Below are 72,089 nucleotides of genomic sequence, written 5' to 3'. Positions count from 1 at the left end.
TGATATAAACTTTATCTCCTGGGTTCAGGTCATGCAGAGAAAAGTCTAATGGTCCAGCTTGTACTGCAGCTCCAGATTCATGAAGTTCACGTAGTTTGTGCTGTAACTCCTGTATATAGGAAGCAATAGTAATATCTCCCCCTAATAGCGATGTATAAGCCGGGGAGAAAGGCTTAGCCTGTATAGGCGGATGTCCAAAAAGCATCTCAAATGGTGAAATATGTAAGTCTCCTCTAGGCCTGCTTCTAAGATAAAATAGGGCCAGAGGGAGAATTTCAGGCCATTTTAAATGGGTCTCAGTGCATAATTTGCCAATCATAGTCTTAAGTTCTTTATTCATCCTCTCCACTTGGCCTGAGCTCTGGGGGTGATATGGAACATGGAATTTTGGAGTTATCCCCAAGCAAGAATATATTTGATTTAAGACAGAATCGGTAAAATGACTCCCTCTATCGGAGTCAATACGTGCTGGTAGGCCAAAACGAGGAATAATTTCTTTTAAAAGTATCTTTGCAACAAAATCTGCTGTGGCTCGGGTCGTAGGAAATGCTTCTGGCCATCTGGTTAGTTGATCTACAATTACTAGACAAAATTTATAACATCCAGCCTTTGGCATTGTTATGAAATCTATCTGTAGATGTTCAAAAGGTGTGTAAGCCAGAGGACGTCCCCCAAAGGCTTTTCCACGATATGCATGTTGGTTATATGCCTGGCAAATAGGGCAGGCTGAACATACTTTAGAGGCTACAGTAGTTATACCAGGGGCTATCCATACTCTCTTGACAGAGTCCACGATGCCCTGGGTGCCAAAATGACCATTTTTATGAATAGATTGGCAAATTTGGTTATAGAAACTTCTAGGGAGCAGGGGTTTTCCTTCAGGTGACACCCATACTCCATTAATTTGTTTTGCTTTAAATTTTTGTTTCCATTTTTCCACTTCCTTTTCATTATAGGAGAGTGATAAATTTAAATTATCAGTGGTTGTTAATGTTAAAATTAATCCAGGTCCTTCTATGGCTGCTAGTTTTGCAGCGGCATCTGCTCGGTCATTTCCTCTAGAGACAGGGTCAGAGCCACCTGTATGGGCAGAGCAATGAACTACAGCTAGGGCTTTAGGCAGTTTGAGAGCAGAAAGAACTTCATTAATAATTTCTGCATTAGCTATGGATTTTCCAGCTGAGGTTAAAAATCCTCTTTGGAGCCATAGCATCCCGACTGAGTGACAAATGCCGAAAGCATATCTAGAATCTGTATAAATTGTTGCCTTTTTATCCTTGGCAATTATACAAGCTTGTTTTAGAGCTATGAGTTCTGCTCCTTGAGCGCTAATGTTAGAAGGTAGTGAAGCTGACCATTCAGTGGCAAATTCTGAGACTACGGCAGCTCCAGTGTAACGTATGCCATCCCTCATAAAAGAGGAACCATCGGTAAATAAAATCAGATCTGCATTGTCTAAGGGAGTGTCCAAGAGATTATCTCGAGGCTTTTCTGCCATGGACACTAATGTTTCACAGTTATGTAGTGGTTCTCCTGAAGTGGGTAAATCTGGAAGCAAGGTGGCAGGGTTAAGAGTTGAACAGCGTTTCAAGGTAATATTTTCACTATTTAATAAGGTTATTTCATACCTTGTAATTCTCTGATCCGAGAATGCCTGTGTTCTATGTTTTACCAATAATGCTTCAATCTCATGTGGGCACATTATTGTTAATGGACATCCCAATACTAAATCAATGGTTTTTGTTACTAGTAAGGCTGTAGCAGCTACTCCTCTAAGGCATGGTGGTGCTCCTGCTGCTACTGGGTCTAGTTGGGCAGAATAATAAGCAATTGGGCGCTGAGAAGGTCCCAAAGTCTGAGTTAACACACCAGAGGCTACTCCTCTTCGCTCATGCACATATAAAGTAAATGGCTTGTTGTAATCTGGGATGCCTAGAGCAGGGGCAGACATGATAGCCTTTTTCAGATCTGTTAGAGCTGACAAGTGTTCAGGCTCTAATTTGAGGGGTTCAGGAACTGAATCCTTTGTTAATGCTATAAGGGGTTTAGTGATTTCCCCATAGCAAGGAATCCATTGTCTACAAAACCCTGTTGCTCCTAAAATTGCTCTCAGCTGTTTCTTAGTGGTAGGAGCACTCAATTTTTGAATGTTCTCAATTCGTTTTGGAGAAATATAACGAGCACCCGCAGTCAAGATGAATCCCAAATATTCTACTTTTTGGAGACACCATTGAACTTTATCCTTAGAGATTTTATGTCCTCTTTTGTGCAATTCCAAAAGAAGGTGTTTGCTATCTTCTTGACATGTTTCTGCATCTGTTGAAGCCAAGAGTAGATCATCTACATATTTGATTAATTTGCTATTTTTAAATGTTATATTGTCTGTGTCTTGGCTCAAAATTTGCTCAAATAAGCTCGGACTTTCGACATAACCCTGTGGCAGCCGACACCAGGTATATTGTGAGCCCTTCCAGGTGAAAGCAAAAATATGCCTGGAGTTTTCATGTATTGGTATGGAAAAGAAAGCTGAACACAAGTCTACTACTGTAAAGTATGTAGCTGTGCTAGGAATAGATGAAATAATAGTATGTATGTTAGAAACTACGGAGTGTCTCTTTATAACATGATTATTCACTGCCCTTAGATCCTGTACGAATCTATAGATGTGCTTGCCATCGGGTCCTTTTTTTGGTTTTTTAATTGGCAGGATGGGCGTGTTGTATTCAGATTTGCAAGGGATTATTATTCCCTGTTCTATTAATGAGTTAATAACTGGTGTAATACCCTCAATTGCCTCCTTTGAGAGGGGATACTGAGGGATAGAAGGAGGTGGGCTAGATTTAGTTTTTATCTGCACAGGAACAGCAGATTTAAGTAAGCCTACATCAGAAGAAGATGTGGCCCAAAGAGACTCCGGTATATCTTTAGGTATTTCAAAAATGGAAGGTTCTTTTGCCTCCTGGTTTTCAGAGAGAAGTACAGGGAGTAAATTTAAAGATTCCTCTGGTACTTCTAATGATAATGAGCCATCTGGGGAGCAGGTTATTGTGGCTCTGAGTTTGCATAGAAGGTCCCTCCCCAGCAAATTTAAAGGGGAGTCAGGCATCAAAAGGAAGGAGTGTTGTACCTCTAGGTACAACAGGAGTCAATATGGCAGCCCCATATTGACCCCAATAGGGGAGTCAAAATGGCAGCCAAACTGAGGTACTTCTCGGAAATCTGGCACAGAGAAATCCCACATCTGACATTGTTAAACAGCCACTTCCTCTTACCTCAAAACAAGTCCTCTGTCTTGTCGCAGATTCTTATCAATCCCACCAGGAATGGTTAGTCTCCTTGACTTGTGCTTCTCAACACTTTACAGTAGATCTTTTGTGATCTCTACTTCTGAAATCAAATGCAATTATTAGTAATAATCTCATGATATTTAAAAATTAATGGCAAGTTTCTATAGTTTAAAGCTTTTGTTTATGCACTGATATTATGGCTAATGGATATTTTAAACATCCTTCAATATTAAAAAAAAACTAATTCTGGTTACATGTACTACAAGTACAAAAAAATGAGAAAAAGAAAATTCAGATAACCTATTGCAAATAAAAGAAAATACAATAATAAAATGAAAAAGATTCAGAGTCCACATTCCATGACAATGTGTCAGCCAAAACTGTGTCCAACTTTCTATGGACTTTTATGATGGTATTATCTCTGGTCCAATCTTAAGAGGAGTAAAATTTTTAAAATTGCATTACAGGATATAGTTAATATTGATAGATGGTGCCCTTTTCACATGTGAGCAATGAATTCAAGTCCTTTTCTCCAATTTTGATAGTTGTTGGAGTGGTTAACAGGACTTAGAACAAACCTTTCCAGGCAGGCTAAGTTCCCCCAGAGCACTGGAAGTTTTTGCATACACCTTGTCTCCTGGGTGGAAAGAGAAGTCTATAGGTCCTGCTTGTACTGCAGTTTCAGTTTCATGGAGTTCTCACAATTTGATCTGTAAGTTCCATATATATATATGAAGTAACTGAGGTGACTCCACTACCCCCAGTAATGATGTGTAAGGCTCAGCTCCAGGGTCGGCCAGCCCTGTGTGACCTTACTTGGGGTAATGAAATGAAGAGTAACGAATGGACGCTATATGAAATGCATAGTGACAAAGCTTTATTGGATTCACACAAAGCATATATAGGTTAAGACACACAGGAAGATATGATGCTACCGCCCAGCAAGAGCAGGAACCAATAATTGGGCAGATTCATAGGAATTCATGACGTTACCTGCCAGGCACAAGGAGGAACCGAGAGGATTCCAAACAAGGGCAGAGAGACAAGTTTCCCACAGTCTCTCACAATTTCTCACAACCATTATCAATCCTCCCTCTGCTGACTATTCCAACCTTGAGCATGCAGCTGGGCATGTCATACACAGTTCAACCCACGAACTTGACTATGCAGCCCAAGCAGGGAGAAGAGGAGGGCTTTAACCCTTATGGCAATGCCTCGACTACAATTCCCCCTTTTTGTTTTGCGACAGTACTAGGTGTTGGGTCAGAACTTGTCCAATCCTACCCATGGTGGACACAAGGAGCCGGAATAGGCAGGGAAGAAGGACCAGTAAGATAACTATAAACAGTATGAAAGTCAACATGGTTATACTCATTTGAGCTAAAGGAGAGAGCCAACTTTGGCCTGATTTAATTCAATTGTATATAGAATCAGCAATATGGTCAAGATAAAGATCCTCAGCTACGGAACTATCCATTTCTTCAATAATACGGTTCAATTGTTGGATGTTTTCCGAGATATTGCCTTTTAGCCAAAGACCTTGTAGATCATTTCTAATTTTTTTCAAATACATCAGACATGTTAGCTTTAACAGGAAGAAGACAAAAAGGTGAATAACGATAATCACACCTTAATTTACCCGTAATAGCTACAATTTCTACTTGATTAATTAATAACAATACATCTTTAGATATTTGTTGTAAAGCATAAAAAACCCTTGTATTAATATCTTGTTGTATATGCAAAGCTTTGGTTACATTCTGTGCAAGCCTGTGTAAATATTCTGCATCATGTTCCAGGACACGAACATTAGCTACACTTTGTGCTATAGAAACACTACTGACAGTTATAGCAGTAAGGGCAGCTATCAAGGCTACAATACCTAAAACTATGCAAGAAATACATCTTTTTTTTTTCTAGAGCTGATTAATTGAGATAATTTTTCCATTGCTCCATCTGCTGGTGAGTGATACCATCCCCCTGAGTGTCTAGCTTGAGTGTCTAATGTAACACTTCTATTTGCTGGTTTTTCCATTATAAGTAACATTAACATAATGAGACATATTTACTTTATCCAATGTCAGGGCTATCTTTCCATAATCAGTCAAAATCTGTGTGAAATTAGCAGAATGTACCCAATTAGTTCCAGGGCCATCACCCACAAAGGCGAGCTGTATCCTCCTATAAAACAATCATGAAATTTATAAGAATCCAGTTTCTTTCCAATACACCTTGTGTCCTTATACCAATACACCCAAATCATATTTTTCCAATGAATACATGATGCCCTTTTAGATCTACATGACAGCAAGGGTGGAAACATATTAACAGTGTCTCTTTGTTCATATCCCATCACATATAGACAAATAGGTCTTTCTTGTCCCCAAATACAATCACAAGATTCCACTAGCCAACCTAGATATTGCAGTTGGCCGTAACCTTCATCTTTTACCCCTTTGGTTACACGATAAGGTCCTATCCAGAAAGAGTCTGACAGGTCAGGATGACCATAATAATGCACCTGCAGAGATCTGAGGGGCAGGCATGCAGGGTGGTCTTTTGCGAAGCACACTGGGGGTACCTCAACTAGTCCAGTCCAATTGACAGGCACAAACAAATTGTTGGCCCGATTGTTGTCTTTAGCTTGTCTCTCAAAATGGTAAATGCCAGGAATATCAGTTAGTTTTTGTATATAAGATGACTTCCGGTAAAGTGTGTCCCATGCTGACATACTCTACCCAAGGAGGTTGTTCCCAAAAAACCCATCTCTTTATTCCAGTAGCTGTACTTAAATTCTGGAATAGAAGCAGAAGAGTCAGTATCTTATGGAGATGTTGTCAAGTCTCCTTGCGAGGCTTCTTGCGCCCTCTCCTTGTTCTTCTCTTTATGGTCAATTTCTCGAACTCAACGGGGAGGGAGCCATACTCCATCTCTACCTGTGGAGACACAAACAGAACCTCTGCCTTGCAGGACCACTGGGTGGTCCTTGCCAAGTTTGATTATCATCTTTCCACATGCTACATTTTTGTTCTGGGTCAGGGAGCACAGGAGTGGTGCCTGAATTTCGTTCATAAGAAAATGCAGAGAAAAATTTTTCAGCTCTGGATACGTTATTGGAAGTAAAGATCAAATTATTTATAGTATATACAGCTATTGCCAATCATTGATGTGGGGCGCTGTCTCCCCCTTATTGTTTTAAAAGAAATGTTTTTTAAGATCTGATTACTGTGCTCCACAATAGTTTGTCCTTGTTAGCAAAAAAGAAAAAATTGTTTGGAAGTATAAGCAGGTCCAATATCTGTTTCAGGGAGGGTAAAAATGCCAGGTGAGCTACTTTCCTTGTATACTCCTGCCTTGTAATTAGCATTTGCATCAACAAAAATATTAGGTCCTGATACTGGACGATCTCTTAGAATATGAAAAAAAAAACAATAGGATGTTGTGACAAAAAAGAAAATAAGCCTTGTGGAGTATAGGTGGTAATAGCACTAAGGTACACTAATAGTAAAGACCATTCGTCATGACTTTGTAAATATTTCTGTATTATATCTTTAGCAATGGGTACCCAGATTTCATGAAGAAACTATCCTAAACCTGAGATCGCATGTTCTATGCCTTTCCATATTAATTGAACCATAAGACAATTATAACTTTGTAAAGCCTATCCCATTTTGCTTTTTAGATGTAACCATTCAATGACTTTTTGTTTCTCAGTTAAGGCACTTGTTGGTAACATGAAAGTTGCAAAAATATTCACTTCCACGGCTAATTGAGGCTGATAGTGGTTGAGTGGAGCCTGATTCAATTTGTCTTCTACTATCTCTAAAGCAAGAGAGACCTCAGGTGTTAAAGTTCCAGGGAAATTCAAATCAGAACTCCCTTCCAGTATTTTGACTAACGGTTGTAATTCAGTTGTAGTAAGAAATGAATGTTACCTAACACAATTGATATTACCTAACAATTTCTGATAATCATTTAAGGTATTAAGGCAGTCCTTTCCTAATTATATCTTTGAGGCATAACAGATGTTACATATAACTGAGCCCCTGAATAGAATACGGGACTTGTTTTTTTAATCTTTTCTTGAGCAATGACTAAATGGTATTTTTGCAACGTAATTTTCTATTAACTATAGCATTTGCTTATTTGGGATTCATCTTCAGCTGCAATAAGAATATAATCTATATAATGGATAATGTGCAGAGCAGGAAAATGTAGTCTTTTTAAAAAAATAATATTTTATTTGATCATTTCCAAGCATTATTCATTAAAGACAAAGATCATTTTCTTTTCCTCCCCCTAACCCCACATAGCTGATGCATGATTCCACTGGGTATCACATGTGTTCTTGATTCGAACCCATTGTCATGTTGTTAGTATTTGCATTAGAGTGTTCATTTAGAGTCTCTTCTCTGTCATGTCCCCTCAACTGCTGTAGTTGGGCAGTTGCTTTTCCTCGGTGTTTCTACTCCCACAGTTTGTCCTCTGCTTATGAATAGTGTTTTTTCTCCTAGATCCCTGCAGATCGTTCAGGGACATTACGCTGCCACTAATGGAGAAGTCCATTACGTTCGATTATACCACAGTGTATTAGTCTCTGTGTACAATGTTCTCCTGGTTCTGCTCCTCTCACTCTGCATCACTTCCTGGAGGTCGTTCCAGTCTCCATGGAATTCTTCCACTTTATTATTCCTTTTTGCACAATAATATTCCATCACCAACATATACCACAATTTGTTCAGCCATTCCCCAATTGAAGGGCATCCCCTCTTTTTCCAATTTTTGGCCACCACAAAGAGCTCAGCTATGAATATTTTTGTACAAGTCTTTTTGTCCATTATCTCTTTGGGGTGCAAACCCAGCAGTGCTGTGGCTGTATCAAAGGGTAGACATGCTTTTATCGTCCTTTGGGCATAGTTCCAAATTGCCCTCCAGAATGGTTGGATCAGTTCACAACTCCACCAGCAATGAATTAATGTCCCTACTTTGCCACATCCCCTCCAGCATTCATTACTTTCCTTTACTGTCATGTTAGCCAATCTGCTAGGTGTGAGGTGATACCTCAGAGTTGTTTTGATTTGCATCTCTCTGATTATAAGAGATTTAGAACATTTCTTCATGTGCTTGTTAATAGTTTTGATTATTTCTTTATCTGAAAGGGGCCTATCCATGTCCTTTGCCCATTTATCAATTGGAGAATGGCTTGGAATTTTGTACAATAGATTTAGCTCTTTATAAATTTGAGTAATTAAACCTTTGTCAGAGGTTTCTATGATGATTTTTTCCCAATTTGTTGTTTCCCTTCTGATTTTAGTTACATTGGTTTTGTTTGTACAAAAGCTTTTTAATTTGATGTAGTCGAAATTATTTATTTTACATTTTGTGACTCTTTCTATGTCTTGATTGGTTTTAAAGTCTTTACCCTCCCAAAGGTCTGACATGCGTAAACCTCAAATTTCCTTAGACTTATAAATGTTGGAAATTTCACCATTGGGATATTTCATACTTGGAAAATTTCTTACTGATAGTCTATTGGAATGGGAACCCCATTGGCATGGGAGGTTCCTTCTCTTCCCTTCTTAAGATTACTTTAGGACAGAAACCCTTTGCTGAACAATGGAAAGGACTTTGACCTATGCTTAAGCATAGAACGGGAATTTCTTTGAATCTTGATTGATTTTAGAATTGATACAATGGAGATACTTGGAACAAATCTCCACCCTATTCAGTCCTAATAGGATTGAGTAAGGGCTATAGCCTAGATAAAAATTTAATTATTCCAATCTCTACCATACTCAAATTAACAGGATTTAGAAAGGGCTGTAGCAAAGGAGTAAAGATTTAATCATTTGAAAATATGACCTTCAACAGACATGTGCAAAAGCCAGAAACCGCTGGGCGGTCCTGGGTTAAGCTAGAGCCTCCATTGGCACAGGGAAATTGATGAAGAGTGATGGGTAGATGGGAGAACTCAGGGGAGGAACTTGGATGGTTTTCCTTAAAGATAGGGGGGCTGAAGACTCCAGGGGAGGGGGAGAGTTGGTCGGTGTGGTTCCTGTGGCTCTGAGAAGGTTTGCTCTGAAGGAAGCTGAAGGTGGGGGCCTCTGAGACTGTTTCTCCATTTTGGACACGTGAGTAATAGGGACTGATCTCTTTTCTTTGCCCCAGCTATCTAAGGGCTTGGGCCTTTTGGCCCAGCCTAAACAGAAGGGGTATTTAAGCCCTATTCCCTTCTCTCCCTTTTTCTCTCTCTCTATCTCTAATTCCTTTCTTGCTCCTATTGTAATTAAACTCCAAAAAAGGCTGACGGCTGACTTGAGTTTTTCATTTAGGAATTACATAGCTGAATTCCTTGGCGACCTTAAATTAATATATATCAGTCTTTTAAAGTGATTCCCTTGTTACATTGTGGCTGACCACACGGGAGTCTAAAGAATCCTCTCAATAAAACTTTTGAAATTCCTTGCCTTTTTACTATACGGTCTCACCACTTAGTCCTTTTTTTTTTAACAAAAAACTTGGCTTAAAGACACAGCTGCTAGAACACGTGAGTATAAAAAACTTTTTCTCTTTTCTCCTTAAGTTAAATTGGAATCAGCAGTTTTTTCTTTTTCTTCCCTTTAATCTTAAGGGACAGCTGGGTAGCTCAGCGGATTGAGAGCCAGGCCTAGAGACAGAAGGTCCTGGGTTCAAATCGGACCTCAGATACTTCCCAGCTGTGTGACTCTGATAGACAGAAAACAGCTGTTTTAAATCTCAGCAACAGGACTCTAAAGTCCTGGCTGGAAGAGTTGTTTCTAAATATCCTTTCCCTTAAGGAACAACTTCCTGCATTAGAAAAAAAAAAACCCTGTGGAAAGTTTGTTGCTTTGCCCTGCTCCCCACGTGTTTTGTGAAATTACAAAATATATATATAAAAATGAGTACTACATTATTTGACAATTATATGGCAGCTGAAGAAGTAGGGGCATTGAGGAATGAAGGATACCTCCAAATTTTTATATTAATAGGTACTGTCATTTTTGTACTCCTCAATACTATATTTAGAGATGAAAAAATAAAAAATATTGAGGATAAAATAAAACAAAATGAGGATAAAATAAAACAAAATGAGGATAAAATAAAACAAAATGAGGATAAAATAGAAAATATTGAGGATAAAATAGAAAATGTTGAGGATTAAATAGAAAAAATGAGGATAAAAATAGAAAATATTGAGGATAAAATAGAAAATATTGAGGATAAAATAGAAAAAATTGAGGATACAATAGAAAAAATTGAGGATAAAATAGGAAATATTGAGAATAAAATAGAAAAACTTGAGGATAAAATAGGAAATATTGAGAATAAAATAGGAAATATTGAGGATAAAATGGGAAAAATGGAAGATAAAATAGGAAAAATTGAGGATAAAATGCAAGCCCAATTAGAAGATCTAAAAAGTTTCTTACAGGATCAATTGGCAAACAAACACTCTACCAGAAACAGACCTGTTTCTGAACCTTTGAATGAGGAAATTTCCTTCCCTGAAATAGAGATGGAAAACACCTTCCCTATAGCCCAGTTAACAGACTGCTTCTCTCGTGTAGTGCAAATCTTGTCTGAATTTAATCCCCAAAACCCTTCCCCTGCAATCCCAGCTTCTCATGTTCCTTCTCCTACAGAAAACCAAATTCCAATGCAAGGGAGATCTTGTCCTCCTAGAGAAACCTGTCCTTGTCAAACTGACCCACAGGTGCAAAATTCAACTAGAGGCCTGTTTCCTCTAAGAGAAGTACCTGAAATAGGACGAAATGGGGATGTGGTGACTTTAAGACATAGGATACCGTTTACTCCCCAAGAAATAAATGAATTTACACGAAATATCCCCACATATGAACAAGATCCTTTTCTAGTAACAAAAAAGATGGGAGACATATTTTTTCAGTATAATCCGTCTTACAAGGACGTTGAGAGCTTACTACAGGTTTTTTTAAGTGAACGTGAAAAAAATAAAATAATTGCTCATGTCAACAAAACCCGGGGGCGTAATTCAGCACATTGGCCATCTCAGGATCCCGAATGGGACTATAATAATCCTGAGGATTATCTACAACTATACCGTTGTAGAGAGGCCATCCTCAAGGCCATGAAGGAATGTGCAGACAGTACAGATAAGTGGATGGAACTGGAAAAAATTAAGCAAAAGGAAGACGAAACCCCCTCCAGATTTATGGACAGAATTATCGAGTTTGGGGACAGATACTTAGATTGGGACTTAACTAAAGAGAATAGTTTAAGACAAGTTAGAAGAATCTTTGTAAACAATTCTTGCAAAATAATTAAAAATTATTTTAAAACACAATGCCCAAGATGGTCAGATATGGACCTTGAAGAATTGCGAAAAACAGCTATATATGTTTTAAAGGGAAACGAAGAAAAGGAGAAAGAAAATAATGATGACATGGAGGAAATGAAGAAAAAAATAAGATATTTAATAGATAGGATAACTAAATTAGAAAGTGGGCATGATAATGAACCAACGACAATTGCCCCTCTCCAGAAATCCAATTATCAATCCATTACTTGCCACTTCTGTGAGAAGAAGGGCCACAAAATGATGGAATGTAGAACCTTTCTTAAGATGTTTGGAAGGAATACACAGTTTAATAATAGTTTTAGAAATAATAACTATAGAAATTATGATAATGGTTATAGAAACCAGAATTCTAGAAATTATAATAATGACTATGGAAATAACTATAATGAATATAGAAATAAGAACTTTAGAAACCAGAATTATAGAAATAGGAATTGGGAAATTAATGACAATGCTCAAATTGAAGAAAATTTTAATGATAATACTCAACAATATATGAGAAATGGCGCTCGTCCAAAAATTACTCGAGGTACTAATGACCCTCAGAGAGGTGCCCTTCAGGGGGGTGCCCAAGGAATATCCCAAACACAATGATGGTGCCCGGGGGGGGGGTCTGGGGCACAGGAATCAGAGGATACAACCTTTGATTTCCCAGACCCTGATGTCCTACTACCCGTTGTCCCTATCCACTGCCCTCCCCATACTAATGAACCCCATGTTACCTTAAAGGTGGGTAATACCTATTATGATTGTCTATTAGACACTGGAGCTTCCTGGTCTGTATTAAAGAGAACACCTGATTTACAATGTTATTCTATTGGCTCAGAGAATGTAATGGGAGTATCAGGAATAACCCAAAGAGTTAAATGACTTCCTCCTAGAATGGTGTCTGTAGGACCCCTAGAGGTACAACACTCCTTCCTTTTGATGCCTGACTCCCCTTTAAATTTGCTGGGGAGGGACCTTCTATGCAAACTCAGAGCCACAATAACCTGCTCCCCAGATGGCTCATTATCATTAGAAATACCAGAGGAATCTTTAAATTTACTCCCTGTACTTCTCTCGGAAAACCAGGAGGCAAAAGAACCTTCCATTTTTGAAATACCTAAGGATATACCGGAGTCTCTTTGGGCCACATCTTCTTCTGATGTAGGCTTACTTAAATCTGCTGTTCCTGTGCAGATAAAAACTAAATCTAGCCCACCTCCTTCTATCCCTCAGTATCCCCTCTCAAAGGAGGCAATTGAGGGTATTACACCAGTTATTAACTCATTAATAGAACAGGGAATAATAATCCCTTTCAAATCTGAATACAACACACCCATCCTGCCAATTAAAAAACCAAAAAAAGGGCCCAATGGCAAGCACATCTATAGATTCGTACAGGATCTAAGGGCAGTGAATAATCACGTTATAAAGAGACACTCCGTAGTTTCTAACATACATACTATTATTTCATCTATTCCTAGCACAGCTACATACTTTACAGTAGTAGACTTGTGTTCAGCTTTCTTTTCCATACCAATACATGAAAACTCCAGGCATATTTTTGCTTTCACCTGGAAGGGCTCACAAAATACCTGGTGTCGGCTGCCACAGGGTTATGTAGAAAGTCTGAGCTTATTTGAGCAAATTTTGAGCCAAGACACAGACAATATAACATTTAAAAATAGCAAATTAATCAAATATGTAGATGATCTACTCTTGGCTTCAACAGATGCAAAAACATGTCAAGAAGATAGCAAACACCTTCTTTTGGAATTGCACAAAAAAGGACATAAAATCTCTAAGGATAAAGTTCAATGGTGTCTCCAAAAAGTAGAATATTTGGGATTCATCTTGACTGCGGGTGCTCGTTATATTTCTCCAAAACGAATTGAGAACATTCAAAAATTGAGTGCTCCTACCACTAAGAATGAGCTGAGAGCAATTTTAGGAGCAACAGGGTTTTGTAGACATTGGATTCCGTGCTATGGGGAAATCACTAAACCCCTTATAGCATTAACAAAGGATTCGGTTCCTGAACCCCTCAAATTAGAGCCTGAACACTTGTCAGCTCTATCAGATTTAAAAAAGGCTATCATGTCTGCCCCTGCTCTAGGCATCCCAGATTACAACAAGCCATTTACTTTATATGTGCATGAGTGAAGAGGAGTAGCCTCTGGTGTGTTAACTCAGACTTTGGGACCTTCTCAGCTCCCAATTGCTTATTATTCTGCCCAACTAGACCCAGTAGCAGCAGGAGCACCACCATGCCTTAGAGGAGTAGCTGCTACAGCCTTACTAGTAACAAAAACCGTTGATTTAGTATTGGGATGTCCATTAACAATAATGTGCCCACATGAGATTGATGCATTATTGGTAAAACATAGAACACAGGCATTCTCGGATCAGAGAATTACAAGATATGAAATAACCTTATTAAATAGTGAAAATATTACCTTGAAACGCTGTTCAACTCTTAACCCTGCCACCTTGCTTCCAGATTTACCTACTTCAGGAGAACCATTACATAACTGTGAAACATTAGTGTCCATGGCAGAAAAGCCTCGAGATAATCTCTTGGACACTCCCTTAGACAATGCAGATCTGATTTTATTTACCAATGGTTCCTCTTTTATGAGGGATGGCATACGTTACACTGGAGCTGCCGGAGACTCAGAATTTGCCACTGAATGGTCAGCTTCACTACCTTCTAACATTAGCGCTCAAGGAGCAGAACTCATAGCTCTAAAACAAGCTTGTATAATTGCCAAGGATAAAAAGGCAACAATTTATTCGGATTCTAGATATGCTTTCGGCATTTGTCACTCAGTTGGGATGCTATGGCTCCAAAGAGGATTTTTAACCTCAGCTGGAAAATCCATAGCTAATGCAGAAATTATTAATGAAGTTCTTTCTGCTCTCAAACTGCCTAAAGCCCTAGCTGTAGTTCATTGCTCTGCCCATACAGGTGGCTCTGACCCTGTCTCTAGAGGAAATGACCGAGCAGATGCTGCTGCAAAACTAGCAGCCATAGAAGGACCTGGATTAATTTTAACATTAACAACCACTGATAATTTAAATTTATCACTCTCCTATAATGAAAAGGAAGTGGAAAAATGGAAACAACAATATAAAGCAAAACAGATTAATGGAGTATGGGTGTCATCTGAAGGAAAACCTTCCTAGAAGTTTCTATAACCAAATTTGCCAATCTATTCATAAAAATGGTCATTTTGGCACCCAGGGCATCGTGGACTCTGTCAAGAGAGTATGGATAGCCCCTGGTATAACTACTGTAGCCTCTAAAGTATGTTCAGCCTGTCCTATTTGCCAGGCATATAACCAACATGCATATCGTGGAAAAGCCTTTGGGGGACGTCCTCTGGCTTACACACCTTTTGAACATCTACAGATAGATTTCATAACAATGCCAAAGGCTGGATGTTATAAATTTTGTCTAGTAATTGTAGATCAACTAACCAGATGGCCGGAAGCATTTCCTACGACCCGAGCCACAGCAGATTTTGTTGCAAAGATACTTTTAAAAGAAATTATTCCTCGTTTTGGCCTACCAGCACGTATTGACTCCGATAGAGGGAGTCATTTTACCGATTCTGTCTTAAATCAAATATATTCTTGCTTGGGGATAACTCCAAAATTCCATGTTCCATATCACCCCCAGAGCTCAGGCCAAGTGGAGAGGATAAATAAAGAACTTAAGACTATGATTGGCAAATTATGCACTGAGACCCATTTAAAATGGCCTGAAATTCTCCCTCTGGCCCTATTTTATCTTAGAAGCAGGCCTAGAGGAGACTTACATATTTCACCATTTGAGATGCTTTTTGGACATCCGCCTATACAGGCTAAGCCTTTCTCCCCGGCTTATACATCGCTATTAGGGGGAGATATTACTATTGCTTCCTATATACAGGAGTTACAGCACAAACTACGTGAACTTAATGAATCCGGAGCTGCAGTACAAGCTGGACCATTAGACTTTTCTCTGCATGACCTGAACCCAGGAGATAAAGTTTATATCAAGAATTTCAAGCGAACTGGAGCAACTCAACCTTCATGGGAAGGACCATTCCAAATATTATTAACTACTCCAACATCTATAAAGATTGGAGAAAGAGACTCTTGGATTCACTGCTCACATGTGAAGAAAGCATCTTCTGCTGAGACTGATTAACTCTATCTTATCATATGAATTGTGACTCTATCTTATCATAAGAATTGGAGATAATAATCCATAGACAAATGGATGCTGGTTTTTTTTCTCTCAAGAATATATTGAATTACTGATTTTTTTTCTTATTTTTTTCTTATTTCTTTTCTTTTATTTTTTTATCAGAATAATTGATTTTTTTCTCATGTTTTGTACTGAAGGTACACATAATTAATATTAATATTTTTTCCCTGCAGTAATACAAGTTAATATATATACTCTTGCTATAATATCAATATATGCCTAAAAGCTTTAAACTATGGGAACCTGCCATTTATTGATAAAATATTATAGGACTGTGATTAATGTTTGTGTCTGATTCCAGGAAAAGGGATAAAAACAAGGAGCACAGACTAAACCTGAATAGTGCCAATAGAGCACACAAGAAATATTAAAGTGAGACTCGAGGTTGCGACGTTTAACTTATGTTTAAGTCGTAGGACTTCCTTGTATCTACACTCTTTTCGAAGTACTCAAACAAGTAAAAAGCTTGACTATCATGCTGGCTCCCTATATCCCTGAGAAAAAATCAGACAAGGGAATGACATTTCCCCATCAAAATAGAATTCTAATTCTTTTCTTCTTACATTATGGCAACTTCCTGTAGTCTTGGCTACAAATGGCTAAGTGAAATATTACTGCATTCTGTCCTACATACTTGTGGGATAGAAATTACTTTAAACTGGACCTATACAAGGTCTATTTTGAATTTTTCTTATGTTTTTGATTATTTTTCTATTCTTTTGATAATTGACACATACACCCCCATAACTGAACATTGCATTCTGAGCTAAACTTGATATATTTTTTTAAATACTTACTTCAGGGGGGATTGTATTTTAATTTAAAATCTAAGAATTTTTGAATTTTTTTGTTTGAGATTGTATTTTTATAAAAATCCAAGACTTTTGTTTAAGATTTTACTGTTATAAAAAATTTCAAAGATTTTGATTTTGTTCGAGAAAAGATCTTCAAGAAAGAAGCTTAAAACTTTTATATCCAGAGAATGAACTGTTGCAGAAAGATGCCAAAAACCTACACTTCATCAAGAAGATCAAGAATGAACTTTGGATGTGATTGATTGGACTGAACTTTTGATTGAACATTTATTGTAACATTTATGCCAAAAGGGACTGCCCCTAATTTGGCTTTCTGTCAATGCGCCTAGCAAACATTGGTTTTGCTTTCTTTTCTTTTCTATTTCCTCTCTCACTATTCTAATTTCTCCTAGAAAATTGAATATTGTGTATATCTTTAGTTAGAAGTGAATTTAGAACTACAAAATGATTACGTTAAATGATCAATGGGGAGACTAGTCTCCCAACGATCATCAGGGGGAGATTGTAAACCTCAAATTTCCTTAGACTTATAAATGTTGGAAATTTCACCATTGGGATATTTCATACTTGGAAAATTTCTTACTGATAGTCTATTGGAATGGGAACCCCATTGGCATGGGAGGTTCCTTCTCTTCCCTTCTTAAGATTACTTTAGGACAGAAACCCTTTGCTGAACAATGGAAAGGACTTTGACCTATGCTTAAGCATAGAACGGGAATTTCTTTGAATCTTGATTGATTTTAGAATTGATACAATGGAGATACTTGGAACAAATCTCCACCCTATTCAGTCCTAATAGGATTGAGTAAGGGCTATAGCCTAGATAAAAATTTAATTATTCCAATCTCTACCATACTCAAATTAACAGGATTTAGAAAGGGCTGTAGCAAAGGAGTAAAGATTTAATCATTTGAAAATATGACCTTCAACAGACATGTGCAAAAGCCAGAAACCGCTGGGCGGTCCTGGGTTAAGCTAGAGCCTCCATTGGCACAGGGAAATTGATGAAGAGTGATGGGTAGATGGGAGAACTCAGGGGAGGAACTTGGATGGTTTTCCTTAAAGATAGGGGGGCTGAAGACTCCAGGGGAGGGGGAGAGTTGGTCGGTGTGGTTCCTGTGGCTCTGAGAAGGTTTGCTCTGAAGGAAGCTGAAGGTGGGGGCCTCTGAGACTGTTTCTCCATTTTGGACACGTGAGTAATAGGGACTGATCTCTTTTCTTTGCCCCAGCTATCTAAGGGCTTGGGCCTTTTGGCCCAGCCTAAACAGAAGGGGTATTTAAGCCCTATTCCCTTCTCTCCCTTTTTCTCTCTCTCTATCTCTAATTCCTTTCTTGCTCCTATTGTAATTAAACTCCAAAAAAGGCTGACGGCTGACTTGAGTTTTTCATTTAGGAATTACATAGCTGAATTCCTTGGCGACCTTAAATTAATATATATCAGTCTTTTAAAGTGATTCCCTTGTTACATTGTGGCTGACCACACGGGAGTCTAAAGAATCCTCTCAATAAAACTTTTGAAATTCCTTGCCTTTTTACTATACGGTCTCACCACTTAGTCCTTTTTTTTTTAACAAAAAACTTGGCTTAAAGACACAGCTGCTAGAACACGTGAGTATAAAAAACTTTTTCTCTTTTCTCCTTAAGTTAAATTGGAATCAGCAGTTTTTTCTTTTTCTTCCCTTTAATCTTAAGGGACAGCTGGGTAGCTCAGCGGATTGAGAGCCAGGCCTAGAGACAGAAGGTCCTGGGTTCAAATCGGACCTCAGATACTTCCCAGCTGTGTGACTCTGATAGACAGAAAACAGCTGTTTTAAATCTCAGCAACAGGACTCTAAAGTCCTGGCTGGAAGAGTTGTTTCTAAATATCCTTTCCCTTAAGGAACAACTTCCTGCATTAGAAAAAAAAAAAACCCTGTGGAAAGTTTGTTGCTTTGCCCTGCTCCCCACGTGTTTTGTGAAATTACAAAATATATATATAAAAATGAGTACTACATTATTTGACAATTATATGGCAGCTGAAGAAGTAGGGGCATTGAGGAATGAAGGATACCTCCAAATTTTTATATTAATAGGTACTGTCATTTTTGTACTCCTCAATACTATATTTAGAGATGAAAAAATAAAAAATATTGAGGATAAAATAAAACAAAATGAGGATAAAATAAAACAAAATGAGGATAAAATAAAACAAAATGAGGATAAAATAGAAAATATTGAGGATAAAATAGAAAATGTTGAGGATTAAATAGAAAAAATGAGGATAAAAATAGAAAATATTGAGGATAAAATAGAAAATATTGAGGATAAAATAGAAAAAATTGAGGATACAATAGAAAAAATTGAGGATAAAATAGGAAATATTGAGAATAAAATAGAAAAACTTGAGGATAAAATAGGAAATATTGAGAATAAAATAGGAAATATTGAGGATAAAATGGGAAAAATGGAAGATAAAATAGGAAAAATTGAGGATAAAATGCAAGCCCAATTAGAAGATCTAAAAAGTTTCTTACAGGATCAATTGGCAAACAAACACTCTACCAGAAACAGACCTGTTTCTGAACCTTTGAATGAGGAAATTTCCTTCCCTGAAATAGAGATGGAAAACACCTTCCCTATAGCCCAGTTAACAGACTGCTTCTCTCGTGTAGTGCAAATCTTGTCTGAATTTAATCCCCAAAACCCTTCCCCTGCAATCCCAGCTTCTCATGTTCCTTCTCCTACAGAAAACCAAATTCCAATGCAAGGGAGATCTTGTCCTCCTAGAGAAACCTGTCCTTGTCAAACTGACCCACAGGTGCAAAATTCAACTAGAGGCCTGTTTCCTCTAAGAGAAGTACCTGAAATAGGACGAAATGGGGATGTGGTGACTTTAAGACATAGGATACCGTTTACTCCCCAAGAAATAAATGAATTTACACGAAATATCCCCACATATGAACAAGATCCTTTTCTAGTAACAAAAAAGATGGGAGACATATTTTTTCAGTATAATCCGTCTTACAAGGACGTTGAGAGCTTACTACAGGTTTTTTTAAGTGAACGTGAAAAAAATAAAATAATTGCTCATGTCAACAAAACCCGGGGGCGTAATTCAGCACATTGGCCATCTCAGGATCCCGAATGGGACTATAATAATCCTGAGGATTATCTACAACTATACCGTTGTAGAGAGGCCATCCTCAAGGCCATGAAGGAATGTGCAGACAGTACAGATAAGTGGATGGAACTGGAAAAAATTAAGCAAAAGGAAGACGAAACCCCCTCCAGATTTATGGACAGAATTATCGAGTTTGGGGACAGATACTTAGATTGGGACTTAACTAAAGAGAATAGTTTAAGACAAGTTAGAAGAATCTTTGTAAACAATTCTTGCAAAATAATTAAAAATTATTTTAAAACACAATGCCCAAGATGGTCAGATATGGACCTTGAAGAATTGCGAAAAACAGCTATATATGTTTTAAAGGGAAACGAAGAAAAGGAGAAAGAAAATAATGATGACATGGAGGAAATGAAGAAAAAAATAAGATATTTAATAGATAGGATAACTAAATTAGAAAGTGGGCATGATAATGAACCAACGACAATTGCCCCTCTCCAGAAATCCAATTATCAATCCATTACTTGCCACTTCTGTGAGAAGAAGGGCCACAAAATGATGGAATGTAGAACCTTTCTTAAGATGTTTGGAAGGAATACACAGTTTAATAATAGTTTTAGAAATAATAACTATAGAAATTATGATAATGGTTATAGAAACCAGAATTCTAGAAATTATAATAATGACTATGGAAATAACTATAATGAATATAGAAATAAGAACTTTAGAAACCAGAATTATAGAAATAGGAATTGGGAAATTAATGACAATGCTCAAATTGAAGAAAATTTTAATGATAATACTCAACAATATATGAGAAATGGCGCTCGTCCAAAAATTACTCGAGGTACTAATGACCCTCAGAGAGGTGCCCTTCAGGGGGGTGCCCAAGGAATATCCCAAACACAATGATGGTGCCCGGGGGGGGGGGTCTGGGGCACAGGAATCAGAGGATACAACCTTTGATTTCCCAGACCCTGATGTCCTACTACCCGTTGTCCCTATCCACTGCCCTCCCCATACTAATGAACCCCATGTTACCTTAAAGGTGGGTAATACCTATTATGATTGTCTATTAGACACTGGAGCTTCCTGGTCTGTATTAAAGAGAACACCTGATTTACAATGTTATTCTATTGGCTCAGAGAATGTAATGGGAGTATCAGGAATAACCCAAAGAGTTAAATGACTTCCTCCTAGAATGGTGTCTGTAGGACCCCTAGAGGTACAACACTCCTTCCTTTTGATGCCTGACTCCCCTTTAAATTTGCTGGGGAGGGACCTTCTATGCAAACTCAGAGCCACAATAACCTGCTCCCCAGATGGCTCATTATCATTAGAAATACCAGAGGAATCTTTAAATTTACTCCCTGTACTTCTCTCGGAAAACCAGGAGGCAAAAGAACCTTCCATTTTTGAAATACCTAAGGATATACCGGAGTCTCTTTGGGCCACATCTTCTTCTGATGTAGGCTTACTTAAATCTGCTGTTCCTGTGCAGATAAAAACTAAATCTAGCCCACCTCCTTCTATCCCTCAGTATCCCCTCTCAAAGGAGGCAATTGAGGGTATTACACCAGTTATTAACTCATTAATAGAACAGGGAATAATAATCCCTTTCAAATCTGAATACAACACACCCATCCTGCCAATTAAAAAACCAAAAAAAGGGCCCAATGGCAAGCACATCTATAGATTCGTACAGGATCTAAGGGCAGTGAATAATCACGTTATAAAGAGACACTCCGTAGTTTCTAACATACATACTATTATTTCATCTATTCCTAGCACAGCTACATACTTTACAGTAGTAGACTTGTGTTCAGCTTTCTTTTCCATACCAATACATGAAAACTCCAGGCATATTTTTGCTTTCACCTGGAAGGGCTCACAAAATACCTGGTGTCGGCTGCCACAGGGTTATGTAGAAAGTCTGAGCTTATTTGAGCAAATTTTGAGCCAAGACACAGACAATATAACATTTAAAAATAGCAAATTAATCAAATATGTAGATGATCTACTCTTGGCTTCAACAGATGCAAAAACATGTCAAGAAGATAGCAAACACCTTCTTTTGGAATTGCACAAAAAAGGACATAAAATCTCTAAGGATAAAGTTCAATGGTGTCTCCAAAAAGTAGAATATTTGGGATTCATCTTGACTGCGGGTGCTCGTTATATTTCTCCAAAACGAATTGAGAACATTCAAAAATTGAGTGCTCCTACCACTAAGAATGAGCTGAGAGCAATTTTAGGAGCAACAGGGTTTTGTAGACATTGGATTCCGTGCTATGGGGAAATCACTAAACCCCTTATAGCATTAACAAAGGATTCGGTTCCTGAACCCCTCAAATTAGAGCCTGAACACTTGTCAGCTCTATCAGATTTAAAAAAGGCTATCATGTCTGCCCCTGCTCTAGGCATCCCAGATTACAACAAGCCATTTACTTTATATGTGCATGAGTGAAGAGGAGTAGCCTCTGGTGTGTTAACTCAGACTTTGGGACCTTCTCAGCTCCCAATTGCTTATTATTCTGCCCAACTAGACCCAGTAGCAGCAGGAGCACCACCATGCCTTAGAGGAGTAGCTGCTACAGCCTTACTAGTAACAAAAACCATTGATTTAGTATTGGGATGTCCATTAACAATAATGTGCCCACATGAGATTGATGCATTATTGGTAAAACATAGAACACAGGCATTCTCGGATCAGAGAATTACAAGATATGAAATAACCTTATTAAATAGTGAAAATATTACCTTGAAACGCTGTTCAACTCTTAACCCTGCCACCTTGCTTCCAGATTTACCTACTTCAGGAGAACCATTACATAACTGTGAAACATTAGTGTCCATGGCAGAAAAGCCTCGAGATAATCTCTTGGACACTCCCTTAGACAATGCAGATCTGATTTTATTTACCAATGGTTCCTCTTTTATGAGGGATGGCATACGTTACACTGGAGCTGCCGGAGACTCAGAATTTGCCACTGAATGGTCAGCTTCACTACCTTCTAACATTAGCGCTCAAGGAGCAGAACTCATAGCTCTAAAACAAGCTTGTATAATTGCCAAGGATAAAAAGGCAACAATTTATTCGGATTCTAGATATGCTTTCGGCATTTGTCACTCAGTTGGGATGCTATGGCTCCAAAGAGGATTTTTAACCTCAGCTGGAAAATCCATAGCTAATGCAGAAATTATTAATGAAGTTCTTTCTGCTCTCAAACTGCCTAAAGCCCTAGCTGTAGTTCATTGCTCTGCCCATACAGGTGGCTCTGACCCTGTCTCTAGAGGAAATGACCGAGCAGATGCTGCTGCAAAACTAGCAGCCATAGAAGGACCTGGATTAATTTTAACATTAACAACCACTGATAATTTAAATTTATCACTCTCCTATAATGAAAAGGAAGTGGAAAAATGGAAACAACAATATAAAGCAAAACAGATTAATGGAGTATGGGTGTCATCTGAAGGAAAACCTTCCTAGAAGTTTCTATAACCAAATTTGCCAATCTATTCATAAAAATGGTCATTTTGGCACCCAGGGCATCGTGGACTCTGTCAAGAGAGTATGGATAGCCCCTGGTATAACTACTGTAGCCTCTAAAGTATGTTCAGCCTGTCCTATTTGCCAGGCATATAACCAACATGCATATCGTGGAAAAGCCTTTGGGGGACGTCCTCTGGCTTACACACCTTTTGAACATCTACAGATAGATTTCATAACAATGCCAAAGGCTGGATGTTATAAATTTTGTCTAGTAATTGTAGATCAACTAACCAGATGGCCGGAAGCATTTCCTACGACCCGAGCCACAGCAGATTTTGTTGCAAAGATACTTTTAAAAGAAATTATTCCTCGTTTTGGCCTACCAGCACGTATTGACTCCGATAGAGGGAGTCATTTTACCGATTCTGTCTTAAATCAAATATATTCTTGCTTGGGGATAACTCCAAAATTCCATGTTCCATATCACCCCCAGAGCTCAGGCCAAGTGGAGAGGATAAATAAAGAACTTAAGACTATGATTGGCAAATTATGCACTGAGACCCATTTAAAATGGCCTGAAATTCTCCCTCTGGCCCTATTTTATCTTAGAAGCAGGCCTAGAGGAGACTTACATATTTCACCATTTGAGATGCTTTTTGGACATCCGCCTATACAGGCTAAGCCTTTCTCCCCGGCTTATACATCGCTATTAGGGGGAGATATTACTATTGCTTCCTATATACAGGAGTTACAGCACAAACTACGTGAACTTAATGAATCCGGAGCTGCAGTACAAGCTGGACCATTAGACTTTTCTCTGCATGACCTGAACCCAGGAGATAAAGTTTATATCAAGAATTTCAAGCGAACTGGAGCAACTCAACCTTCATGGGAAGGACCATTCCAAATATTATTAACTACTCCAACATCTATAAAGATTGGAGAAAGAGACTCTTGGATTCACTGCTCACATGTGAAGAAAGCATCTTCTGCTGAGACTGATTAACTCTATCTTATCATATGAATTGTGACTCTATCTTATCATAAGAATTGGAGATAATAATCCATAGACAAATGGATGCTGGTTTTTTTTCTCTCAAGAATATATTGAATTACTGATTTTTTTTCTTATTTTTTTCTTATTTCTTTTCTTTTATTTTTTTATCAGAATAATTGATTTTTTTCTCATGTTTTGTACTGAAGGTACACATAATTAATATTAATATTTTTTCCCTGCAGTAATACAAGTTAATATATATACTCTTGCTATAATATCAATATATGCCTAAAAGCTTTAAACTATGGGAACCTGCCATTTATTGATAAAATATTATAGGACTGTGATTAATGTTTGTGTCTGATTCCAGGAAAAGGGATAAAAACAAGGAGCACAGACTAAACCTGAATAGTGCCAATAGAGCACACAAGAAATATTAAAGTGAGACTCGAGGTTGCGACGTTTAACTTATGTTTAAGTCGTAGGACTTCCTTGTATCTACACTCTTTTCGAAGTACTCAAACAAGTAAAAAGCTTGACTATCATGCTGGCTCCCTATATCCCTGAGAAAAAATCAGACAAGGGAATGACATTTCCCCATCAAAATAGAATTCTAATTCTTTTCTTCTTACATTATGGCAACTTCCTGTAGTCTTGGCTACAAATGGCTAAGTGAAATATTACTGCATTCTGTCCTACATACTTGTGGGATAGAAATTACTTTAAACTGGACCTATACAAGGTCTATTTTGAATTTTTCTTATGTTTTTGATTATTTTTCTATTCTTTTGATAATTGACACATACACCCCCATAACTGAACATTGCATTCTGAGCTAAACTTGATATATTTTTTTAAATACTTACTTCAGGGGGGATTGTATTTTAATTTAAAATCTAAGAATTTTTGAATTTTTTTGTTTGAGATTGTATTTTTATAAAAATCCAAGACTTTTGTTTAAGATTTTACTGTTATAAAAAATTTCAAAGATTTTGATTTTGTTCGAGAAAAGATCTTCAAGAAAGAAGCTTAAAACTTTTATATCCAGAGAATGAACTGTTGCAGAAAGATGCCAAAAACCTACACTTCATCAAGAAGATCAAGAATGAACTTTGGATGTGATTGATTGGACTGAACTTTTGATTGAACATTTATTGTAACATTTATGCCAAAAGGGACTGCCCCTAATTTGGCTTTCTGTCAATGCGCCTAGCAAACATTGGTTTTGCTTTCTTTTCTTTTCTATTTCCTCTCTCACTATTCTAATTTCTCCTAGAAAATTGAATATTGTGTATATCTTTAGTTAGAAGTGAATTTAGAACTACAAAATGATTATGTTAAATGATCAATGGGGAGACTAGTCTCCCAACGATCATCAGGGGGAGATTGTAAACCTCAAATTTCCTTAGACTTATAAATGTTGGAAATTTCACCATTGGGATATTTCATACTTGGAAAATTTCTTACTGATAGTCTATTGGAATGGGAACCCCATTGGCATGGGAGGTTCCTTCTCTTCCCTTCTTAAGATTACTTTAGGACAGAAACCCTTTGCTGAACAATGGAAAGGACTTTGACCTATGCTTAAGCATAGAACGGGAATTTCTTTGAATCTTGATTGATTTTAGAATTGATACAATGGAGATACTTGGAACAAATCTCCACCCTATTCAGTCCTAATAGGATTGAGTAAGGGCTATAGCCTAGATAAAAATTTAATTATTCCAATCTCTACCATACTCAAATTAACAGGATTTAGAAAGGGCTGTAGCAAAGGAGTAAAGATTTAATCATTTGAAAATATGACCTTCAACAGACATGTGCAAAAGCCAGAAACCGCTGGGCGGTCCTGGGTTAAGCTAGAGCCTCCATTGGCACAGGGAAATTGATGAAGAGTGATGGGTAGATGGGAGAACTCAGGGGAGGAACTTGGATGGTTTTCCTTAAAGATAGGGGGGCTGAAGACTCCAGGGGAGGGGGAGAGTTGGTCGGTGTGGTTCCTGTGGCTCTGAGAAGGTTTGCTCTGAAGGAAGCTGAAGGTGGGGGCCTCTGAGACTGTTTCTCCATTTTGGACACGTGAGTAATAGGGACTGATCTCTTTTCTTTGCCCCAGCTATCTAAGGGCTTGGGCCTTTTGGCCCAGCCTAAACAGAAGGGGTATTTAAGCCCTATTCCCTTCTCTCCCTTTTTCTCTCTCTCTATCTCTAATTCCTTTCTTGCTCCTATTGTAATTAAACTCCAAAAAAGGCTGACGGCTGACTTGAGTTTTTCATTTAGGAATTACATAGCTGAATTCCTTGGCGACCTTAAATTAATATATATCAGTCTTTTAAAGTGATTCCCTTGTTACATTGTGGCTGACCACACGGGAGTCTAAAGAATCCTCTCAATAAAACTTTTGAAATTCCTTGCCTTTTTACTATACGGTCTCACCACTTAGTCCTTTTTTTTTTAACAAAAAACTTGGCTTAAAGACACAGCTGCTAGAACACGTGAGTATAAAAAACTTTTTCTCTTTTCTCCTTAAGTTAAATTGGAATCAGCAGTTTTTTCTTTTTCTTCCCTTTAATCTTAAGGGACAGCTGGGTAGCTCAGCGGATTGAGAGCCAGGCCTAGAGACAGAAGGTCCTGGGTTCAAATCGGACCTCAGATACTTCCCAGCTGTGTGACTCTGATAGACAGAAAACAGCTGTTTTAAATCTCAGCAACAGGACTCTAAAGTCCTGGCTGGAAGAGTTGTTTCTAAATATCCTTTCCCTTAAGGAACAACTTCCTGCATTAGAAAAAAAAAAAACCCTGTGGAAAGTTTGTTGCTTTGCCCTGCTCCCCACGTGTTTTGTGAAATTACAAAATATATATATAAAAATGAGTACTACATTATTTGACAATTATATGGCAGCTGAAGAAGTAGGGGCATTGAGGAATGAAGGATACCTCCAAATTTTTATATTAATAGGTACTGTCATTTTTGTACTCCTCAATACTATATTTAGAGATGAAAAAATAAAAAATATTGAGGATAAAATAAAACAAAATGAGGATAAAATAAAACAAAATGAGGATAAAATAAAACAAAATGAGGATAAAATAGAAAATATTGAGGATAAAATAGAAAATGTTGAGGATTAAATAGAAAAAATGAGGATAAAAATAGAAAATATTGAGGATAAAATAGAAAATATTGAGGATAAAATAGAAAAAATTGAGGATACAATAGAAAAAATTGAGGATAAAATAGGAAATATTGAGAATAAAATAGAAAAACTTGAGGATAAAATAGGAAATATTGAGAATAAAATAGGAAATATTGAGGATAAAATGGGAAAAATGGAAGATAAAATAGGAAAAATTGAGGATAAAATGCAAGCCCAATTAGAAGATCTAAAAAGTTTCTTACAGGATCAATTGGCAAACAAACACTCTACCAGAAACAGACCTGTTTCTGAACCTTTGAATGAGGAAATTTCCTTCCCTGAAATAGAGATGGAAAACACCTTCCCTATAGCCCAGTTAACAGACTGCTTCTCTCGTGTAGTGCAAATCTTGTCTGAATTTAATCCCCAAAACCCTTCCCCTGCAATCCCAGCTTCTCATGTTCCTTCTCCTACAGAAAACCAAATTCCAATGCAAGGGAGATCTTGTCCTCCTAGAGAAACCTGTCCTTGTCAAACTGACCCACAGGTGCAAAATTCAACTAGAGGCCTGTTTCCTCTAAGAGAAGTACCTGAAATAGGACGAAATGGGGATGTGGTGACTTTAAGACATAGGATACCGTTTACTCCCCAAGAAATAAATGAATTTACACGAAATATCCCCACATATGAACAAGATCCTTTTCTAGTAACAAAAAAGATGGGAGACATATTTTTTCAGTATAATCCGTCTTACAAGGACGTTGAGAGCTTACTACAGGTTTTTTTAAGTGAACGTGAAAAAAATAAAATAATTGCTCATGTCAACAAAACCCGGGGGCGTAATTCAGCACATTGGCCATCTCAGGATCCCGAATGGGACTATAATAATCCTGAGGATTATCTACAACTATACCGTTGTAGAGAGGCCATCCTCAAGGCCATGAAGGAATGTGCAGACAGTACAGATAAGTGGATGGAACTGGAAAAAATTAAGCAAAAGGAAGACGAAACCCCCTCCAGATTTATGGACAGAATTATCGAGTTTGGGGACAGATACTTAGATTGGGACTTAACTAAAGAGAATAGTTTAAGACAAGTTAGAAGAATCTTTGTAAACAATTCTTGCAAAATAATTAAAAATTATTTTAAAACACAATGCCCAAGATGGTCAGATATGGACCTTGAAGAATTGCGAAAAACAGCTATATATGTTTTAAAGGGAAACGAAGAAAAGGAGAAAGAAAATAATGATGACATGGAGGAAATGAAGAAAAAAATAAGATATTTAATAGATAGGATAACTAAATTAGAAAGTGGGCATGATAATGAACCAACGACAATTGCCCCTCTCCAGAAATCCAATTATCAATCCATTACTTGCCACTTCTGTGAGAAGAAGGGCCACAAAATGATGGAATGTAGAACCTTTCTTAAGATGTTTGGAAGGAATACACAGTTTAATAATAGTTTTAGAAATAATAACTATAGAAATTATGATAATGGTTATAGAAACCAGAATTCTAGAAATTATAATAATGACTATGGAAATAACTATAATGAATATAGAAATAAGAACTTTAGAAACCAGAATTATAGAAATAGGAATTGGGAAATTAATGACAATGCTCAAATTGAAGAAAATTTTAATGATAATACTCAACAATATATGAGAAATGGCGCTCGTCCAAAAATTACTCGAGGTACTAATGACCCTCAGAGAGGTGCCCTTCAGGGGGGTGCCCAAGGAATATCCCAAACACAATGATGGTGCCCGGGGGGGGGGGTCTGGGGCACAGGAATCAGAGGATACAACCTTTGATTTCCCAGACCCTGATGTCCTACTACCCGTTGTCCCTATCCACTGCCCTCCCCATACTAATGAACCCCATGTTACCTTAAAGGTGGGTAATACCTATTATGATTGTCTATTAGACACTGGAGCTTCCTGGTCTGTATTAAAGAGAACACCTGATTTACAATGTTATTCTATTGGCTCAGAGAATGTAATGGGAGTATCAGGAATAACCCAAAGAGTTAAATGACTTCCTCCTAGAATGGTGTCTGTAGGACCCCTAGAGGTACAACACTCCTTCCTTTTGATGCCTGACTCCCCTTTAAATTTGCTGGGGAGGGACCTTCTATGCAAACTCAGAGCCACAATAACCTGCTCCCCAGATGGCTCATTATCATTAGAAATACCAGAGGAATCTTTAAATTTACTCCCTGTACTTCTCTCGGAAAACCAGGAGGCAAAAGAACCTTCCATTTTTGAAATACCTAAGGATATACCGGAGTCTCTTTGGGCCACATCTTCTTCTGATGTAGGCTTACTTAAATCTGCTGTTCCTGTGCAGATAAAAACTAAATCTAGCCCACCTCCTTCTATCCCTCAGTATCCCCTCTCAAAGGAGGCAATTGAGGGTATTACACCAGTTATTAACTCATTAATAGAACAGGGAATAATAATCCCTTTCAAATCTGAATACAACACACCCATCCTGCCAATTAAAAAACCAAAAAAAGGGCCCAATGGCAAGCACATCTATAGATTCGTACAGGATCTAAGGGCAGTGAATAATCACGTTATAAAGAGACACTCCGTAGTTTCTAACATACATACTATTATTTCATCTATTCCTAGCACAGCTACATACTTTACAGTAGTAGACTTGTGTTCAGCTTTCTTTTCCATACCAATACATGAAAACTCCAGGCATATTTTTGCTTTCACCTGGAAGGGCTCACAAAATACCTGGTGTCGGCTGCCACAGGGTTATGTAGAAAGTCTGAGCTTATTTGAGCAAATTTTGAGCCAAGACACAGACAATATAACATTTAAAAATAGCAAATTAATCAAATATGTAGATGATCTACTCTTGGCTTCAACAGATGCAAAAACATGTCAAGAAGATAGCAAACACCTTCTTTTGGAATTGCACAAAAAAGGACATAAAATCTCTAAGGATAAAGTTCAATGGTGTCTCCAAAAAGTAGAATATTTGGGATTCATCTTGACTGCGGGTGCTCGTTATATTTCTCCAAAACGAATTGAGAACATTCAAAAATTGAGTGCTCCTACCACTAAGAATGAGCTGAGAGCAATTTTAGGAGCAACAGGGTTTTGTAGACATTGGATTCCGTGCTATGGGGAAATCACTAAACCCCTTATAGCATTAACAAAGGATTCGGTTCCTGAACCCCTCAAATTAGAGCCTGAACACTTGTCAGCTCTATCAGATTTAAAAAAGGCTATCATGTCTGCCCCTGCTCTAGGCATCCCAGATTACAACAAGCCATTTACTTTATATGTGCATGAGTGAAGAGGAGTAGCCTCTGGTGTGTTAACTCAGACTTTGGGACCTTCTCAGCTCCCAATTGCTTATTATTCTGCCCAACTAGACCCAGTAGCAGCAGGAGCACCACCATGCCTTAGAGGAGTAGCTGCTACAGCCTTACTAGTAACAAAAACCGTTGATTTAGTATTGGGATGTCCATTAACAATAATGTGCCCACATGAGATTGATGCATTATTGGTAAAACATAGAACACAGGCATTCTCGGATCAGAGAATTACAAGATATGAAATAACCTTATTAAATAGTGAAAATATTACCTTGAAACGCTGTTCAACTCTTAACCCTGCCACCTTGCTTCCAGATTTACCTACTTCAGGAGAACCATTACATAACTGTGAAACATTAGTGTCCATGGCAGAAAAGCCTCGAGATAATCTCTTGGACACTCCCTTAGACAATGCAGATCTGATTTTATTTACCAATGGTTCCTCTTTTATGAGGGATGGCATACGTTACACTGGAGCTGCCGGAGACTCAGAATTTGCCACTGAATGGTCAGCTTCACTACCTTCTAACATTAGCGCTCAAGGAGCAGAACTCATAGCTCTAAAACAAGCTTGTATAATTGCCAAGGATAAAAAGGCAACAATTTATTCGGATTCTAGATATGCTTTCGGCATTTGTCACTCAGTTGGGATGCTATGGCTCCAAAGAGGATTTTTAACCTCAGCTGGAAAATCCATAGCTAATGCAGAAATTATTAATGAAGTTCTTTCTGCTCTCAAACTGCCTAAAGCCCTAGCTGTAGTTCATTGCTCTGCCCATACAGGTGGCTCTGACCCTGTCTCTAGAGGAAATGACCGAGCAGATGCTGCTGCAAAACTAGCAGCCATAGAAGGACCTGGATTAATTTTAACATTAACAACCACTGATAATTTAAATTTATCACTCTCCTATAATGAAAAGGAAGTGGAAAAATGGAAACAACAATATAAAGCAAAACAGATTAATGGAGTATGGGTGTCATCTGAAGGAAAACCTTCCTAGAAGTTTCTATAACCAAATTTGCCAATCTATTCATAAAAATGGTCATTTTGGCACCCAGGGCATCGTGGACTCTGTCAAGAGAGTATGGATAGCCCCTGGAATAACTACTGTAGCCTCTAAAGTATGTTCAGCCTGTCCTATTTGCCAGGCATATAACCAACATGCATATCGTGGAAAAGCCTTTGGGGGACGTCCTCTGGCTTACACACCTTTTGAACATCTACAGATAGATTTCATAACAATGCCAAAGGCTGGATGTTATAAATTTTGTCTAGTAATTGTAGATCAACTAACCAGATGGCCGGAAGCATTTCCTACGACCCGAGCCACAGCAGATTTTGTTGCAAAGATACTTTTAAAAGAAATTATTCCTCGTTTTGGCCTACCAGCACGTATTGACTCCGATAGAGGGAGTCATTTTACCGATTCTGTCTTAAATCAAATATATTCTTGCTTGGGGATAACTCCAAAATTCCATGTTCCATATCACCCCCAGAGCTCAGGCCAAGTGGAGAGGATAAATAAAGAACTTAAGACTATGATTGGCAAATTATGCACTGAGACCCATTTAAAATGGCCTGAAATTCTCCCTCTGGCCCTATTTTATCTTAGAAGCAGGCCTAGAGGAGACTTACATATTTCACCATTTGAGATGCTTTTTGGACATCCGCCTATACAGGCTAAGCCTTTCTCCCCGGCTTATACATCGCTATTAGGGGGAGATATTACTATTGCTTCCTATATACAGGAGTTACAGCACAAACTACGTGAACTTAATGAATCCGGAGCTGCAGTACAAGCTGGACCATTAGACTTTTCTCTGCATGACCTGAACCCAGGAGATAAAGTTTATATCAAGAATTTCAAGCGAACTGGAGCAACTCAACCTTCATGGGAAGGACCATTCCAAATATTATTAACTACTCCAACATCTATAAAGATTGGAGAAAGAGACTCTTGGATTCACTGCTCACATGTGAAGAAAGCATCTTCTGCTGAGACTGATTAACTCTATCTTATCATATGAATTGTGACTCTATCTTATCATAAGAATTGGAGATAATAATCCATAGACAAATGGATGCTGGTTTTTTTTCTCTCAAGAATATATTGAATTACTGATTTTTTTTCTTATTTTTTTCTTATTTCTTTTCTTTTATTTTTTTATCAGAATAATTGATTTTTTTCTCATGTTTTGTACTGAAGGTACACATAATTAATATTAATATTTTTTCCCTGCAGTAATACAAGTTAATATATATACTCTTGCTATAATATCAATATATGCCTAAAAGCTTTAAACTATGGGAACCTGCCATTTATTGATAAAATATTATAGGACTGTGATTAATGTTTGTGTCTGATTCCAGGAAAAGGGATAAAAACAAGGAGCACAGACTAAACCTGAATAGTGCCAATAGAGCACACAAGAAATATTAAAGTGAGACTCGAGGTTGCGACGTTTAACTTATGTTTAAGTCGTAGGACTTCCTTGTATCTACACTCTTTTCGAAGTACTCAAACAAGTAAAAAGCTTGACTATCATGCTGGCTCCCTATATCCCTGAGAAAAAATCAGACAAGGGAATGACATTTCCCCATCAAAATAGAATTCTAATTCTTTTCTTCTTACATTATGGCAACTTCCTGTAGTCTTGGCTACAAATGGCTAAGTGAAATATTACTGCATTCTGTCCTACATACTTGTGGGATAGAAATTACTTTAAACTGGACCTATACAAGGTCTATTTTGAATTTTTCTTATGTTTTTGATTATTTTTCTATTCTTTTGATAATTGACACATACACCCCCATAACTGAACATTGCATTCTGAGCTAAACTTGATATATTTTTTTAAATACTTACTTCAGGGGGGATTGTATTTTAATTTAAAATCTAAGAATTTTTGAATTTTTTTGTTTGAGATTGTATTTTTATAAAAATCCAAGACTTTTGTTTAAGATTTTACTGTTATAAAAAATTTCAAAGATTTTGATTTTGTTCGAGAAAAGATCTTCAAGAAAGAAGCTTAAAACTTTTATATCCAGAGAATGAACTGTTGCAGAAAGATGCCAAAAACCTACACTTCATCAAGAAGATCAAGAATGAACTTTGGATGTGATTGATTGGACTGAACTTTTGATTGAACATTTATTGTAACATTTATGCCAAAAGGGACTGCCCCTAATTTGGCTTTCTGTCAATGCGCCTAGCAAACATTGGTTTTGCTTTCTTTTCTTTTCTATTTCCTCTCTCACTATTCTAATTTCTCCTAGAAAATTGAATATTGTGTATATCTTTAGTTAGAAGTGAATTTAGAACTACAAAATGATTACGTTAAATGATCAATGGGGAGACTAGTCTCCCAACGATCATCAGGGGGAGATTGTAAACCTCAAATTTCCTTAGACTTATAAATGTTGGAAATTTCACCATTGGGATATTTCATACTTGGAAAATTTCTTACTGATAGTCTATTGGAATGGGAACCCCATTGGCATGGGAGGTTCCTTCTCTTCCCTTCTTAAGATTACTTTAGGACAGAAACCCTTTGCTGAACAATGGAAAGGACTTTGACCTATGCTTAAGCATAGAACGGGAATTTCTTTGAATCTTGATTGATTTTAGAATTGATACAATGGAGATACTTGGAACAAATCTCCACCCTATTCAGTCCTAATAGGATTGAGTAAGGGCTATAGCCTAGATAAAAATTTAATTATTCCAATCTCTACCATACTCAAATTAACAGGATTTAGAAAGGGCTGTAGCAAAGGAGTAAAGATTTAATCATTTGAAAATATGACCTTCAACAGACATGTGCAAAAGCCAGAAACCGCTGGGCGGTCCTGGGTTAAGCTAGAGCCTCCATTGGCACAGGGAAATTGATGAAGAGTGATGGGTAGATGGGAGAACTCAGGGGAGGAACTTGGATGGTTTTCCTTAAAGATAGGGGGGCTGAAGACTCCAGGGGAGGGGGAGAGTTGGTCGGTGTGGTTCCTGTGGCTCTGAGAAGGTTTGCTCTGAAGGAAGCTGAAGGTGGGGGCCTCTGAGACTGTTTCTCCATTTTGGACACGTGAGTAATAGGGACTGATCTCTTTTCTTTGCCCCAGCTATCTAAGGGCTTGGGCCTTTTGGCCCAGCCTAAACAGAAGGGGTATTTAAGCCCTATTCCCTTCTCTCCCTTTTTCTCTCTCTCTATCTCTAATTCCTTTCTTGCTCCTATTGTAATTAAACTCCAAAAAAGGCTGACGGCTGACTTGAGTTTTTCATTTAGGAATTACATAGCTGAATTCCTTGGCGACCTTAAATTAATATATATCAGTCTTTTAAAGTGATTCCCTTGTTACATTGTGGCTGACCACACGGGAGTCTAAAGAATCCTCTCAATAAAACTTTTGAAATTCCTTGCCTTTTTACTATACGGTCTCACCACTTAGTCCTTTTTTTTTTAACAAAAAACTTGGCTTAAAGACACAGCTGCTAGAACACGTGAGTATAAAAAACTTTTTCTCTTTTCTCCTTAAGTTAAATTGGAATCAGCAGTTTTTTCTTTTTCTTCCCTTTAATCTTAAGGGACAGCTGGGTAGCTCAGCGGATTGAGAGCCAGGCCTAGAGACAGAAGGTCCTGGGTTCAAATCGGACCTCAGATACTTCCCAGCTGTGTGACTCTGATAGACAGAAAACAGCTGTTTTAAATCTCAGCAACAGGACTCTAAAGTCCTGGCTGGAAGAGTTGTTTCTAAATATCCTTTCCCTTAAGGAACAACTTCCTGCATTAGAAAAAAAAAAAACCCTGTGGAAAGTTTGTTGCTTTGCCCTGCTCCCCACGTGTTTTGTGAAATTACAAAATATATATATAAAAATGAGTACTACATTATTTGACAATTATATGGCAGCTGAAGAAGTAGGGGCATTGAGGAATGAAGGATACCTCCAAATTTTTATATTAATAGGTACTGTCATTTTTGTACTCCTCAATACTATATTTAGAGATGAAAAAATAAAAAATATTGAGGATAAAATAAAACAAAATGAGGATAAAATAAAACAAAATGAGGATAAAATAAAACAAAATGAGGATAAAATAGAAAATATTGAGGATAAAATAGAAAATGTTGAGGATTAAATAGAAAAAATGAGGATAAAAATAGAAAATATTGAGGATAAAATAGAAAATATTGAGGATAAAATAGAAAAAATTGAGGATACAATAGAAAAAATTGAGGATAAAATAGGAAATATTGAGAATAAAATAGAAAAACTTGAGGATAAAATAGGAAATATTGAGAATAAAATAGGAAATATTGAGGATAAAATGGGAAAAATGGAAGATAAAATAGGAAAAATTGAGGATAAAATGCAAGCCCAATTAGAAGATCTAAAAAGTTTCTTACAGGATCAATTGGCAAACAAACACTCTACCAGAAACAGACCTGTTTCTGAACCTTTGAATGAGGAAATTTCCTTCCCTGAAATAGAGATGGAAAACACCTTCCCTATAGCCCAGTTAACAGACTGCTTCTCTCGTGTAGTGCAAATCTTGTCTGAATTTAATCCCCAAAACCCTTCCCCTGCAATCCCAGCTTCTCATGTTCCTTCTCCTACAGAAAACCAAATTCCAATGCAAGGGAGATCTTGTCCTCCTAGAGAAACCTGTCCTTGTCAAACTGACCCACAGGTGCAAAATTCAACTAGAGGCCTGTTTCCTCTAAGAGAAGTACCTGAAATAGGACGAAATGGGGATGTGGTGACTTTAAGACATAGGATACCGTTTACTCCCCAAGAAATAAATGAATTTACACGAAATATCCCCACATATGAACAAGATCCTTTTCTAGTAACAAAAAAGATGGGAGACATATTTTTTCAGTATAATCCGTCTTACAAGGACGTTGAGAGCTTACTACAGGTTTTTTTAAGTGAACGTGAAAAAAATAAAATAATTGCTCATGTCAACAAAACCCGGGGGCGTAATTCAGCACATTGGCCATCTCAGGATCCCGAATGGGACTATAATAATCCTGAGGATTATCTACAACTATACCGTTGTAGAGAGGCCATCCTCAAGGCCATGAAGGAATGTGCAGACAGTACAGATAAGTGGATGGAACTGGAAAAAATTAAGCAAAAGGAAGACGAAACCCCCTCCAGATTTATGGACAGAATTATCGAGTTTGGGGACAGATACTTAGATTGGGACTTAACTAAAGAGAATAGTTTAAGACAAGTTAGAAGAATCTTTGTAAACAATTCTTGCAAAATAATTAAAAATTATTTTAAAACACAATGCCCAAGATGGTCAGATATGGACCTTGAAGAATTGCGAAAAACAGCTATATATGTTTTAAAGGGAAACGAAGAAAAGGAGAAAGAAAATAATGATGACATGGAGGAAATGAAGAAAAAAATAAGATATTTAATAGATAGGATAACTAAATTAGAAAGTGGGCATGATAATGAACCAACGACAATTGCCCCTCTCCAGAAATCCAATTATCAATCCATTACTTGCCACTTCTGTGAGAAGAAGGGCCACAAAATGATGGAATGTAGAACCTTTCTTAAGATGTTTGGAAGGAATACACAGTTTAATAATAGTTTTAGAAATAATAACTATAGAAATTATGATAATGGTTATAGAAACCAGAATTCTAGAAATTATAATAATGACTATGGAAATAACTATAATGAATATAGAAATAAGAACTTTAGAAACCAGAATTATAGAAATAGGAATTGGGAAATTAATGACAATGCTCAAATTGAAGAAAATTTTAATGATAATACTCAACAATATATGAGAAATGGCGCTCGTCCAAAAATTACTCGAGGTACTAATGACCCTCAGAGAGGTGCCCTTCAGGGGGGTGCCCAAGGAATATCCCAAACACAATGATGGTGCCCGGGGGGGGGGGTCTGGGGCACAGGAATCAGAGGATACAACCTTTGATTTCCCAGACCCTGATGTCCTACTACCCGTTGTCCCTATCCACTGCCCTCCCCATACTAATGAACCCCATGTTACCTTAAAGGTGGGTAATACCTATTATGATTGTCTATTAGACACTGGAGCTTCCTGGTCTGTATTAAAGAGAACACCTGATTTACAATGTTATTCTATTGGCTCAGAGAATGTAATGGGAGTATCAGGAATAACCCAAAGAGTTAAATGACTTCCTCCTAGAATGGTGTCTGTAGGACCCCTAGAGGTACAACACTCCTTCCTTTTGATGCCTGACTCCCCTTTAAATTTGCTGGGGAGGGACCTTCTATGCAAACTCAGAGCCACAATAACCTGCTCCCCAGATGGCTCATTATCATTAGAAATACCAGAGGAATCTTTAAATTTACTCCCTGTACTTCTCTCGGAAAACCAGGAGGCAAAAGAACCTTCCATTTTTGAAATACCTAAGGATATACCGGAGTCTCTTTGGGCCACATCTTCTTCTGATGTAGGCTTACTTAAATCTGCTGTTCCTGTGCAGATAAAAACTAAATCTAGCCCACCTCCTTCTATCCCTCAGTATCCCCTCTCAAAGGAGGCAATTGAGGGTATTACACCAGTTATTAACTCATTAATAGAACAGGGAATAATAATCCCTTTCAAATCTGAATACAACACACCCATCCTGCCAATTAAAAAACCAAAAAAAGGGCCCAATGGCAAGCACATCTATAGATTCGTACAGGATCTAAGGGCAGTGAATAATCACGTTATAAAGAGACACTCCGTAGTTTCTAACATACATACTATTATTTCATCTATTCCTAGCACAGCTACATACTTTACAGTAGTAGACTTGTGTTCAGCTTTCTTTTCCATACCAATACATGAAAACTCCAGGCATATTTTTGCTTTCACCTGGAAGGGCTCACAAAATACCTGGTGTCGGCTGCCACAGGGTTATGTAGAAAGTCTGAGCTTATTTGAGCAAATTTTGAGCCAAGACACAGACAATATAACATTTAAAAATAGCAAATTAATCAAATATGTAGATGATCTACTCTTGGCTTCAACAGATGCAAAAACATGTCAAGAAGATAGCAAACACCTTCTTTTGGAATTGCACAAAAAAGGACATAAAATCTCTAAGGATAAAGTTCAATGGTGTCTCCAAAAAGTAGAATATTTGGGATTCATCTTGACTGCGGGTGCTCGTTATATTTCTCCAAAACGAATTGAGAACATTCAAAAATTGAGTGCTCCTACCACTAAGAATGAGCTGAGAGCAATTTTAGGAGCAACAGGGTTTTGTAGACATTGGATTCCGTGCTATGGGGAAATCACTAAACCCCTTATAGCATTAACAAAGGATTCGGTTCCTGAACCCCTCAAATTAGAGCCTGAACACTTGTCAGCTCTATCAGATTTAAAAAAGGCTATCATGTCTGCCCCTGCTCTAGGCATCCCAGATTACAACAAGCCATTTACTTTATATGTGCATGAGTGAAGAGGAGTAGCCTCTGGTGTGTTAACTCAGACTTTGGGACCTTCTCAGCTCCCAATTGCTTATTATTCTGCCCAACTAGACCCAGTAGCAGCAGGAGCACCACCATGCCTTAGAGGAGTAGCTGCTACAGCCTTACTAGTAACAAAAACCGTTGATTTAGTATTGGGATGTCCATTAACAATAATGTGCCCACATGAGATTGATGCATTATTGGTAAAACATAGAACACAGGCATTCTCGGATCAGAGAATTACAAGATATGAAATAACCTTATTAAATAGTGAAAATATTACCTTGAAACGCTGTTCAACTCTTAACCCTGCCACCTTGCTTCCAGATTTACCTACTTCAGGAGAACCATTACATAACTGTGAAACATTAGTGTCCATGGCAGAAAAGCCTCGAGATAATCTCTTGGACACTCCCTTAGACAATGCAGATCTGATTTTATTTACCAATGGTTCCTCTTTTATGAGGGATGGCATACGTTACACTGGAGCTGCCGGAGACTCAGAATTTGCCACTGAATGGTCAGCTTCACTACCTTCTAACATTAGCGCTCAAGGAGCAGAACTCATAGCTCTAAAACAAGCTTGTATAATTGCCAAGGATAAAAAGGCAACAATTTATTCGGATTCTAGATATGCTTTCGGCATTTGTCACTCAGTTGGGATGCTATGGCTCCAAAGAGGATTTTTAACCTCAGCTGGAAAATCCATAGCTAATGCAGAAATTATTAATGAAGTTCTTTCTGCTCTCAAACTGCCTAAAGCCCTAGCTGTAGTTCATTGCTCTGCCCATACAGGTGGCTCTGACCCTGTCTCTAGAGGAAATGACCGAGCAGATGCTGCTGCAAAACTAGCAGCCATAGAAGGACCTGGATTAATTTTAACATTAACAACCACTGATAATTTAAATTTATCACTCTCCTATAATGAAAAGGAAGTGGAAAAATGGAAACAACAATATAAAGCAAAACAGATTAATGGAGTATGGGTGTCATCTGAAGGAAAACCTTCCTAGAAGTTTCTATAACCAAATTTGCCAATCTATTCATAAAAATGGTCATTTTGGCACCCAGGGCATCGTGGACTCTGTCAAGAGAGTATGGATAGCCCCTGGTATAACTACTGTAGCCTCTAAAGTATGTTCAGCCTGTCCTATTTGCCAGGCATATAACCAACATGCATATCGTGGAAAAGCCTTTGGGGGACGTCCTCTGGCTTACACACCTTTTGAACATCTACAGATAGATTTCATAACAATGCCAAAGGCTGGATGTTATAAATTTTGTCTAGTAATTGTAGATCAACTAACCAGATGGCCGGAAGCATTTCCTACGACCCGAGCCACAGCAGATTTTGTTGCAAAGATACTTTTAAAAGAAATTATTCCTCGTTTTGGCCTACCAGCACGTATTGACTCCGATAGAGGGAGTCATTTTACCGATTCTGTCTTAAATCAAATATATTCTTGCTTGGGGATAACTCCAAAATTCCATGTTCCATATCACCCCCAGAGCTCAGGCCAAGTGGAGAGGATAAATAAAGAACTTAAGACTATGATTGGCAAATTATGCACTGAGACCCATTTAAAATGGCCTGAAATTCTCCCTCTGGCCCTATTTTATCTTAGAAGCAGGCCTAGAGGAGACTTACATATTTCACCATTTGAGATGCTTTTTGGACATCCGCCTATACAGGCTAAGCCTTTCTCCCCGGCTTATACATCGCTATTAGGGGGAGATATTACTATTGCTTCCTATATACAGGAGTTACAGCACAAACTACGTGAACTTAATGAATCCGGAGCTGCAGTACAAGCTGGACCATTAGACTTTTCTCTGCATGACCTGAACCCAGGAGATAAAGTTTATATCAAGAATTTCAAGCGAACTGGAGCAACTCAACCTTCATGGGAAGGACCATTCCAAATATTATTAACTACTCCAACATCTATAAAGATTGGAGAAAGAGACTCTTGGATTCACTGCTCACATGTGAAGAAAGCATCTTCTGCTGAGACTGATTAACTCTATCTTATCATATGAATTGTGACTCTATCTTATCATAAGAATTGGAGATAATAATCCATAGACAAATGGATGCTGGTTTTTTTTCTCTCAAGAATATATTGAATTACTGATTTTTTTTCTTATTTTTTTCTTATTTCTTTTCTTTTATTTTTTTATCAGAATAATTGATTTTTTTCTCATGTTTTGTACTGAAGGTACACATAATTAATATTAATATTTTTTCCCTGCAGTAATACAAGTTAATATATATACTCTTGCTATAATATCAATATATGCCTAAAAGCTTTAAACTATGGGAACCTGCCATTTATTGATAAAATATTATAGGACTGTGATTAATGTTTGTGTCTGATTCCAGGAAAAGGGATAAAAACAAGGAGCACAGACTAAACCTGAATAGTGCCAATAGAGCACACAAGAAATATTAAAGTGAGACTCGAGGTTGCGACGTTTAACTTATGTTTAAGTCGTAGGACTTCCTTGTATCTACACTCTTTTCGAAGTACTCAAACAAGTAAAAAGCTTGACTATCATGCTGGCTCCCTATATCCCTGAGAAAAAATCAGACAAGGGAATGACATTTCCCCATCAAAATAGAATTCTAATTCTTTTCTTCTTACATTATGGCAACTTCCTGTAGTCTTGGCTACAAATGGCTAAGTGAAATATTACTGCATTCTGTCCTACATACTTGTGGGATAGAAATTACTTTAAACTGGACCTATACAAGGTCTATTTTGAATTTTTCTTATGTTTTTGATTATTTTTCTATTCTTTTGATAATTGACACATACACCCCCATAACTGAACATTGCATTCTGAGCTAAACTTGATATATTTTTTTAAATACTTACTTCAGGGGGGATTGTATTTTAATTTAAAATCTAAGAATTTTTGAATTTTTTTGTTTGAGATTGTATTTTTATAAAAATCCAAGACTTTTGTTTAAGATTTTACTGTTATAAAAAATTTCAAAGATTTTGATTTTGTTCGAGAAAAGATCTTCAAGAAAGAAGCTTAAAACTTTTATATCCAGAGAATGAACTGTTGCAGAAAGATGCCAAAAACCTACACTTCATCAAGAAGATCAAGAATGAACTTTGGATGTGATTGATTGGACTGAACTTTTGATTGAACATTTATTGTAACATTTATGCCAAAAGGGACTGCCCCTAATTTGGCTTTCTGTCAATGCGCCTAGCAAACATTGGTTTTGCTTTCTTTTCTTTTCTATTTCCTCTCTCACTATTCTAATTTCTCCTAGAAAATTGAATATTGTGTATATCTTTAGTTAGAAGTGAATTTAGAACTACAAAATGATTATGTTAAATGATCAATGGGGAGACTAGTCTCCCAACGATCATCAGGGGGGGATTGTAAACCTCAAATTTCCTTAGACTTATAAATGTTGGAAATTTCACCATTGGGATATTTCATACTTGGAAAATTTCTTACTGATAGTCTATTGGAATGGGAACCCCATTGGCATGGGAGGTTCCTTCTCTTCCCTTCTTAAGATTACTTTAGGACAGAAACCCTTTGCTGAACAATGGAAAGGACTTTGACCTATGCTTAAGCATAGAACAGGAATTTCTTTGAATCTTGATTGATTTTAGAATTGATACAATGGAGATACTTGGAACAAATCTCCACCCTATTCAGTCCTAATAGGATTGAGTAAGGGCTGTAGCCTAGATAAAAATTTAATTATTCCAATCTCTACCATACTCAAGTTAACAGGATTTAGAAAGGGCTGTAGCAAAGGAGTAAAGATTTAATCATTTGAAAATATGACCTTCAACAGACATGTGCAAAAGCCAGAAACCGCTGGGCGGTCCTGGGTTAAGCTAGAGCCTCCATTGGCACAGGGAAATTGATGAAGAGTGATGGGTAGATGGGAGAACTCAGGGGAGGAACTTGGATGGTTTTCCTTAAAGATAGGGGGGCTGAAGACTCCAGGGGAGGGGGAGAGTTGGTCGGTGTGGTTCCTGTGGCTCTGAGAAGGTTTGCTCTGAAGGAAGCTGAAGGTGGGGGCCTCTGAGACTGTTTCTCCATTTTGGACACGTGAGTAATAGGGACTGATCTCTTTTCTTTGCCCCAGCTATCTAAGGGCTTGGGCCTTTTGGCCCAGCCTAAACAGAAGGGGTATTTAAGCCCTATTCCCTTCTCTCCCTTTTTCTCTCTCTCTATCTCTAATTCCTTTCTTGCTCCTATTGTAATTAAACTCCAAAAAAGGCTGACGGCTGACTTGAGTTTTTCATTTAGGAATTACATAGCTGAATTCCTTGGCGACCTTAAATTAATATATATCAGTCTTTTAAAGTGATTCCCTTGTTACATTGTGGCTGACCACACGGGAGTCTAAAGAATCCTCTCAATAAAACTTTTGAAATTCCTTGCCTTTTTACTATACGGTCTCACCACTTAGTCCTTTTTTTTTTAACAAAAAACTTGGCTTAAAGACACAGCTGCTAGAACACGTGAGTATAAAAAACTTTTTCTCTTTTCTCCTTAAGTTAAATTGGAATCAGCAGTTTTTTCTTTTTCTTCCCTTTAATCTTAAGGGACAGCTGGGTAGCTCAGCGGATTGAGAGCCAGGCCTAGAGACAGAAGGTCCTGGGTTCAAATCGGACCTCAGATACTTCCCAGCTGTGTGACTCTGATAGACAGAAAACAGCTGTTTTAAATCTCAGCAACAGGACTCTAAAGTCCTGGCTGGAAGAGTTGTTTCTAAATATCCTTTCCCTTAAGGAACAACTTCCTGCATTAGAAAAAAAAAAACCCTGTGGAAAGTTTGTTGCTTTGCCCTGCTCCCCACGTGTTTTGTGAAATTACAAAATATATATATAAAAATGAGTACTACATTATTTGACAATTATATGGCAGCTGAAGAAGTAGGGGCATTGAGGAATGAAGGATACCTCCAAATTTTTATATTAATAGGTACTGTCATTTTTGTACTCCTCAATACTATATTTAGAGATGAAAAAATAAAAAATATTGAGGATAAAATAAAACAAAATGAGGATAAAATAAAACAAAATGAGGATAAAATAAAACAAAATGAGGATAAAATAGAAAATATTGAGGATAAAATAGAAAATGTTGAGGATTAAATAGAAAAAATGAGGATAAAAATAGAAAATATTGAGGATAAAATAGAAAATATTGAGGATAAAATAGAAAAAATTGAGGATACAATAGAAAAAATTGAGGATAAAATAGGAAATATTGAGAATAAAATAGAAAAACTTGAGGATAAAATAGGAAATATTGAGAATAAAATAGGAAATATTGAGGATAAAATGGGAAAAATGGAAGATAAAATAGGAAAAATTGAGGATAAAATGCAAGCCCAATTAGAAGATCTAAAAAGTTTCTTACAGGATCAATTGGCAAACAAACACTCTACCAGAAACAGACCTGTTTCTGAACCTTTGAATGAGGAAATTTCCTTCCCTGAAATAGAGATGGAAAACACCTTCCCTATAGCCCAGTTAACAGACTGCTTCTCTCGTGTAGTGCAAATCTTGTCTGAATTTAATCCCCAAAACCCTTCCCCTGCAATCCCAGCTTCTCATGTTCCTTCTCCTACAGAAAACCAAATTCCAATGCAAGGGAGATCTTGTCCTCCTAGAGAAACCTGTCCTTGTCAAACTGACCCACAGGTGCAAAATTCAACTAGAGGCCTGTTTCCTCTAAGAGAAGTACCTGAAATAGGACGAAATGGGGATGTGGTGACTTTAAGACATAGGATACCGTTTACTCCCCAAGAAATAAATGAATTTACACGAAATATCCCCACATATGAACAAGATCCTTTTCTAGTAACAAAAAAGATGGGAGACATATTTTTTCAGTATAATCCGTCTTACAAGGACGTTGAGAGCTTACTACAGGTTTTTTTAAGTGAACGTGAAAAAAATAAAATAATTGCTCATGTCAACAAAACCCGGGGGCGTAATTCAGCACATTGGCCATCTCAGGATCCCGAATGGGACTATAATAATCCTGAGGATTATCTACAACTATACCGTTGTAGAGAGGCCATCCTCAAGGCCATGAAGGAATGTGCAGACAGTACAGATAAGTGGATGGAACTGGAAAAAATTAAGCAAAAGGAAGACGAAACCCCCTCCAGATTTATGGACAGAATTATCGAGTTTGGGGACAGATACTTAGATTGGGACTTAACTAAAGAGAATAGTTTAAGACAAGTTAGAAGAATCTTTGTAAACAATTCTTGCAAAATAATTAAAAATTATTTTAAAACACAATGCCCAAGATGGTCAGATATGGACCTTGAAGAATTGCGAAAAACAGCTATATATGTTTTAAAGGGAAACGAAGAAAAGGAGAAAGAAAATAATGATGACATGGAGGAAATGAAGAAAAAAATAAGATATTTAATAGATAGGATAACTAAATTAGAAAGTGGGCATGATAATGAACCAACGACAATTGCCCCTCTCCAGAAATCCAATTATCAATCCATTACTTGCCACTTCTGTGAGAAGAAGGGCCACAAAATGATGGAATGTAGAACCTTTCTTAAGATGTTTGGAAGGAATACACAGTTTAATAATAGTTTTAGAAATAATAACTATAGAAATTATGATAATGGTTATAGAAACCAGAATTCTAGAAATTATAATAATGACTATGGAAATAACTATAATGAATATAGAAATAAGAACTTTAGAAACCAGAATTATAGAAATAGGAATTGGGAAATTAATGACAATGCTCAAATTGAAGAAAATTTTAATGATAATACTCAACAATATATGAGAAATGGCGCTCGTCCAAAAATTACTCGAGGTACTAATGACCCTCAGAGAGGTGCCCTTCAGGGGGGTGCCCAAGGAATATCCCAAACACAATGATGGTGCCCGGGGGGGGGGTCTGGGGCACAGGAATCAGAGGATACAACCTTTGATTTCCCAGACCCTGATGTCCTACTACCCGTTGTCCCTATCCACTGCCCTCCCCATACTAATGAACCCCATGTTACCTTAAAGGTGGGTAATACCTATTATGATTGTCTATTAGACACTGGAGCTTCCTGGTCTGTATTAAAGAGAACACCTGATTTACAATGTTATTCTATTGGCTCAGAGAATGTAATGGGAGTATCAGGAATAACCCAAAGAGTTAAATGACTTCCTCCTAGAATGGTGTCTGTAGGACCCCTAGAGGTACAACACTCCTTCCTTTTGATGCCTGACTCCCCTTTAAATTTGCTGGGGAGGGACCTTCTATGCAAACTCAGAGCCACAATAACCTGCTCCCCAGATGGCTCATTATCATTAGAAATACCAGAGGAATCTTTAAATTTACTCCCTGTACTTCTCTCGGAAAACCAGGAGGCAAAAGAACCTTCCATTTTTGAAATACCTAAGGATATACCGGAGTCTCTTTGGGCCACATCTTCTTCTGATGTAGGCTTACTTAAATCTGCTGTTCCTGTGCAGATAAAAACTAAATCTAGCCCACCTCCTTCTATCCCTCAGTATCCCCTCTCAAAGGAGGCAATTGAGGGTATTACACCAGTTATTAACTCATTAATAGAACAGGGAATAATAATCCCTTTCAAATCTGAATACAACACACCCATCCTGCCAATTAAAAAACCAAAAAAAGGGCCCAATGGCAAGCACATCTATAGATTCGTACAGGATCTAAGGGCAGTGAATAATCACGTTATAAAGAGACACTCCGTAGTTTCTAACATACATACTATTATTTCATCTATTCCTAGCACAGCTACATACTTTACAGTAGTAGACTTGTGTTCAGCTTTCTTTTCCATACCAATACATGAAAACTCCAGGCATATTTTTGCTTTCACCTGGAAGGGCTCACAAAATACCTGGTGTCGGCTGCCACAGGGTTATGTAGAAAGTCTGAGCTTATTTGAGCAAATTTTGAGCCAAGACACAGACAATATAACATTTAAAAATAGCAAATTAATCAAATATGTAGATGATCTACTCTTGGCTTCAACAGATGCAAAAACATGTCAAGAAGATAGCAAACACCTTCTTTTGGAATTGCACAAAAAAGGACATAAAATCTCTAAGGATAAAGTTCAATGGTGTCTCCAAAAAGTAGAATATTTGGGATTCATCTTGACTGCGGGTGCTCGTTATATTTCTCCAAAACGAATTGAGAACATTCAAAAATTGAGTGCTCCTACCACTAAGAATGAGCTGAGAGCAATTTTAGGAGCAACAGGGTTTTGTAGACATTGGATTCCGTGCTATGGGGAAATCACTAAACCCCTTATAGCATTAACAAAGGATTCGGTTCCTGAACCCCTCAAATTAGAGCCTGAACACTTGTCAGCTCTATCAGATTTAAAAAAGGCTATCATGTCTGCCCCTGCTCTAGGCATCCCAGATTACAACAAGCCATTTACTTTATATGTGCATGAGTGAAGAGGAGTAGCCTCTGGTGTGTTAACTCAGACTTTGGGACCTTCTCAGCTCCCAATTGCTTATTATTCTGCCCAACTAGACCCAGTAGCAGCAGGAGCACCACCATGCCTTAGAGGAGTAGCTGCTACAGCCTTACTAGTAACAAAAACCGTTGATTTAGTATTGGGATGTCCATTAACAATAATGTGCCCACATGAGATTGATGCATTATTGGTAAAACATAGAACACAGGCATTCTCGGATCAGAGAATTACAAGATATGAAATAACCTTATTAAATAGTGAAAATATTACCTTGAAACGCTGTTCAACTCTTAACCCTGCCACCTTGCTTCCAGATTTACCTACTTCAGGAGAACCATTACATAACTGTGAAACATTAGTGTCCATGGCAGAAAAGCCTCGAGATAATCTCTTGGACACTCCCTTAGACAATGCAGATCTGATTTTATTTACCAATGGTTCCTCTTTTATGAGGGATGGCATACGTTACACTGGAGCTGCCGGAGACTCAGAATTTGCCACTGAATGGTCAGCTTCACTACCTTCTAACATTAGCGCTCAAGGAGCAGAACTCATAGCTCTAAAACAAGCTTGTATAATTGCCAAGGATAAAAAGGCAACAATTTATTCGGATTCTAGATATGCTTTCGGCATTTGTCACTCAGTTGGGATGCTATGGCTCCAAAGAGGATTTTTAACCTCAGCTGGAAAATCCATAGCTAATGCAGAAATTATTAATGAAGTTCTTTCTGCTCTCAAACTGCCTAAAGCCCTAGCTGTAGTTCATTGCTCTGCCCATACAGGTGGCTCTGACCCTGTCTCTAGAGGAAATGACCGAGCAGATGCTGCTGCAAAACTAGCAGCCATAGAAGGACCTGGATTAATTTTAACATTAACAACCACTGATAATTTAAATTTATCACTCTCCTATAATGAAAAGGAAGTGGAAAAATGGAAACAACAATATAAAGCAAAACAGATTAATGGAGTATGGGTGTCATCTGAAGGAAAACCTTCCTAGAAGTTTCTATAACCAAATTTGCCAATCTATTCATAAAAATGGTCATTTTGGCACCCAGGGCATCGTGGACTCTGTCAAGAGAGTATGGATAGCCCCTGGTATAACTACTGTAGCCTCTAAAGTATGTTCAGCCTGTCCTATTTGCCAGGCATATAACCAACATGCATATCGTGGAAAAGCCTTTGGGGGACGTCCTCTGGCTTACACACCTTTTGAACATCTACAGATAGATTTCATAACAATGCCAAAGGCTGGATGTTATAAATTTTGTCTAGTAATTGTAGATCAACTAACCAGATGGCCGGAAGCATTTCCTACGACCCGAGCCACAGCAGATTTTGTTGCAAAGATACTTTTAAAAGAAATTATTCCTCGTTTTGGCCTACCAGCACGTATTGACTCCGATAGAGGGAGTCATTTTACCGATTCTGTCTTAAATCAAATATATTCTTGCTTGGGGATAACTCCAAAATTCCATGTTCCATATCACCCCCAGAGCTCAGGCCAAGTGGAGAGGATAAATAAAGAACTTAAGACTATGATTGGCAAATTATGCACTGAGACCCATTTAAAATGGCCTGAAATTCTCCCTCTGGCCCTATTTTATCTTAGAAGCAGGCCTAGAGGAGACTTACATATTTCACCATTTGAGATGCTTTTTGGACATCCGCCTATACAGGCTAAGCCTTTCTCCCCGGCTTATACATCGCTATTAGGGGGAGATATTACTATTGCTTCCTATATACAGGAGTTACAGCACAAACTACGTGAACTTAATGAATCCGGAGCTGCAGTACAAGCTGGACCATTAGACTTTTCTCTGCATGACCTGAACCCAGGAGATAAAGTTTATATCAAGAATTTCAAGCGAACTGGAGCAACTCAACCTTCATGGGAAGGACCATTCCAAATATTATTAACTACTCCAACATCTATAAAGATTGGAGAAAGAGACTCTTGGATTCACTGCTCACATGTGAAGAAAGCATCTTCTGCTGAGACTGATTAACTCTATCTTATCATATGAATTGTGACTCTATCTTATCATAAGAATTGGAGATAATAATCCATAGACAAATGGATGCTGGTTTTTTTTCTCTCAAGAATATATTGAATTACTGATTTTTTTTCTTATTTTTTTCTTATTTCTTTTCTTTTATTTTTTTATCAGAATAATTGATTTTTTTCTCATGTTTTGTACTGAAGGTACACATAATTAATATTAATATTTTTTCCCTGCAGTAATACAAGTTAATATATATACTCTTGCTATAATATCAATATATGCCTAAAAGCTTTAAACTATGGGAACCTGCCATTTATTGATAAAATATTATAGGACTGTGATTAATGTTTGTGTCTGATTCCAGGAAAAGGGATAAAAACAAGGAGCACAGACTAAACCTGAATAGTGCCAATAGAGCACACAAGAAATATTAAAGTGAGACTCGAGGTTGCGACGTTTAACTTATGTTTAAGTCGTAGGACTTCCTTGTATCTACACTCTTTTCGAAGTACTCAAACAAGTAAAAAGCTTGACTATCATGCTGGCTCCCTATATCCCTGAGAAAAAATCAGACAAGGGAATGACATTTCCCCATCAAAATAGAATTCTAATTCTTTTCTTCTTACATTATGGCAACTTCCTGTAGTCTTGGCTACAAATGGCTAAGTGAAATATTACTGCATTCTGTCCTACATACTTGTGGGATAGAAATTACTTTAAACTGGACCTATACAAGGTCTATTTTGAATTTTTCTTATGTTTTTGATTATTTTTCTATTCTTTTGATAATTGACACATACACCCCCATAACTGAACATTGCATTCTGAGCTAAACTTGATATATTTTTTTAAATACTTACTTCAGGGGGGATTGTATTTTAATTTAAAATCTAAGAATTTTTGAATTTTTTTGTTTGAGATTGTATTTTTATAAAAATCCAAGACTTTTGTTTAAGATTTTACTGTTATAAAAAATTTCAAAGATTTTGATTTTGTTCGAGAAAAGATCTTCAAGAAAGAAGCTTAAAACTTTTATATCCAGAGAATGAACTGTTGCAGAAAGATGCCAAAAACCTACACTTCATCAAGAAGATCAAGAATGAACTTTGGATGTGATTGATTGGACTGAACTTTTGATTGAACATTTATTGTAACATTTATGCCAAAAGGGACTGCCCCTAATTTGGCTTTCTGTCAATGCGCCTAGCAAACATTGGTTTTGCTTTCTTTTCTTTTCTATTTCCTCTCTCACTATTCTAATTTCTCCTAGAAAATTGAATATTGTGTATATCTTTAGTTAGAAGTGAATTTAGAACTACAAAATGATTACGTTAAATGATCAATGGGGAGACTAGTCTCCCAACGATCATCAGGGGGAGATTGTAAACCTCAAATTTCCTTAGACTTATAAATGTTGGAAATTTCACCATTGGGATATTTCATACTTGGAAAATTTCTTACTGATAGTCTATTGGAATGGGAACCCCATTGGCATGGGAGGTTCCTTCTCTTCCCTTCTTAAGATTACTTTAGGACAGAAACCCTTTGCTGAACAATGGAAAGGACTTTGACCTATGCTTAAGCATAGAACGGGAATTTCTTTGAATCTTGATTGATTTTAGAATTGATACAATGGAGATACTTGGAACAAATCTCCACCCTATTCAGTCCTAATAGGATTGAGTAAGGGCTATAGCCTAGATAAAAATTTAATTATTCCAATCTCTACCATACTCAAATTAACAGGATTTAGAAAGGGCTGTAGCAAAGGAGTAAAGATTTAATCATTTGAAAATATGACCTTCAACAGACATGTGCAAAAGCCAGAAACCGCTGGGCGGTCCTGGGTTAAGCTAGAGCCTCCATTGGCACAGGGAAATTGATGAAGAGTGATGGGTAGATGGGAGAACTCAGGGGAGGAACTTGGATGGTTTTCCTTAAAGATAGGGGGGCTGAAGACTCCAGGGGAGGGGGAGAGTTGGTCGGTGTGGTTCCTGTGGCTCTGAGAAGGTTTGCTCTGAAGGAAGCTGAAGGTGGGGGCCTCTGAGACTGTTTCTCCATTTTGGACACGTGAGTAATAGGGACTGATCTCTTTTCTTTGCCCCAGCTATCTAAGGGCTTGGGCCTTTTGGCCCAGCCTAAACAGAAGGGGTATTTAAGCCCTATTCCCTTCTCTCCCTTTTTCTCTCTCTCTATCTCTAATTCCTTTCTTGCTCCTATTGTAATTAAACTCCAAAAAAGGCTGACGGCTGACTTGAGTTTTTCATTTAGGAATTACATAGCTGAATTCCTTGGCGACCTTAAATTAATATATATCAGTCTTTTAAAGTGATTCCCTTGTTACATTGTGGCTGACCACACGGGAGTCTAAAGAATCCTCTCAATAAAACTTTTGAAATTCCTTGCCTTTTTACTATACGGTCTCACCACTTAGTCCTTTTTTTTTTAACAAAAAACTTGGCTTAAAGACACAGCTGCTAGAACACGTGAGTATAAAAAACTTTTTCTCTTTTCTCCTTAAGTTAAATTGGAATCAGCAGTTTTTTCTTTTTCTTCCCTTTAATCTTAAGGGACAGCTGGGTAGCTCAGCGGATTGAGAGCCAGGCCTAGAGACAGAAGGTCCTGGGTTCAAATCGGACCTCAGATACTTCCCAGCTGTGTGACTCTGATAGACAGAAAACAGCTGTTTTAAATCTCAGCAACAGGACTCTAAAGTCCTGGCTGGAAGAGTTGTTTCTAAATATCCTTTCCCTTAAGGAACAACTTCCTGCATTAGAAAAAAAAAAACCCTGTGGAAAGTTTGTTGCTTTGCCCTGCTCCCCACGTGTTTTGTGAAATTACAAAATATATATATATAAATGAGTACTACATTATTTGACAATTATATGGCAGCTGAAGAAGTAGGGGCATTGAGGAATGAAGGATACCTCCAAATTTTTATATTAATAGGTACTGTCATTTTTGTACTCCTCAATACTATATTTAGAGATGAAAAAATAAAAAATATTGAGGATAAAATAAAACAAAATGAGGATAAAATAAAACAAAATGAGGATAAAATAAAACAAAATGAGGATAAAATAGAAAATATTGAGGATAAAATAGAAAATGTTGAGGATTAAATAGAAAAAATGAGGATAAAAATAGAAAATATTGAGGATAAAATAGAAAATATTGAGGATAAAATAGAAAAAATTGAGGATACAATAGAAAAAATTGAGGATAAAATAGGAAATATTGAGAATAAAATAGAAAAACTTGAGGATAAAATAGGAAATATTGAGAATAAAATAGGAAATATTGAGGATAAAATGGGAAAAATGGAAGATAAAATAGGAAAAATTGAGGATAAAATGCAAGCCCAATTAGAAGATCTAAAAAGTTTCTTACAGGATCAATTGGCAAACAAACACTCTACCAGAAACAGACCTGTTTCTGAACCTTTGAATGAGGAAATTTCCTTCCCTGAAATAGAGATGGAAAACACCTTCCCTATAGCCCAGTTAACAGACTGCTTCTCTCGTGTAGTGCAAATCTTGTCTGAATTTAATCCCCAAAACCCTTCCCCTGCAATCCCAGCTTCTCATGTTCCTTCTCCTACAGAAAACCAAATTCCAATGCAAGGGAGATCTTGTCCTCCTAGAGAAACCTGTCCTTGTCAAACTGACCCACAGGTGCAAAATTCAACTAGAGGCCTGTTTCCTCTAAGAGAAGTACCTGAAATAGGACGAAATGGGGATGTGGTGACTTTAAGACATAGGATACCGTTTACTCCCCAAGAAATAAATGAATTTACACGAAATATCCCCACATATGAACAAGATCCTTTTCTAGTAACAAAAAAGATGGGAGACATATTTTTTCAGTATAATCCGTCTTACAAGGACGTTGAGAGCTTACTACAGGTTTTTTTAAGTGAACGTGAAAAAAATAAAATAATTGCTCATGTCAACAAAACCCGGGGGCGTAATTCAGCACATTGGCCATCTCAGGATCCCGAATGGGACTATAATAATCCTGAGGATTATCTACAACTATACCGTTGTAGAGAGGCCATCCTCAAGGCCATGAAGGAATGTGCAGACAGTACAGATAAGTGGATGGAACTGGAAAAAATTAAGCAAAAGGAAGACGAAACCCCCTCCAGATTTATGGACAGAATTATCGAGTTTGGGGACAGATACTTAGATTGGGACTTAACTAAAGAGAATAGTTTAAGACAAGTTAGAAGAATCTTTGTAAACAATTCTTGCAAAATAATTAAAAATTATTTTAAAACACAATGCCCAAGATGGTCAGATATGGACCTTGAAGAATTGCGAAAAACAGCTATATATGTTTTAAAGGGAAACGAAGAAAAGGAGAAAGAAAATAATGATGACATGGAGGAAATGAAGAAAAAAATAAGATATTTAATAGATAGGATAACTAAATTAGAAAGTGGGCATGATAATGAACCAACGACAATTGCCCCTCTCCAGAAATCCAATTATCAATCCATTACTTGCCACTTCTGTGAGAAGAAGGGCCACAAAATGATGGAATGTAGAACCTTTCTTAAGATGTTTGGAAGGAATACACAGTTTAATAATAGTTTTAGAAATAATAACTATAGAAATTATGATAATGGTTATAGAAACCAGAATTCTAGAAATTATAATAATGACTATGGAAATAACTATAATGAATATAGAAATAAGAACTTTAGAAACCAGAATTATAGAAATAGGAATTGGGAAATTAATGACAATGCTCAAATTGAAGAAAATTTTAATGATAATACTCAACAATATATGAGAAATGGCGCTCGTCCAAAAATTACTCGAGGTACTAATGACCCTCAGAGAGGTGCCCTTCAGGGGGGTGCCCAAGGAATATCCCAAACACAATGATGGTGCCCGGGGGGGGGGGGGTCTGGGGCACAGGAATCAGAGGATACAACCTTTGATTTCCCAGACCCTGATGTCCTACTACCCGTTGTCCCTATCCACTGCCCTCCCCATACTAATGAACCCCATGTTACCTTAAAGGTGGGTAATACCTATTATGATTGTCTATTAGACACTGGAGCTTCCTGGTCTGTATTAAAGAGAACACCTGATTTACAATGTTATTCTATTGGCTCAGAGAATGTAATGGGAGTATCAGGAATAACCCAAAGAGTTAAATGACTTCCTCCTAGAATGGTGTCTGTAGGACCCCTAGAGGTACAACACTCCTTCCTTTTGATGCCTGACTCCCCTTTAAATTTGCTGGGGAGGGACCTTCTATGCAAACTCAGAGCCACAATAACCTGCTCCCCAGATGGCTCATTATCATTAGAAATACCAGAGGAATCTTTAAATTTACTCCCTGTACTTCTCTCGGAAAACCAGGAGGCAAAAGAACCTTCCATTTTTGAAATACCTAAGGATATACCGGAGTCTCTTTGGGCCACATCTTCTTCTGATGTAGGCTTACTTAAATCTGCTGTTCCTGTGCAGATAAAAACTAAATCTAGCCCACCTCCTTCTATCCCTCAGTATCCCCTCTCAAAGGAGGCAATTGAGGGTATTACACCAGTTATTAACTCATTAATAGAACAGGGAATAATAATCCCTTTCAAATCTGAATACAACACACCCATCCTGCCAATTAAAAAACCAAAAAAAGGGCCCAATGGCAAGCACATCTATAGATTCGTACAGGATCTAAGGGCAGTGAATAATCACGTTATAAAGAGACACTCCGTAGTTTCTAACATACATACTATTATTTCATCTATTCCTAGCACAGCTACATACTTTACAGTAGTAGACTTGTGTTCAGCTTTCTTTTCCATACCAATACATGAAAACTCCAGGCATATTTTTGCTTTCACCTGGAAGGGCTCACAAAATACCTGGTGTCGGCTGCCACAGGGTTATGTCGAAAGTCTGAGCTTATTTGAGCAAATTTTGAGCCAAGACACAGACAATATAACATTTAAAAATAGCAAATTAATCAAATATGTAGATGATCTACTCTTGGCTTCAACAGATGCAAAAACATGTCAAGAAGATAGCAAACACCTTCTTTTGGAATTGCACAAAAAAGGACATAAAATCTCTAAGGATAAAGTTCAATGGTGTCTCCAAAAAGTAGAATATTTGGGATTCATCTTGACTGCGGGTGCTCGTTATATTTCTCCAAAACGAATTGAGAACATTCAAAAATTGAGTGCTCCTACCACTAAGAATGAGCTGAGAGCAATTTTAGGAGCAACAGGGTTTTGTAGACATTGGATTCCGTGCTATGGGGAAATCACTAAACCCCTTATAGCATTAACAAAGGATTCGGTTCCTGAACCCCTCAAATTAGAGCCTGAACACTTGTCAGCTCTATCAGATTTAAAAAAGGCTATCATGTCTGCCCCTGCTCTAGGCATCCCAGATTACAACAAGCCATTTACTTTATATGTGCATGAGTGAAGAGGAGTAGCTTCTGGCATGTTAACTCAGACTTTGGGACCTTCTCAGCTCCCAATTGCTTATTATTCTGCCCAACTAGACCCAGTAGCAGCAGGAGCACCACCATGCCTTAGAGGAGTAGCTGCTACAGCCTTACTAGTAACAAAAACCGTTGATTTAGTATTGGGATGTCCATTAACAATAATGTGCCCACATGAGATTGATGCATTATTGGTAAAACATAGAACACAGGCATTCTCGGATCAGAGAATTACAAGATATGAAATAACCTTATTAAATAGTGAAAATATTACCTTGAAACGCTGTTCAACTCTTAACCCTGCCACCTTGCTTCCAGATTTACCTACTTCAGGAGAACCATTACATAACTGTGAAACATTAGTGTCCATGGCAGAAAAGCCTCGAGATAATCTCTTGGACACTCCCTTAGACAATGCAGATCTGATTTTATTTACCAATGGTTCCTCTTTTATGAGGGATGGCATACGTTACACTGGAGCTGCCGGAGACTCAGAATTTGCCACTGAATGGTCAGCTTCACTACCTTCTAACATTAGCGCTCAAGGAGCAGAACTCATAGCTCTAAAACAAGCTTGTATAATTGCCAAGGATAAAAAGGCAACAATTTATTCGGATTCTAGATATGCTTTCGGCATTTGTCACTCAGTTGGGATGCTATGGCTCCAAAGAGGATTTTTAACCTCAGCTGGAAAATCCATAGCTAATGCAGAAATTATTAATGAAGTTCTTTCTGCTCTCAAACTGCCTAAAGCCCTAGCTGTAGTTCATTGCTCTGCCCATACAGGTGGCTCTGACCCTGTCTCTAGAGGAAATGACCGAGCAGATGCTGCTGCAAAACTAGCAGCCATAGAAGGACCTGGATTAATTTTAACATTAACAACCACTGATAATTTAAATTTATCACTCTCCTATAATGAAAAGGAAGTGGAAAAATGGAAACAACAATATAAAGCAAAACAGATTAATGGAGTATGGGTGTCATCTGAAGGAAAACCTTCCTAGAAGTTTCTATAACCAAATTTGCCAATCTATTCATAAAAATGGTCATTTTGGCACCCAGGGCATCGTGGACTCTGTCAAGAGAGTATGGATAGCCCCTGGTATAACTACTGTAGCCTCTAAAGTATGTTCAGCCTGTCCTATTTGCCAGGCATATAACCAACATGCATATCGTGGAAAAGCCTTTGGGGGACGTCCTCTGGCTTACACACCTTTTGAACATCTACAGATAGATTTCATAACAATGCCAAAGGCTGGATGTTATAAATTTTGTCTAGTAATTGTAGATCAACTAACCAGATGGCCGGAAGCATTTCCTACGACCCGAGCCACAGCAGATTTTGTTGCAAAGATACTTTTAAAAGAAATTATTCCTCGTTTTGGCCTACCAGCACGTATTGACTCCGATAGAGGGAGTCATTTTACCGATTCTGTCTTAAATCAAATATATTCTTGCTTGGGGATAACTCCAAAATTCCATGTTCCATATCACCCCCAGAGCTCAGGCCAAGTGGAGAGGATAAATAAAGAACTTAAGACTATGATTGGCAAATTATGCACTGAGACCCATTTAAAATGGCCTGAAATTCTCCCTCTGGCCCTATTTTATCTTAGAAGCAGGCCTAGAGGAGACTTACATATTTCACCATTTGAGATGCTTTTTGGACATCCGCCTATACAGGCTAAGCCTTTCTCCCCGGCTTATACATCGCTATTAGGGGGAGATATTACTATTGCTTCCTATATACAGGAGTTACAGCACAAACTACGTGAACTTAATGAATCCGGAGCTGCAGTACAAGCTGGACCATTAGACTTTTCTCTGCATGACCTGAACCCAGGAGATAAAGTTTATATCAAGAATTTCAAGCGAACTGGAGCAACTCAACCTTCATGGGAAGGACCATTCCAAATATTATTAACTACTCCAACATCTATAAAGATTGGAGAAAGAGACTCTTGGATTCACTGCTCACATGTGAAGAAAGCATCTTCTGCTGAGACTGATTAACTCTATCTTATCATATGAATTGTGACTCTATCTTATCATAAGAATTGGAGATAATAATCCATAGACAAATGGATGCTGGTTTTTTTTCTCTCAAGAATATATTGAATTACTGATTTTTTTTCTTATTTTTTTCTTATTTCTTTTCTTTTATTTTTTTATCAGAATAATTGATTTTTTTCTCATGTTTTGTACTGAAGGTACACATAATTAATATTAATATTTTTTCCCTGCAGTAATACAAGTTAATATATATACTCTTGCTATAATATCAATATATGCCTAAAAGCTTTAAACTATGGGAACCTGCCATTTATTGATAAAATATTATAGGACTGTGATTAATGTTTGTGTCTGATTCCAGGAAAAGGGATAAAAACAAGGAGCACAGACTAAACCTGAATAGTGCCAATAGAGCACACAAGAAATATTAAAGTGAGACTCGAGGTTGCGACGTTTAACTTATGTTTAAGTCGTAGGACTTCCTTGTATCTACACTCTTTTCGAAGTACTCAAACAAGTAAAAAGCTTGACTATCATGCTGGCTCCCTATATCCCTGAGAAAAAATCAGACAAGGGAATGACATTTCCCCATCAAAATAGAATTCTAATTCTTTTCTTCTTACATTATGGCAACTTCCTGTAGTCTTGGCTACAAATGGCTAAGTGAAATATTACTGCATTCTGTCCTACATACTTGTGGGATAGAAATTACTTTAAACTGGACCTATACAAGGTCTATTTTGAATTTTTCTTATGTTTTTGATTATTTTTCTATTCTTTTGATAATTGACACATACACCCCCATAACTGAACATTGCATTCTGAGCTAAACTTGATATATTTTTTTAAATACTTACTTCAGGGGGGATTGTATTTTAATTTAAAATCTAAGAATTTTTGAATTTTTTTGTTTGAGATTGTATTTTTATAAAAATCCAAGACTTTTGTTTAAGATTTTACTGTTATAAAAAATTTCAAAGATTTTGATTTTGTTCGAGAAAAGATCTTCAAGAAAGAAGCTTAAAACTTTTATATCCAGAGAATGAACTGTTGCAGAAAGATGCCAAAAACCTACACTTCATCAAGAAGATCAAGAATGAACTTTGGATGTGATTGATTGGACTGAACTTTTGATTGAACATTTATTGTAACATTTATGCCAAAAGGGACTGCCCCTAATTTGGCTTTCTGTCAATGCGCCTAGCAAACATTGGTTTTGCTTTCTTTTCTTTTCTATTTCCTCTCTCACTATTCTAATTTCTCCTAGAAAATTGAATATTGTGTATATCTTTAGTTAGAAGTGAATTTAGAACTACAAAATGATTATGTTAAATGATCAATGGGGAGACTAGTCTCCCAACGATCATCAGGGGGGGATTGTAAACCTCAAATTTCCTTAGACTTATAAATGTTGGAAATTTCACCATTGGGATATTTCATACTTGGAAAATTTCTTACTGATAGTCTATTGGAATGGGAACCCCATTGGCATGGGAGGTTCCTTCTCTTCCCTTCTTAAGATTACTTTAGGACAGAAACCCTTTGCTGAACAATGGAAAGGACTTTGACCTATGCTTAAGCATAGAACAGGAATTTCTTTGAATCTTGATTGATTTTAGAATTGATACAATGGAGATACTTGGAACAAATCTCCACCCTATTCAGTCCTAATAGGATTGAGTAAGGGCTGTAGCCTAGATAAAAATTTAATTATTCCAATCTCTACCATACTCAAGTTAACAGGATTTAGAAAGGGCTGTAGCAAAGGAGTAAAGATTTAATCATTTGAAAATATGACCTTCAACAGACATGTGCAAAAGCCAGAAACCGCTGGGCGGTCCTGGGTTAAGCTAGAGCCTCCATTGGCACAGGGAAATTGATGAAGAGTGATGGGTAGATGGGAGAACTCAGGGGAGGAACTTGGATGGTTTTCCTTAAAGATAGGGGGGCTGAAGACTCCAGGGGAGGGGGAGAGTTGGTCGGTGTGGTTCCTGTGGCTCTGAGAAGGTTTGCTCTGAAGGAAGCTGAAGGTGGGGGCCTCTGAGACTGTTTCTCCATTTTGGACACGTGAGTAATAGGGACTGATCTCTTTTCTTTGCCCCAGCTATCTAAGGGCTTGGGCCTTTTGGCCTAGCCTAAACAGAAGGGGTATTTAAGCCCTATTCCCTTCTCTCCCTTTTTCTCTCTCTCTATCTCTAATTCCTTTCTTGCTCCTATAGTAATTAAACTCCAAAAAAGGCTGACGGCTGACTTGAGTTTTTCATTTAGGAATTACATAGCTGAATTCCTTGGCGACCTTAAATTAATATATATTAGTCTTTTAAAGTGATTCCCTTGTTACACATGTCTACTATTCTGTGTTTACCCAATTTACTTATGGTTTCCTTCTTTATGTTTAAGTCTTTCACCCATTTTGAATTTATCTTGGTGTAGTGTGTGAGGTGTTGATCTATTCCTAGTCTCTCCCACGCTGTCTTCCAATTTTCCCAGCAGTTCTTATCGAATAGTGGATTTTTGTCCCAAGACCTGGGATCTTTGGGTTTATCGTATACTGTCTTGCTGAGGCCTCTTACCCCCGGTCTATTCCACTGATCCTCCTTTCTGTCTCTTATCCAGTACCAAATTTTTTTGATGACTGCTGCTTTGTAATATAGTTTGAGGTCTGGGACTGCAAGGCCCCCATCATTTGTGTGTTTTTTTTTCATTATTTCCCTGGATATCCTTGATCTTTTGTTATTCCAAATGAACTTTGTTATGTTTTTTTCTAAATCAGTAAAGAAATATTTTGAGAGTTCCATGGGTATGGCACTAAATAGATAAATAAGTTTGGGTAGGATGGTCATTTTTATTGTATTGGCTCATCCTATCCATGAGCAGTTAATATTTTTCCAATTGCTCAAGTCTAGTTTTAGTTGTGTGGAGAGTGTTTTGTAGTTGTGTTCATATAGTTCCTGTGTTTGTCTCTGGAGATAGATTCCTAGGTATTTTATTTTGTCTAAGGTGATTTTGAATGGGATTTCTCTTTCTAGTTTTTGCTGCTGAGCTGTGTTGGAGATATATAGAAAAGCTGATGACTTATGTGGGTTTATTTTGTATCCTGCAACTTTGCTAAAGTTGTTGATTATTTCAATTAGCTTTTTGGTTGAATCTCTAGGATTCTTTAAGTAGACCATCATGTCATCTGCAAAGAGTGATAACTTGGTCTCCTCCTTGCCTATTTTGATGCCTTCAATTTCTTTTTCTTCTCTAATTGCTACTGCTAGTGTTTCTAGTACAATGTCAAAAAGTAGAGCCTTGTTTCACTCCTGATCTTATTGGGAATGCATCTAATTTATCCCCATTGCAGATGATATTGGTTGATGGTTTTAGATATATACTGTTTATTATTTTTAGGAACGACCCTTCTATTCCTATGCTTTCTAGTGTTTTTAATAGGAATGGGTGTTGTATTTTATCAAAGGCTTTTTCTGCATCTATTGAGATAATCATGTGGTTCTTGCTGGTTTGCTTGTTGATGTGGTCAATTATGTGGATGGTTTTCCTAATATTGAACCAGCCCTGCATCCCTGGGATAAATCCTACTTGATCATGGTGGATGACCCTTCTGATCACTTGCTGGAGTCTTTTTGCTAGTATCCTATTTAAGATTTTTTGCATCTATATTCGTTAGGGAGATTGGTCTATAGTTTTCTTTCTCTGTTTTTGACCTGCCTGGTTTTGGAATCAGTACCATGTTTGTGTCGTAAAAGGAGTTTGGTAGAACTCCCTCTTTGCTTATTATGTCAAATAGTTTGTATAGTATTGGGATTAACTCTTCTCTGAATGTTTGATAGAATTCATTGGTGAATCCACCAGGCCCTGGGGATTTTTTCTTAGGAAGTTCTTTGATGACCTGTTGGATTTCATTTTCTGATATGGGATTATTTAAGAATTCTAATTCTTCTTCTGTTAGTCTAGACAATTTGTATTTCTGTATATATTCATCCATATCACCTAAATTGGTGTATTTATTGCCATATAATTGGGCAAAGTAATTTTTAATGATTGCCTTAATGTCCTCTTCATTGGAGGTGATGTCCCCCTTTTCGTCTTTGATGCTATTAATTTGCTTTTCTTCTTTCCTTTTTTTAATTAGATTGACCAGTACTTTGTCTATTTTGTTTGTTTTTTCAAAGTACCAACTTCTTATCTTATTTATTAAATCAATAGTTCTATCACTTTTGATTTTATTAATTTCTCCCTTAATTTTTAGGATTTCTAGTTTGGTTTTCTGCTGGGGTTTTTTAATTTGATTGCTTTTGAGTGTTTTTATTTGCATTTCCAATTGATTGATCTCTGCTCTCCCTAGTTTGTTAATATATGCACTCAGGGATATGAATTTACCTCTGATTACCACTTTGGCTGCATCCCAAAAGGTTTGAAAGGATGTCTCGCCATTGTCATTTTCTTAGGTGAAATTATTAATTGTTTCTATGATTTCTTCTCTAACTAAACGATTTTGGAGTATCATATTGTTTAATTTCCAGTTAGTTTTTGATTTGGTTTTCCATGTACCAATACTGATCATTATTTTTATTGCCTTGTGATCTGAAAAGGATGCATTTTATTATTTCTGCTTTTCTGCATTTGTATGCCATGTTTCTGTGACCTAGTGTATGGTCAATCTTTGTGAATGTGCCATGTGGTGCTGAGAAGAAGGTGTATTCCTTTTTGTCCCTATTTATTTTTCTCCATATGTCTATTAATTCTAATTTTTCTAAGATTTCATTCACTTCTTTTACCTCTTTCTTATTTATTTTTTGATTTGATTTATCTAAATTTGATAATGGTTGGTTTAAGTCTCCCACTAATATGGTTTTACTGTCTATTTCTTCCTTCAATTCTCCTAGTTTCTCCATTAGAAATTTGGGTGCTATATTATTTGGTGCATACATGTTGATTAGTGATATTTCTCATTATCTAAAGTCCCTTTTAACAAAATATAATTACCTTCCCTATCCCTTTTTATCAGGTCTATTTTTTCTTTGGCTTTATCAGATAACATGATTGCACCTCCTGCCTTCTTTCTATCAGTTGAGGCCCAGAAGGTCTTACTCCATCCTTTATTTCTGACCTTGTGCGTGTCTACCCGCCTCATGTGTGTTTCTTAAAGACAACATATGGTAGGGTTTTGGATTCTAATCCATTCTGCTATTCGTCTATGTTTTATGGGTGAGTTCATCCCATTCAGGTTCAAAGTTATGACTGTCACTGGTGGACTCCCTTGCATTTTGATATCCTTCCCTAATTCTAACCTTTCTTCTTCAGCTCTACCTTTTAGTCCAGTGATTTGCTTTAAATCAGTCCCCCTTGTCCCCTCCCTTGATATGTTTCCCTTTCTAGTCCCTCCCTTTTTGTTCCCTACCCCTCCCCCCTTTTCTTCCCTCCATTTTTTGTGTTCCCGCCCTCCTCCCCCCTTGGTTTTCCCTTCTCTCTTCCCTTGTTGGGTAAGATAGAATTCACAATCCCAATGGATCTGGATGTTTTTCCCTCTCAGAGTTTATTTCCCTGAGAGTAAGGTTTAAGTAAAAACTCTCTTCCTCTCCTTCTTATAGGAGTTTTCTTCCCCTCCCCTTCCCGTGTGAATCTTTGTGTGAGAAAGATTATTCTATTTGGTCTTTCTTTTCCCCCTATTTACACATTATGTTTTCCCCACATGTTAGTATACATAGATTGATATAAATGTAGTCCTTATAGAAGAGAGTTTGGGTAAGAGAAAAAGATAACATTTTTCTCCTTTTCCCTTTCCTTCACATTTACCTTTTCAGGTATTCCATGCTCTTTGTTTTTCGATATTGAACTTTCCACAGAGCTCTGGTCTTTTCTTTGCAAAAAGTTGGAAATCTTCTATTTTGTTGAATGCCCATACTTTCCCCTGGAAGTATATAGTCAGTTTTGTTGGATAGCTGATTCTTGGTTGAAGACCCAGCTCTCTTGCCTTTCTGAAAATCATGTTCCATGCCTTACGATCATTCAGAGTGGAACTTGCAAGGTCTTGTGTGACCCTGATTGGCATTCCTTTATATCTAAATTGTCTTTTTCTGGCTTCCTGTAGGATTTTTTCTTTTGTTTGAAAGCTTTGGAATTTGGAAATTACATTCCTGGGAGTTGTCTTTTGGGGATTTAGTGTAGAGGGTGTTCTGTGAGCTCTGTCAGTGGCTGTAGTGCCTCCTTGTTCTAGAATCTCTGGGCAATTTTCTTTGATTATACTTGTATTACGATGTCGAGTTTGGTGTTTATTTCTGGCTTTTCTGGAAGTCCATTTATTCTTAAATTACCTCTTCTTCCTCTATTTTCTAAGTCTGTCACCTTGTCAGTGAGATATTTTATGTTCTCTTCTAATTTCTTGATCTTTTGGCTTTGCTTTATTGATTCTTGCTCTTTTACCTCCTCTTTGTCTTTGAGTTGCCTAATTCTGACCTTTAAAGCCTGGTTTTCCTTTTCAGTCTGGTCAAACTGGTTTTGTAGATGCGTGAATTTCTTTTGCATTATTTCGCACTTTTCCTCCCAGAAGGGTTCCATCTTTTTGATCCTTTCAGATTCAAATTCTTCATGGGTTTGTGGAGAGTTTCCATTTCCTTTGGAAGGTTTCAGAGCATTTGCTTGTGTGTCCTCTTCTATCTCCTCTGTATTTCATATTTTTGCTCCATATAATGTGTCCAAAGTTGCCCCCTTCTTCTTGTTTCTTTTGGAATTTTGGGGCTTTTGTGCTTCTGTGGAGTTTGCCATCTCTATCTGAGTGGGGAGGACTAGCTTTTCTTACCTCTGTCTGGTGTTCAGAGGTTTTAGCCCTAGGCAGATTATCCATTCTATGCAGTTGTTGTTCTGTCTTCCCAGGGAAGCCAGGAATTGTTGGTGTTTCCCTGTTACTGCCCTCCTCAGTTCCCTCCCAATGCTTCTCTGTTGCCTTACTTCCAAGCTCTGAGCCTGGCTCGGCCCTTTCCTCGGGGCGTTTGTTTCTGTGCCTTAGCTGGCCAGGAGAGCCAGCACTCTGAGGGGGGAGGGGCCGAGGCTTCCCGGAGCTTGGAGGACTCCTGATAAGATTAACTTTATCTGGGTTGAACTGAGTATGCTTTGAGGCAGAGACCTTGAGACTTGGATGGAAGGATCCTGCCAGGGGGCTGCAGGCTCATCTTGTCTCTCTCTGTTTCCCTGCTGTCTGGGTTCTCCCGTGACTGGGTCAGGTTGTTTTCAGGATGTGGCCTTCAGAATAGCCGGCTCCCGAGGCCCTTTTGCCAGCCCTGAGGGTTATTGTTGTTTCAGAGGACCCTGCTCTCTAAGGGGGGAGGGGCTGTGGCTTCCTGGAGCTCTGAGGGCTGGTGATAGGATTAACCTCAGACTAAATATGCCCTGAGGCAGGGACCTGCAGTGAGACTCATATGGAAGGATCTGGTCAGGGGGCTACAGGCTCCTCCGTCTCTCTCTGTTTCCCTGCTGTCTGGGTGCCCCCTCAACTGGGTCAGGTTGTTTTCAGGAAGTGGCATTCAGGATAGCTGGCCCTGAGGCTCTGAGGTTCCCTCTGCTGCCTTGGACTCAGCGCTCTGGGTTGGGGGATGGGTCCTAGGACCTTCCTTCTACCTGCCCCTTAGGTCCAAGTGATCTCATGTTCTGGCTTTTGGGGGGGCCTTACCTTTTGATCCAGGTCCAGGTCCAGGAGGAGGATTCCTGGGGTCTATGCTGTTGTTTGTTTTGAATTTCTGTACCTTAGGAGTATATAGTTTGAGTTTGGTAGGGAAGGGTTTCCGAAGATCTGAACTTTAGCTTTCTCTAAGCCACCATCTTGACCAGAAGTCAGGAAAATGTAGTCTTAATGAAGGGCTGAAGCTACATATTGTTGGCTGAATAATCTTATCATTCTGGACTCAGAATGTTTGCATTAAAATTCCACAGCTTCAAACAAGCTACTTGGTCAGACAAGGCTGGCAAGTTTGTTTGCTTGAGAGTTTTAAAACCTCCATTTCTACAATTAAAATATACTCATCTTAAGTTATATCACACAGTGGTTGTTAACTCTTTGAGGTCCCTATTTCAGTTCATAAGTATCAGTGTAGAAAAATTATAAGCACTTCTTTCTCCTTCCTGTGTGCAATGAAGGGGTTAATAGCTTCTGAGAAAGTTTATCCCAAGGCTGCTTGGCTCAGTTTAGATTTATTACTTAAGAGCCTTGTCTCATCCTTCTTTAACAAATGAGCTTACTATAATTTAAAATATTGAATTTATCGAACCTCTTTCATAATAATTTACTCTCAGTGGATTTTGGTTTGAATTCCACAACTCCCAAATAACTTTGATTAAGTCCTTTAGCAATGTTTCAGTGTTTAACCAAACTGAAGTACAAAGCATTTTACGTGCACTCCTCTCAAATTTCTGTCTAAAGTAGAATAAAACCTACAGTTTAGTTTTCTTTTAGCTCAAAATATTGCTACATACCTGGTTAAATTCCAATTTATAATTTGTTATATCTATTTAACACTAGAATTCACAGTATCAACTAGTATCTCTATCCATTACTATTATTTCTTCTGGCTTCTCCTCTTTACAATTATTGTAAGTAGAGGAAAGGTACTATCCTGAATTGTATTTAATCCTTATGACAAGCCCTTTTTGATTTCAAGGCTGCAGTTTGCATATCATATACCCTTAAATTCCTTCCTATACATTGTACACATTTTAAAAGCAATTCATATAACCTTAATCAAAGACAACAATGTTTAGAAATTTTCTCTTGCAAAATACCAAATTCCTAGTACTAATATTATTAAATCCCATGAACAGATTAATCACTTAAACTTCTTGTGTCATATGATTTCTTGTTACTACTCCTGAAAGCACATGCATGAAAATAAATCTAATTTTAAAAAATCCCAAATTTAATTTCTAGAATAAGTTCTTCTCAACAACATAACAACTTTTTCTGAATGACTTTTACATTTATAAAGTAGCCAGAGCAATTTTTGTTTTTCTTATAAAATAAAATATTCCCTCTCTGTATCAGTCTGGCTATCAGCCACATTTAGACAATTCTCAAATTTACTGACACCATTATGCATTAACAAAATAAACTTCTAACCATGAGTTTTGTTGTGCTCAATAAAATCTGGTAACCTTATTAACATGACAAATAGTTACTACAATAAACGAAATTATATTTGTATCATATCAAAATCATTAACATTCCTTCCAAATTGCATACATCAAACCATTCATCTTAAATGAAAAATAGTCTCTAATTGTGGAGTAAAAATCTCCCTTTTTCTGCTCTGAATTTTTCTCTTTTTCGCTCCTTTGGGGGCTCATCCAAAGAAAGAAAGAGGAAAAAATCATTGAACAGGTATTTACTTTTGTCCTCTGCTGAGGATTTTTGACAGGCAAGTTCAATCTTGCAACTATCCCATTTTATTTTCTTTCTTTTTGTGAGTGTCCAATTTAAAAATACATAGAGACGAGACTTTGACAAAGACAATGATAAACAGAAACACACAACATTGTGACAAGCATGCTTTGAAAAAAAAATCAGTGTTTTAGGATCCAATCTAAAGAAAAAATATAATTTCCCTCTCACCCTTAGAGTACCTCATATACTCACCACCGAGGGAATCTCTGTAGCATCAAAACTTTGCATGACCAGCACACAGCATCGGGGGTTCTCCAAAGAGAACCGAAGGGGAGGTTCCAATAAAAGAACCAGGGGGAAGGAGGTCCCTAATAGGGTACAGTTTAGAACTATTGGGGGACAGCTTAGAGCTGTCCAAGAAGTCACAAGAAAGAAAGATTGGAACATTATCAAAGAGGGATAATGAACGTTTTCTCGAGAGACACAACCTATCCTCCCCAATTCTCCCCAGTGTTAACAGGGGAGTTAACCTGTTCCTAGGAGGTCTTGGAACTGTTTACCAATCTTTGTCCTTTAAAAGGACAGGAATTACCCATTACTGCTAAAAGATAAACTAAAAAGCGAAAGAGAGAGAGACAAAGTTGGGGAACAGAGGAGGCCCGCCAATGCAGCTTCATCTCTGTTCGATCCCCTGCCCACCCAAGCTGCAGTCTCGCGGCAGAGGCCGTTAACTCTTCATCATCCTATGACCAGCAAAGGAATCGGGGTTACGAGGCATATGTCCCAGTTCCGGACGCCATTTTTGTAAGGCTCAGCTCCAGGGTCAGCCAGCCCTGTGTGACCTTACTTGGGGTAATGAAATTAAGAGTAACGAATGGACGCTATATGAAATGCATAGCGACAAAGCTTTATTGGGTTCACACAAAGCATATATAGCTTAAGACACACAGGAAGATATGATGTTACCGCCCAGCAACAGCAGGAACCAATAATTGGGCAGATTCATAGGAATTCATGACGTTACCTGCCAGGCACAAGGAAGAACCGAGAGGATTCCAAACAAGGGCAGAGAGACAAGTTTCCCACAGTCTCTCACAATTTCTCACAAACCTTATCAATCCTCCCTTTGCAGACTATTCCAACCTTGCAGTTTCCCACTCACAAACCTTATCAATCCTCCCTCTGCTGACTATTCCAACCTTGAGCATGCAGCTGGGCAGGTCATACATAGTTTAACCCACGACCTTGACTATGCAGCCCAAGCAGGGAGAAGAGGAGGGCTTTAACCCTTATGGCAATGCCTCGACTACAATGAAGGAGAAAAAGGATTAGCCTATATATGGAGGTGTCTAAAAAGCATCTCAAATGGTGAGATGTGTAGATCTCCCCTGGACCTACTTTTAAGATAGAAGAGAAGTAGAGGGAAGACAGAATGCACACACTGCAGAGGTTATGGTAGTTATACCAGGAGATTTTCATACCCTTTTAACAGAGCCTAAAATGCCCTGAGTGCCAAAGTGACCATTTTTTGTAAACAGATAAACATATTTGGTGACAAAAACTTCTAGGGAGCAGGAGTTTTCCTTCAGATGACACCCATACTCCATTGATATGTTTTGCTTCCATTTTTCCACTTTCTGTTCATTATAAGAAAGGGATAAATTTGATTTGTTACAAGTTGCCAAAGTTAAAATTAATTCAGGTCTTCAGAGGCAACAAGCTTTGCTGCTATATTGGCCCAGTGGTTCCCTCTAGAAACAGGATCAGTTCCACCTGTATGGGCAGAGAAATGAACTATAGCTAGGGCTTCAGGTAGCTGGAGAGCAGAAAACACTTCATCAATAATTTCTGCATTTGCAATACATTTTCCAGCTGAGGTTAAAAAACCCCTTTGGAGCCATGGCATACTCACTGCATGATGTATTCCAAATGCATATCTTGAGTCTATGTAAATTGTTGCCTTCTTATCTTTGGCAATTATACAGGCATGTTTTAGATGTATCAGTTCTTAACCTTGAGCAATATATTTGAGGGCAGTGAAGATGACTACACAGTGGTGAATTCTGTGACTACAGCAGCTCCAGTGTAGTGTATGCCATCCCTTATGAAAGAAGAACCATTAATGAATAAAGCTAAATCTGGTCTAAAGGAGTGTTCAGGAGATTATCTCAAGGTTTTTCATGGCATGGACACTGAAGATTGACAAATGTGCAATGATTCTCCTGAAACTGGTAAATCTCAAAGCAAGGTTGCAGGATTAAGTACTATACAGCATTTCAACATAATATTCTCATTACCTAACAAGGTTACCTCATACCTTGTCTTTGATCAGAAAATGCCTGTGTTCTATGCCTTAGCAACAGTGCTTTGATTTTGTATATGCACATTATGTTTAATGGGCACTCCAATACTAAATCAGTTGATTTAGTTACTAACAGACTATGGCATCTATGCTTCTAAGACATGGCTCTCCTGAAGTTACTGGGTCCAGCTGGGCCAAATAATAAGCAACTGGATGCTGAACAGGTTTTAAAGTTTGAATTAAAACAGCTGAAGCTATCCCTCTTTGTTTATGTAAATACAAAGTAAATGGCTTTTTATGATCTGGAATGCCTAGAGGAGGGGCAGACAGGATAGCCTTTTTTAATAATTCAGAAAGATCTGACAGGTGTTCTGCCTCTAATCTATGTGATTCAGGGACTGAATTTTTTTTTTCAGAGCTATAAGGGGTTTAGTGATTTCCTCACAGCAAAGGATCCACTGTCTATAAGATCCTGTTGCTCCTAAAGTTGCCTTCAACTGTTTCTTAGTGGAGGGGGCACTCAGTTTCTGAATATCTTTAATATGCTTTGGGGAGATGGAATGGGTATCAGAAGTTAAACCCAAAATATTCCAGTTTGGGGAGACACCACTGGACCTTTGCCTTTGAGACCTTGTGGCCTCTCATATGTAGCTCTAAAAGAAGATGTTTGCTATCTTCCTGGCATACTGTGGTATTTGGTGAGGCCAAGTGCAAATCATCTAAAAATTGTATCAAACAGCAATCCTGAAAATTAATATTTTCTAAATCCTGTTTTAAAATTTGTTAGAACAGGTTAGAACTGTCCTGGTCCACTGGGAACCTTTCCAGGTGAAGGCAAATATATTCCTGGAATTTTCATGAATATAAATTAAGAAGAATGCTTAGCATAGATCTACCACAGTAAAATATGTGGCTGTGTTGGTATTAGAGGATATAATTGTGGCTGGGTTGGGAACCACACGATGTCTTTTTATGGCATGATTATTTACAGCCCTTAAATCATGTACAAATCCATATAAAATTTTCTGTCTGCACCTAGTTTTGACTTTTTCAGTGGTAGAATGGGTATGTTATATTGAGATTTGCATGGAATTATTATTCCTTGCTCTATTAATGAATCTATCACTGGCCTCAATCTATCAATTGCCTCTTTTGATAAGGGATACTGAGGAATGGAATGGAAGGAGGTGGGCAACTTTTTGTCTTAATTTGAATAGGAGCAGCTGATTTGAATAGATCTACATTAGAAGAAAATGTGACCCAGAGAGACTCAGGTATATCAGCTGGAATTTCAAAGGTGGAAAGTTCTTTCACCTCCTGACTGTTTAGAAGAAATACAGGAAGAAAATTTAAGGATTTCTCAGCCAATTCTAGCATGATAGAGCCATCATGAGAGCATATTATTGTGGCTCTAAGTTTGCATAAAAGATCTATCCCTAACAAATTTATAGGGGAGCCAGCCATTAAAAGGAAAGAATGTTCTACTAGCAGAGGTCCCACAGACCCCATTCAAGGGGAAAGCTTTGGGACCTTTAGAGGCACTCCTGATACAACTACTACATTTAAAGAGTCAATAGAATTGCATTATGAATCAGGTTTACTCACCAATACTGATCTGGAAGCTCCAGTGTTTAAGGGGCAATCATAATACATGTTTCCAAATTTCAGGGTTACATTAGGTTCATTATTATGGAGGGGACTCTGGGAAATCAAAGATTTCACTCTCTAATTCCAGGGTTCTTACCTTCCCCCCCACCTTCCTAAAGAGACTTGGCTATTTCTCTAGGGTCCCCCATGTTGAGGGAGATTTTCATCCTGAGTATAGTATGGATAAGCCCAAATTTGGGCATTTTGGTGGGAGTTATTTGTCTCATTTAGATGATTATTTCTATAATTATTATTATTTCTAAAGTTGTTATTATTTATATTTGCATGATTCTACTTCCTACAGTTCATCATAACATGACCCCCTTTTCCACAGAAGAAACACATTAATGGTTGATTTGTGGGTTCCTGCAAAGGGCCTATGGCCACTGCTTGATTTGCATTGTCTTTTACCATTTTTTCAGTTAAAATTTTTATTTCCTTCCTTAATGCCTCCACAAAGTCATTGTTCTCTTTATCTTTCCTTTCATGGCCATTAAAGACATAAAATGCTACTCTTCTCAGTTCCTCAAGATCCATAGTAGCATATTTTGGGCAGT

The sequence above is a fragment of the Monodelphis domestica genome, chromosome 4, assembly GCF_027887165.1.
Source record: "Monodelphis domestica isolate mMonDom1 chromosome 4, mMonDom1.pri, whole genome shotgun sequence".
Taxonomy (NCBI): domain Eukaryota; kingdom Metazoa; phylum Chordata; class Mammalia; order Didelphimorphia; family Didelphidae; genus Monodelphis; species Monodelphis domestica.
The sequence above is the reverse complement of the archived record's forward strand: the minus strand, read 5'-3'. Positions refer to the sequence as shown.